Source organism: Indicator indicator, chromosome 21, assembly GCF_027791375.1.
Source record: "Indicator indicator isolate 239-I01 chromosome 21, UM_Iind_1.1, whole genome shotgun sequence".
Classification (NCBI taxonomy): Eukaryota; Metazoa; Chordata; class Aves; order Piciformes; family Indicatoridae; genus Indicator; species Indicator indicator.
Genome location: NC_072030.1, coordinates 18,947,972 through 18,999,982, shown reverse-complemented (window position 1 = coordinate 18,999,982; position 52,011 = coordinate 18,947,972). Strand labels below are relative to the sequence as shown.

The following is a 52,011-nucleotide window of genomic DNA, read 5'->3' as shown; positions in this document are numbered from 1 at the left end:
TCCGTGTGTGGAGGGTGCTGGGGGTGGGGCCGAGCTCCCCTCCCAGCCCGGGTCCCGCCTCCCCCGTCCCCGCCCCCCGGGAAAGGCACCGGTTTCCCCCAAAGCAGCGGTGAGTCGGAGCCCGTCGAGCCCCCCACCAACCACCCCCTCCGCCCCGGCTGCCACTACCGAGAGCGGGGGGTGAGGGAAGGGGACAAGGGGAGGGGTCGTGGTCCAACCCGGGGGAGGCCACAAGGGTGACAATGCGGGGGGCCGGCACTGGCAGCATCCCTGCTCGCTCCGTGGGGGGGTTGGGTTTGGGGTTTTTAAGGCAACTTCCTAAGGAAAGGAGCCCGGGAGGGCAACCAGCGACCCCCCCCCCCCGCCCCGGACCCTCCCTCTGCCTGAGACTACCCCCGCACGGCCGAGCGGCGCCATCACCCACCCCACCCCCCCCGGCCTCCGTCCAGCCCTGGGGTCCCTTGCTGAGCTCCCTTTGGCCGGGGAGTAGCCAGGGGGAGTCGCTCTGTCCCCGGGCCCTGCTCGCTGCTCGGGGGGGAGAGGCTGTGTGCGAGAAAAAAACCTTCCAGGGGGTCTGGGCAGCTCCAGGCTCTCCTGGAAGGGTGCAGAGACCTCCCCACTCATCGTAGCAGTGAGCGGAGGCTGGGAGCTGGTCCCTGCAGCTGATCCCAGCAGCTGATCCCGCACCTCAGGCAGCGATCCCGCTGTGATCCAGGAGCCCTCCCCCCTGAGCTCGGAATCCCTCGGGAGCGGTGGGAAGCGAGGGGCTCCCAGTTGGATCCGTGAGCTCCCTGGGACTCGCTGCTACCCTGCCTGGATCCGCTCGGGAATCAGCTCGGGAATTGCGGCATTTCCCTCCCCTGCGCCCGGCCACTGCCTGCTGCTGCCCGGCGGATGACAGGAAGGGCTCCGCTCCTCGGAGCCGATCCCTGAGAATTGCCTCCTCTTGCCCTTGGGGCTTGGATCTGCCCAGGTAAAACTGCTGGAGACGCTGGGAAGGGTCCAGCGCTGGGGAGGGCTGAGGTGTCGGGAAGGGTCCAGCGTTGGAAAGGGCCTGAGGCTTCCCGTGCCCGATCCTCAGGGCCATGGGAGGTGCAGGATGGAGCAGGGTCCTTGTCTTTGGGGGGGCAAATCAGGGGAAATGGGGGTGCCGCATGGTGCCCCAGCTGTGGGTCTGCTGGGGAGGCAGCTCCAGCGGTGGGGTGGGCAGAGCAAGAGCTGGGAGGGTTTGGTGGGGACCACAGCTGGTGCAGAGCCCAAACCTTGATGGTTGGACGAGTCTGGGGAGAGGCTTTAATGGTTCTGACAAATGTGGTGGCAGCAAAGTCGGTCCCATCCTGCTGCCCTGTGGGTCGGGGCTGGGCAGGGCTTCCCTGTTCAGGAGGATGGAAAAGCCCTGAGCAGAGCCCAGGGTGGTGCCGGCAGAGCGCAGAGAGATAGCTGCAGCTCACCAGGGAGAGGAATTTGGTCCTGTCTCAGCCACCAGTGAAACTGGGCCTTGGTGTCTGGGTTAGGACAGAGGGAAGGAAGCAGCACGGGGGTCGCTGCTGCACTCTGTAGCTCAAAGTGGGGCATGCCAGAGGGTGCCTGCAGCAGCCAGGGCTGTACCCGTGTTGGCCCAGCTGCTTGGGGAACAGCACCCAGGGGTTCTGCCCAAGCTGCTTCAGGCCTTGTGTGGGCACAATGCCAAAGCAGAAGCAAGGTGTCTAGGGGTGGTCTCGCCTCTTTCAGAGGGGCACACACAACTTCGTTGCCATTTCTCTCCCCACACTGAGCTATTTTATCATCCCCCAAGCAGGAGAGGGTACCCTGAGCTCTGCAGAGCTCACAAGCAGACTGAAGCTGCCTCATTCCTCTGCACCCTTGAGCAGGGACTGTGCCAAGCCTTGAGATCTCCCCAGGGAAGAAACCAGACATCCCTGTGCCCAGAGCAGTGCCTGTTCCCTAATAATTCCTCAGATTCAATCTCCTATAATAGGATTTGACAGGCAGGTCATGGGGATGAGACCATGGTGGGGAAGAGAGGGCAGGAAAGAGCTTCATTAGCACAAAAAGTGCTCAATCCCTGCCCCGAGCTGCTCTGCTCACTAGGGAGAGGCTGAGCTCCTGCGCTGAGCACCGTGGGCAGCTAGGGGCTCTGGATGATTGCCTTGGACATCTGCTTCAGTTGTACTTGGAAGTCCTTAGAAAAGGAAAAGAAAAATCTTGGAAAGAAGTGGGAAATGGGAAAGCAATGGAAAATGGGAAAGCAGTGGGGGTTTAATGAGGTGTCTGTCCTCCTGCAGAGAAAGTTGCTCCTGAAAAGTTTTGTTTTCATGTGAACCCCCTCCAGGGAACACTGGAAGCTAAGGAACTGCTTCCTTAGGCACTGTAGTTTTTTCAGGTCATACAAAGAGGCTCTTTAGGGTGAATCTCCAGGGTGCTGCACTGTTAGGCTGTCCATGTGCATGCCCAACCCTCAGCAGCAAGGTGTCCCTTAAGCTGAGCTCAGTCCATCCGTGACACAATTGCAGCTCGTTCTCAGCCATGATGTTGTTGAGTGTTTGTCCCTTACACGCAGAGGTTTGTGCCTGAGGAACGATGCTGAGGACAAGGTTGGCATCTCCCAGCCCTGTCCCCAGCCTTGCCATCATTTTAGATTACTGACTTGATTATGTTCAGAACATCTCCTCTGCCTGCTGTTCCCTGGGGGGTGGACAACATGGCCCTTCAGAGGGGTCCCCCAGCTTCCCCCAGGCCAGCAGCTGGGTTCTTTTTGCTGTAACACGCTGTAGCTTCAGCCTTTGCCCATTAAAATCCAAGCAGGGGTGGTCCAGGGAGGGGGGATTGCTTATCCTCAGTGCCTGAAGCTGTGAGCACCCGAAGGGAGCTGGAAGGTAGTACCTGAGTGTTGAGGGACCACCCACTCGAGGCAGGTCCAGCTCTTCCCCCGTGGGCAGCTTTGGGGCTGTGTGGGTTTTGCAGGGGGGCTGTGGGTGCTCCCAAGGGGAGCATTTAAGTGCAGGTGATGCTCAAGATGAGTCCCTGGGCTTGGGGTTTGTGGTCTGTGGATTACACCAGTGGGTTGTGGTGCAGCATCTCCTGACACAAATGCCAGGCAGGAAGGGAGATGCTGGCCCAGCCCGTGTTGGATTTGTTGTTTGGGTGTTTGTGGGGGATCCCAAACCCCCTCGGCATGGTGGGAAATCCCTGGCTTGGGTGAATCCCCTTTGCTGGGATCTCTAGGATGAGCAGCTCCTTAGAATGGATCTCGCGTAGGACTCACCTGGGAAAACCCTTCGGGGAGGAAGGGAACCTGGCTTCCCTGCAGCGGGAATTGGCACCGTCCCAGCCCTGCCCCCACGCAGAAGTCAGGGCTCCTCCGGCACGGGGCAGCTCCTCGGTGAGGCTGGGGATAGCTCTGGGAGGCGGAGGCGAGATCGCGGCTGGAAAAGCAGCAAAGAGCTCCTCGGTCCTCTCCTCTCTCTGCGGCTGCGATGCTCCAGTGCTCACTCACTCGGTCCCCGGAAGAGGAGCCGAGGCTGGGAGCTGTACAGGGGGGCAGCTGCTTGCCAGCCCTGCTGGGAGATCAGAAGCAGTTGGTTTTCCCTTTCCCTCTCTCCTCACCTGCTGTTTCACCCATGCAGGCCGGGCACTGGCAGGAGCCTTTGCCATGGACAACAGCCATGGAGGCAGAGACCTGAATGGTGAGTGCTCGGAAGAGACCTGGGGAGGGGGCTGGGGGCAAGCTGGCAAGGGGGGGAACCCTGATTCTTCCCCCTCTTGAGAGGGATTCCTGCTGCTCACTGCCCCTCCATGGCACTGGCACATGCTCGGGGTTTGGCTCCCTAATACCCACAAATCGCCTGAGCTTCCTAGCATGAGGTGCTCAGCCCTAGAACACAGGTAGGCAGGAGGAGGAAGCTGCTTTCCCTCTCAGCTGGGGTTTGTACCTAGAATTATTCGGAAGCAGGAGCCAAAAAAGGGTTATTTTGCCCTAGCTTTGCCCTTCCGTGTGAGCTCCTTGAAGCTGGACAAAACGGAACCACTCCGTTGTGGGAGCTCCGTGGGAAGCTGGATGCTTCGCTGGTATCCATAGCCAGGGATGCAGGGGATAAAGCACAGCAGAACAGAGGGCTTTAGGCGGGGGTGAAAGAAACAGGACCTGGTCCTTCCTGGGAGCTTCTCCCATGCGATCCCTTGGGGATGCTCCCGGCCCTCTGGAGGGATCAAAACCGTCTTCCATGGATGGGAAGAGCTGTGTGCTTCTAATCCGTCCCTTCGCTGGCTCCTGCCAGAGGCACTTTGGGGCGGGGGGAAGCAGCAGGTTCCTCTGCACGGGGTGAGGTAGAACTCAGCCTGCCCTGGGCTTTTTCTGGCTACGAAGGTGCCGCGGAAGGAGGGAACCGCGGCGTGACGGGGGAGGGCTCCCCGGCAGCTCTCGGCAAGCAGGAGTCTCCTTTCCCCCTCATTTTCCATGTTCCGGTGGCTGGAGGCTGGTGCAATGCAGCAACTGCTCGGCCCCAATGTGGGGATGCATTGCAGGGATGGCCTCTCCTCCAGGAGCACGCCGGCAGCATTTGGGGGACTGTGCCCTGCTGCAGAATCTTTTTGTTTGCTTCTTGGTTGCTTTTTCCCCTATTGCTGTCTCCTCTGGGCATCCCCGTCCCGCGGGGACACAGGTGGCAGCAGCGCGGGGGTTCCCTGCATGGAGGGGGGCTGCAGATGTGAGCTGAGCACGGTCTGTAGCTGGCAAGGGGACTCCCTGGCACCCCCGAGGTGCTGTGGCAGTTTCTCCTTGTTTGTTGGGATGCTGCCACACCACCTCCCAGGACAGCCAAGCCAGGACCATGGCTTCTGCCTTGCAAAGCTACTCCTGACACCATCCATACACACACACACAGCCCCCCCCGCCCAAGCTGTGGTTTGTGCCCATCCTATCCTCACAGCTTAGAGCTGAGTTTCTGTTGGAGGTAAACGGGATGAAGCCTTTGCCTGGGGTCGTGCAGGCTCACGGTGCCTCTTTTCCTCTTACAGTCACTAAGAGCCCACCGCAGTGGGAGATTGGCATCTACGTCACTGGTGCCTTGGTGCTCCTGGGGGTCGCTGCTGCCAACCTCTGGAAGCTGTGGCGCTCTGGCAGCTACCCAGCACCATCCCCCTTCCCCAACTACGATTATCGGTACCTCCAGCAGAAGTATGGAGCAGCCTATTCAGATGCAAAGCACAAGGTACAAGGGGGGGGAGAGTTTGGCTCATCTGTGTCCCCACTGCAACCCCAGAGCTGCTGGAGGGACCTCAGGTTGCCCCAGGGGAGGTTTGTGTTGGGCATGAGGAAGAATTTCTTCCCCATGAGGGTTGCCAGGGCCTCACCCAGGCTGCCCAAGGCAGTGGTGGAGTCCCCATCCCCAGAGGGGTTTCACAGCCATGGAAATGTGGTGCTGAGGGCCATGGGTCGGTGGTGACCTGGCAGTACTGGGTTAAGCATTGAGCTCAAAGAACTTAAGGTTTCTTTCAGCTAAAATGATTTTATGGATCTATGATTCTAAAAATAGCTCTCTCTGCAGCCTCTCGTGGGTGGGGAGAGAGAAGCCAGGGGCAGCAAGCTGGTGCTGCCGGGGTGTGGGGGGTCAGCATGGGGCTGGGCCACAGGGCTGGGGAGCTGCGGGAGGTGCAGCTTTGCTGCCGCCACAGCTTGAGGCCAGGCAGGAACTGAGAAGCATCCAAGCGGCGCCGGCAAACCGCAGCTGTCCCCGGCTCTGTGCGGAGGCGGGGGGGTGGGATGACAGCTCCTGGGTTTCCTTCCCCTGTCGGCAGAGAGGGCTGGCCCTGGACTCGCAGCGGGCACTGGACCGGAGCTCAGCCAGCCGCAAGCACAGCCTGCGGGCAGATGAGACCTTCGACAGCATCGCCGAGCTGGGCAGCCTGGAGCTGATGAGCAGAGACTTGGCCCACTACGGCCCCCTGAAGAAATCCATCTCGGCAGACTCCCTCAACTCCATCTCCTCCATCGGGAACAACTTCGGGCAGGATTTCACGGTGGGGCAGGTGGAGGTCTCCATGGAGTATGACTCGAGGGCAGGCACCCTGCACGTGAGGCTGCTGCAGGGCAAGGACCTGCTGGAGAAGGAGGAAGTTCGCTTCGAGTCCTGCTTTGTGCGCCTCAGCCTGCTCCCGGCCGAGCAGATCGTTGGCATCTCCCGGGTGAGCTGCTCGTCCCCACAGAGGGACTGCTGCCTGCTGCAGCCTCTGTTCTGGGTCATGGCAGCCCTGAGCCAAGTTCCCCAGGGTGGTGATGGGGAGCTGGTGGGGCTGGGCAGGATCGATACAGGATCTCTGGAGCCCCATGTCATGATGTAACCAGAGCAGCTCACCTTGCTCGGGGGGCAGCGTGCTGGGGAGGGGGTCCTGGGTGGGTTTGTGCATCAAGGACCCAGCAGAGGCAGAAATGTCTCCCTGCTGACTGGGCTGTGTGGTGATCTTGTCTCTGAGCACAGCTTGTGGCAAGTTTTCAGGCTCAGCTTTCCCTGCTGCGGGAGGTGGAGGAAGTGTCTGAGGTGGGATGTGGGGAGAGTTGATGTTTTGGGCATATGCTGGTATCCTGCTTTGTGCCACTGCACTTGATCACCATAGGGAACCTCAAGCTTCTCCCCAAATCCCCCTGCAGCAGTCATGGATCTAATGTGAGGTTTCCCTGCCCATGGCAGGGGGGTTGGAACTAGATGATCCTTGTGGTCCCTTTCAGCCCTGACTGATTCTATGATGGGCCCCCAGGGAGCTGCTGCTGTTGCTTCTCCATGTGGATGGTGGTGACACAGAGTCTGGGAAAAGCTTTGTCCCCTCTTGGGTTTGGGGGTCCCGAAGCCCTTTGGCTCCAGCTTGGAGCCAAGGCCAAGCCCCTGGAGTGGCCAAGCTGGCTGCACCCCAGAGCTCCCAGGGCACAGGGGTGCCCAGCTCCAGCATCCGGGAGCAGCACCCCCACCCTGAGCTTGTAATTAAAGTAATTAATGGCCCAGGGGGGGCGGGTCATGGCTCCTGCTTTCTACCCCAGTCGCTGAGCAGTGGCTGCAGTTGGGTGGGAGATGACTTCTGTCCCCACCCAGGCCGGGTCTCACCAGCTCCTGGGGGCTGCTCTGCCCTCGCCATCCCAAAACCAGGCGCCCCTCACAATTCCCACGCGAGAGAGGGGCAGATCTGGGACGCGGCCCCAGATCCCGGCGGCTATGGAGGCAATCCCAGCCCTTCCCCGTGGCAGATCCAGCGGAGCGCCTATGCCGTGGCCTTTAACGAGCGCTTCTCGGTGCCGCTGCCCCCCGCGGCGCTGGAGGAGCACAGCCTGCGCTTCTCCGCCTTCGGCATCGACGAGGATGAGAGGAAAGTCAGCGCCGGCGTGGCCGAGCTCAAGCTCTCCGACCTGGACCTGGCCACACGGCCCTTCAACGCCTGGCTCTACCTGCAGGACATGAACAAGGTGAACAGCAGGGCCTGGGGGGGGGTTGCTGCTCCCTGCTGGGCTGGGGGCGGTGCTGATGGGATGCTGTGTCCCGCAGGCGGTGGACACGGTGGGAGAGATCCTGCTCTCCCTGAGCTACCTGCCGACGGCCGAGCGCCTGACGGTGGTGGTGGTGAAAGCCAAGAACCTGGTGTGGAGCAATGGCAAAGTCACCGCAGGTGAGGGGGGTGCTGCTTGGTGGGCACAGGGCCCTTCGGTCGGCTGTGGGCTGGAGGTGAGCTCCCATCCTGCTTTATCCTGCTCTGCTGCACCAACATTTATTGGAGTGGCCCCCACTGAGCACAGACCCCACTGGGAGGGTCCACTAGAGATGGTTTTGCTCCATGTCAGAGGGGAAACACAGGACTGACCCCTGGGTTTCTCCCTCCCTGCTCGGAGCAGACCCCTTTGTCAAGGTGTACCTGCTGCAGGATGGGAGGAAGATCAGCAAGAAGAAGACAGCAGTGAAGAGGGACGACCCCAACCCTGTGTTCAACGAGGCCATGATCTTCTCAGTGCCAGCCATCGTGCTCCAGGTCTGTCCCAGCTCAGGAGGCCCAGAGTGGGCTGGGGGGGGGATAGCCTCTTCAGTCCTTGAGGTCCCCAGATCCTTGCACTAGTGAGGACGTCCTGGGGGTGAGAGGTTCTGGGGGGGGTGACAGAGTTGTGGGGTGGGGTCTGTGTGTGTGTGTGTACAGCTAGGGGGACGTAAGCATGGGGCAGGGGGCAGAGGGGCTGTGTCTGTATGGGGGAGGTGTAAGGGTGGGTGTGGGGGCTGGGGGGAAGGTGTGGGGGGCATGGGGATGTGGATGTGTAGGGTATGGCTGTGTGTGGGGCTGGGTGTGTCTATGGGGGGTGGTAGGGATATAGGGGGAGGTACCTATAGGGGGTGGTTATGTACAGGGCTGAGATTACCCTGCAAGTGTGGCAAGGGGGTGGGATACAGAGGGGGTGTATGTCTGGGTACAGCTGGGTTGGGGGATACGGGGGGGGGGGCTATGTGTGGGTACAGCTGGGTTGGGCGCTGTGTATGTCTGGGGGGGCTATAGGGGCTGTGTGTCTGGGGCAAGGCAGTCACCTCCCTGCCCTGGTCCCCGGTGACAGCCTCCCGCCCGCAGGAGCTGTCACTGCGGGTGACGGTGGCCGAGTGCGGCGGGGACGGCCGTGCCGATCACACCGGGCATGTGCTGATCGGGCCGGCGGCCGGCGGCATGGGCATCACGCACTGGAACCAGATGCTGGCCACGCTGCGGAAGCCGATCTCCATGTGGCACCCGCTCCGCAGAACCTGAGTCTGCTGCCGGGAGTGCCCCCGGGGTCCTGCCCCCGGGCGCCGGCTCTGCCCTGGGCACTGTGGGCCGGTGGCTCGGCCGGGAGCTGCTGGGACAGCCTGGGCAGGGCTGAGCGGGGCCCACGGCGCTGGCAGGACAGAGCTGCCAGGACCCCTTGGTGGGGGCAGGTCGCTGCTGCAGGACCGAGGACGGAGAAGCTCCTCGGCCGTGTCTCTCCCCGTCCACGTTGCCTTCGCGTGTGTTGGGAGCTGCCAAGGGACCCGCTGAGAAAGAAGCCTTCCTCTAAATGGACCAAACCCAGCAGCTTTCCTCCCAAAAGCTGCTGCCTGGCCACCAGCTGGGCTCCCGGAGGCCCCTGGCACCTCCAGCACGGGCTCCGAGGGCTGCTGGGGAGTGAGGAAGGGAGGGAGAGGGCAGTGTGCGGAGGGTGGACTCTGGCTGACCGCGGGGATGGAGAAGGGCTGATAAAGTGCCAGCACGGCCTGGGGGCTCTTGGTGTGTGTGCGTTTTGTGGGGGGTTCAGAGGGAGCTTGGCGTGCTGGGAAGTTTCCAAGGAGAATGGGAAAGGGGAGAAACAAGAGCAGGAACTCAGTCGGTGTGGATGGTTCCTCCTTCCACCTTTTCTCAAGCAGTCAATCCCTGCCCATCTCTGCTGGCTGCTGAGCATGGGCTGCACTTGGTGAGTGGTTCTTTAGCCTCAAGACTGAAGTCAGGTCTGTGCTGAGTCACCTCCTGAAGATCCAGCACGATCAGGGTCGGCTTTGCCCATTCTGGCTCTTTCTCCCAGCCCTGAGGGCAGCTCAGAGCAGCCAATCCCTGCTCTTTCAACACAGAGCTTACCACCGGGGCTTATCTTTTACAGCCCCTGGTCCTGGGGCCACGCTTGGACTCTCAACCCAGAGCTTGCTTCCTTTAGCAGAGGGGAGCATCTGGCCCCATGGTCAAAGGCAGACACAAGACACCCACCCCTAATTTTCTGATTTTAACCCCAATTCCAGTTTCAGGGAGAAGGAAGAGGAGAAATCTGGTTGAATCCTGCCTGCTTGTGGGTTCCTGGCCCAAGCACAGAGCAGCTCTTGGGTCAGGTTTGAGGGTTTTGGGGAGCTGATGCCCACTCTTTTCTGCAGGGCTCTGACAGAACTGCCCCATGGCACAGGCTGGTGGGCAGAGGATGACCTGGGGATGTGTCTCTCGCTGTCTTTTCTCCACCTGGAGGATGCTGGTGGGAAGCCAGGCAGGGAAACCTGGGGGTGTTGGGGGCTGTTTGCCAGGAGGCAGCTGCCCCAGGGTGAGCAGGTCAGGGAGGGCTTATGTGGGTGGTTAGAGCAGGGAAGGGCTGGGAATGAGCCACTGGAGGCAACACCATGCCCAGCTGGCAGCGACTGCCCTTGCTGCTTACCTCTCTGCTTTGCCCAACCTGCTCTTTGGGGCCAGGCTCTGATTTCTTTCATCTCCCCTGGCAGGCACCACTTAGATTCTTTGCCCCTGTAGGTGCCCAGCACTGCTCATCAATGCAGATTTGCTTCTGCCATGCTCCATCTCTTTCTCCTCCTCCTCCCCACCCTTCCCTCCAGGAGTCCTCATGTCCCATCTGCTGTCACAGCGCTGTTGCCATCTCTCCGTGGGCTGACACATGTCCAGCCCTGGGGAGTGAGGCCTGAGCCAAGTGCTGCTGGGAGCTGAGGTAGGTGCAGGCAGGTGGAGCTGGGGTCTTCTGAGGGGTGAGGAAGGCTTTTTTGGGAGGTGCCCACGGCTTGTGCCAAGAGGCACTGAGGTTTGGGGGGAAGTTACAGATAGCCACCTCAAGGATTGGAGAAGGCAGACGGATGAACTCTTGGCTGCCTTGCAACCTGCTGAGCCTTGGGTCAGGGTGAGGTGAGGTCACCACCTGCTGAAATCACCAGTGGGCAAGTCTGTGATGTTCAGCCCCACCATGACAGGGCACATGTGGCTTGGGGCTGTTTATTGGGCTCTTGTCCTGCTGTTTCCAAATGGAGGCATCTCAGCACCTTTTCCTTCACCCCGGGCCTGAAGTGCCACCCTGGGGACAAAAAGTGGCTGCTAGAGCTGTTCTCCAGCAGGGTTGGACCCCTGCATTGACCCCTGCTTGGAGGCAGCGAGAGGACAGTGCAGGGACAAGGCGTGGGTGACCAGAGATATGCCTTGGAGAAGAGGATCAGGAGGCAGAAGACACTGTGGGAGCTGGGCTGGTTTTGGAGGTACAGGACCAGGGAAGGGATGAGTGATGCTGGACTGTGAGGCTCACCTGTGCCTGGAGCTGCTCAGCCTGGAGAAGAACAGCCCCAGAGGAGATCTTCTCAATGCTCAGCAAGAGCTAAAGGGTGGGGGACAAGAGAACGGGGCCAGGCTCTTTGTCAGAGGGTGTCTGGCCTGGCAGAAGGCAGCTGGAGGAATCCCTTTTCTTAGTCACCCCCCCTGGAGCAGGGCCCAACAATGTCAGAGTGACAGCTGATGGCTTTAGGTGTTTATACTGGCTTTACTGGCACACTGTACCCATCCATCACCTTGGCAGGAAGGGTGGCAGGGACAAACCAAGCTACTCTCCCTCAGCTCTACACTGTAGGGAGCCCCAGAGACTTCAGGCTCCAAGCTGTCTGCCACCCGAAAAGGAGAGCTCCTGCCCTTCTCCCTGGCTCAGGACAGCCCTGGAGCTTTAGCAGCATCTTTGGTTTATGGTATCTGACCTGGGACTCCAAGGTTACAAAGGAAGGGTTTGGATCTTTCATTTCTCCCTCTCTTTCTTTTTGCCCTTCCTCTGGCTGGTCAGCTCATTGAGCTTCTTGTCGAGACGCTGCTGGAGATGAGCTCTCCTGGCTGGGTCCAGGGACTTGTCCTTGGAGCCACTCCCAGGGTAGAGGATCCCTTCTCTGCTGATCCTCTGCCGTGCCTGGGCCTTGGCCTTCTCCCCACAGCCATGGACCTGGTGGAGAGAGAAGAGGTACTGGTGGCACAGGGCAGTGACCACAGAAGTGGGAACTGGGCTGCTGTACTCCTGCAGCCTGGAATTCCTCTTCCACCTGCCCCTCCCCTCCTAAAGCCATTTATTTCTAGCACCTCCACCCAGCAGGTGAATCATCCTTTGGACAGTGTGAACACCTGGAGAAAGGCCTCACTCGAGCAGCTGGACCCTTGATGGTTGTTGCATGGCAGCTAGAAATGAACCTGAGCTCCAGAGGAGGCTGTGTGACTTGGAGAGCAAGCAGAGGCTGCTGGTTCAGTGCCCACCACAATGCCACTCCCATGGAGGGGCAGGAGGTTACGGGGCTGCTGGACACCCATTCAAGAGTCTTCCACCTCAACTGGCCACACACCTCAGCTCCAAGCCAGCAGGGCACTGCAGGAGATGCCCAGCTGCCCGGGCACTCAGCGCTGCTCTGTGTGGGATCAGGCTGTGACTCATCCCCAGGTGCAAAGGGAATCTGCAAGGAGCTGGCAGGGCAGTGCCCAGGCTGCCTCAGGCTCAAGCTCTTCACTTCCCCTCTCTGCTTGGGAGTGGGAATGCCAGGGAATGGTGCAGGAGGCACCAAGCAAGAGAGGAAAGAAGAGAAAGCTGCAGGGAGGGGAGGAGGTGTGCAGAGCCCAGGAGCCAATGCCTGGCAGCCCTTCCTCTGCCTGCAGCCCCAGCAGAACCTGGCAGAGGCTCCTGCTTCGAGCTACTTGCAAGGAAGCCCTGCCCGGGGAGCTGGGCGGGGAGAATTCCCATCTTCCACCCGAGCTGCTCGGCACCTCTTCCTCCTCTGCGCCCCCTCCCTGCTCGCAGCCGGAGCGCAGGTACCTCGGGCATGTGGTGGCTGAGGCAGTAGCGCCGGCGGCAGTGGGGACAGAGCTGTCCCAGGACTGTGACGCTGGCTCTGCAGGGGGGGAAGCCGCAGGTGCTGTCAGCTCGCACAGCAGCAGAGATCAGAGCGTCGATGTCCTCCTCCGCCGTGCTGCCTGCTCCGCTCCTTGCTGCTGCCTTCCCTGGGGGGGAGATGCCATGTGGCCAACCACCTGCTGAGGAGCTCAGAGCAAGCCCCAGCAGCTGCAGCCCGGGCGAGTGAGCAGCAGCACTGGGGAGCTGCTGTTTGCAGCCCTGGATTTCAGCCCCTACCAGCCCCATCAGCCACCAAGCTCTGGGCTGTGCTCACGATGGGGAGCTCCAGGCTCCCACCTGCAGCGTGCCTGGGGTGCCTCCCTCTGCTGAAAAGCAGCTGGGAAGAGGAAGGGACCATGCAGGGAGGGCAGCAGCTCCTGGCTCTGTTTGCACTGCCTATGCATTTAGGAGGAAGCCGCATCCTTCAGTGCGGGCCAGGTTACTCCTCTGAGTTCCTCTCCTGCATCTGGGAGACTCCAAGATAGTTCCTGAGCCTCTCTCCCTGGGAAAGGGTCCCAAACATCTTTCTTTCAACTTCAGAAACGTGCCTCCAGCCCTCCAAACCCTCTCTGCCCCAGGTGCTGCAGCCAGCTGAGGGACATCTGCTGCCCAATCTCACGCCTCTGGAGGGAGAAGCACCAGAGAGCTTTCCAAGAGCCAGAGCCCATGCTCCACAGACAGATCCCAAGGCCTGGAGGTAAACCCATGGGATTACACAGCACCATCCTCAAGGGGGACCATGAGGTGAGCTGGTCAAGAGTGCCCTACCTTTGGCTTCACTTTTGTCTTTTCTCCTGCTGCTGCCCTGAAGGCTGGCACTGGGCTCTGGAGCCTTCCTGGCTGCCTCCTCCCGTCTGGCTTTCTCCCTCTGAACCCTCTCCAGGTGCAGGGTTTTCAGGTCTGCTGGGGCCTCGCTGCTTTCTCCCGGCCCAGCAGGGACCGTGCTTTCCTCGCCGGGAGGTGGTGGCTGAGGAGGGGACGGCTGGCTGCTCGGGGCGGGGGCTGCGTGCGGCGGGGGCCGGGCAGGGTGGCTCTTGCGGAGGCGGAGGTAGCGCTGCCTGCCCTGCCCGCTGCTGGCGTGCTGTAGCCCCAGCTCCTCGGCCAGCAGGTGCAGCTGCAGCCGCTCGTGGGAGCTGAGGCTCGGGGGCAAGTCCAGCTGCACCTCGCTGCTCTCCAGGAAGGCCTCCAGCATGGCCCTAAGCCTGTCGGCACCGTCTTTTGTCCCCGGGCTCTCTCTCTCGGCTCCGTGGGCGGCTTCTGGCCTCGGCGTCGCCGGTTTGGAGGCAGCGGCGGCTTTGAGCTTCCTCCCCCCGGGCTTGGGGCCAGCTGCTGCAGGCAGCTTTGCTCCTCTGCCCCCCGGCTGGGTGTAGTTCTGCGGCACGATGTCGTCCAGGTACTGGAATGCAGAGCGCACCTCCCCGTGCTGGCCGAAGTGTGCCAGCAGGCGCTGCAGGAAGGGCTGGCAGCCGGCGGTGCGGCTGTCACACACCAGGGCCACATGGCGCCGGGCGCGGGTCACAGCCACGTTCAGCCTCCGCTCCTCGGCCAGGAACCCAACCTCACCTGGGGGCACACACAGGGGCTGGCTCCAGTGCTTGGGGCCAGCCCCAAGGACTGAAGGGTTGCCTGGCTGAGGGGTGAGAGTTGGGGTTTGCTGGGTTCTGTTCCCTGATTCAAACCATCACCTTCATCTATGAGGATGATGAGGGGACTTGAACAGCTCTCCTGGAAGAAAGGCTGAGGGGACACCAGGTGCATGGGGGACACCAGCTCCCCCTGAGCAGAGCCAAGGTGAGTCACTCCTGAATAAGGACTATTCCTACCCTGTCCTCCATCTCCATTCTTCCTACAGTGCTGCTTTCCGTGCTCTAGGATTCCTTAAAACCCCCAAAAGCCTCCTTCTTCCCTGCAAACCCTTCAGCTCCACCAAAACAGCCTCACAGCTCCAAGGCAGCAGTTTGCTCCAACCATGAACTGCTGGAGCTGCTGATAGGAAAGAATTCAATTTTCTGCTCTACATTTTGCTCCCAAAAGAAGCTTTCTCTGTGCATGACTTGACATGTCAGCTCCTTCTTGCTTTCCTCAGGGAAGTGACCCAAAATAGGCTCAAGTGCAAGAATTAAGCCCCCCAGTGTTTCACCACTGCAGGAAGGTCCCTTCTGCCTAGTATCAGATGATAAAATGAGAGGAAATGGCTTGAAATTGTGCCAGGGGAGGGTTAGGTTGGACATTAGGAACAATTTCTTTGCTGTGAGAGTGGTTAGGGATTGGAACAGGCTGCCAGGGAGGTGGTGGAGTCCCCATGCCAGAGGTGTTCAAGAAACCTTGTGGCCATGGCACCTGGGGCCATGGTTTAGAGATATTGGGTTGGGTTGATGGGTTTAGAGATATTGGGTTGGGTTGATGGTTGGACTGGATGATCTTAGAGGTCTTTTCCAACCCAAACAATTCTCTGATTCCATGAAGTGCTTGGCACTCAGTACATGTGGTGTAAGGTGAGGTGCCTTGCAGGACCCTGCCTCAAGCAATGCCTGAGGCCTCAGCAGCCAGGAACCCTTCAAGCTAGCAGCCCTGACTCCCTCTTCAGCTGCTGCCTGGCACAGCAGCCTGCCCCAGCAGCAGTGGCAGCAAATAGATGTGCAGCAGAAAAGAGGAAGCTTCCTGCCAGGAGATTCATCCAGAGCAAAGCCTGGGAGAGCCTCAGGGCTGCAATTAAAGCACAGCACTTGGCAGTGTGAGCAGTGACCTCAGAGCATTCCCACAGTTCCCATCTCCTTCCCATTCCCCACAGGGTAACTCCAGCAGCAGGCTCTCACCTTTCTTGTTGGACCTCACCAGTGACAGGACCACTGCCTCCTTCTCTCTTCCCTGGAAGCCATCCACTGATTTCACTTCCAGCTCTGGGTACTTGTGGCAGAGGTGCTCCCTCAGCATGTCCACCTGAAAAGCACCCAGAGAGACCTCCTGAAGAGCAGCACGAGGTGAGAAGGGTTCCAATGGTACAGTTTTGGTGAAGCTCCCTCCTCAAAGCCACAAGGATGAGCACCCACATGTCCTGAAGGTCAGCTCCTGAGGCTGGGGCTGGAGAGTACACATTTAATATATCTTCCCCCATGGCCTTAAGCTGCTTAAACCTGCTGAGATTGGCCACAATGCTGATATGGAATCAGTGTGGCTCTACTGACTTCCATTTTCACCTCTCTGAGGACGTTTTGCTCTCCATGCTGAAGATGCCAAGGTTTGAACCCACCCCTGGCACATGCAGACAGACAGAGGAGGAGCCAGGATGGGGCCATCTCACCTGCAGGTTGTAGGGAGCTATAACAGCAATGTCTTTGGCCTTCACACCAGCTTCCACCAGGGCCTGGATGTGCAAACCAGCCAGCTGCACCTCCCCTATGGCAGAGAGCAGAAGGGTGATGGAAGCAGGCTGGCAGTGGCCAAAGCTACCAGCCTGGACACGCTACAGCTTGAAGAAATTTGTGCACCTTCACTTAAACAAGGAAAGGGTAAGGACAGTCCTGCCTCCAGCCCAGTGTTGGGCTTGCCTGGCTAGATGGGCAGCCCCCTGGGCAAGGAGGGATGACTTTAAACTGGAAGAACCTGGATTTACATCAGACATTAGGAAGAAATTCCTCCCCAGGAGGGTGGTGAGGCACTGGATGGAACAGGTTGTCCAGGGAAGTTGTGGAGGTTCCAAGCCTGGAAGTGTTCAAAACCAGGTTGGATGAGGCCTGGAGCAACCTGGGCTAGCAGGAGATGTCCCTGCCCAAGGCAGGGGTTTGGAACTAGATGTCCTCCTGCTCTGGAAGGGCCATTTCTGGTACGTGGCTCAGTTGGGGCGGTGGCCAAGCCCACAGGAGGCTAAAGAGGGCCTCAGACAATCAGTTCTGGCCAAACAAATTTTGCAAGTTTCAGTACCTGGATTGCCCTTAGACTGTTCATCTTCCACTTCCAGCTCAAAGAGGCCACAGCCAGCAGTGTCTATCAGCAGCAGGGGGACGTTGGTCTCTTCTGTCGCCGTGACGCCCGGCAGGTCCCTGCACAAGGAATGTGGGAGAGGGCCAGGGATCACCCCTACAATCACTCCTGAGGGATGAGCAGGTGGGGGGCTGCTCACCCCTCCCAACAGCACTGCAAGGACAGAGGGGAGGCTGCTGCATGTTGCTGGTGGGGGACAAGGCTGCAGACCAACAGTGTGTCCTGGAAGGGTGGCTCTGGAGGTGGTGAGGAATGACAGAAACTGAGAACTGAGGTTCCCCTTCCTGCTCCACCAAGCTCTGCTCCTCTTTGCATCCCCAGTGGTGCTGCTGAAGTTGATGTCATGCAGAGCAATAACTAACCTCTGGTGGGGTCCTCAACTTTGAGCTCCAGGCTTCCTGGGTTCAGAGCCCAGAGAGCAACCACAGCCAAGGGCACAGCAGATCCCAAGAGGCTTGGGGAGGTTTGCAAAGCCAGAAAGCCACAGCTGAAAAGCCATTATTGCTCTGCACCATGGACTGCCACTTAAATGCTCTCCCAAAATGCAAACAAAGAGCTAAGGGCCAGACAGCAGCACTGAGAGCTTCTCTCTAGCTCTGCCAGTTACTGCTGGGTGAGGGGCAGTGTGTGGGGGCTGCTGCCTGGCTTCAGTGGCTGCTGGCAGGAATGATGGAATGATGCAGACCCAAGGACATGTGGCAGCTGCTTTCTGTCTGTCGTGGTGCTGAGAGAAGAAGCAGCAGAGCCTGAAGTGCCATCAGAGCCTTGACAGCAGTGCTGGTGGGAGAGAAGAGAAAGCACAGCACCAGGAAGCAGAGAGGAACTGTGGTTTCACATCACATCTGCAGGCAAAGCTGCTGCATCACCGAGCCCTGCTGTAGCAGCCAAGGAAGCTGCTGGCTCAATTGCCAGCCTAGGAAGAGGACAGAGGATGGAGGGCAGGAAGGGAAGGCCTGGAAATGGCAGGAGAGCTCTGAGGCAAGGCTGTGTTGCCATCCACCACATACAAACCACGGGGAGCTGTGCCTCCAGACACTCTGACAAAGGAGGCAGGGGACAAGCCTTCACCGGCAGGTGCCAGGCAGGGAGGTGAGGGCGCAGCGAATGTCTCCTTGCTGACACAGAGCAGGAGCCAGAGCGGCTCTCGGCAGCCCAGCCCGGGGAAGGGCCCAGCCCTGCAGGAGCTGTCAGGAGGCAGCCAGCGCTGCAGCCTTACCTGAGCAGGTGGTGGGCGACGGAGGGGTGTGCGGCGAGCTGGCCGCCGTAGAGCTCCGCGGAGGCCCAGTGCATGATGGCCTGGTGCATGCGGTACTGCAGCCGCAGCATGCGCACCGCCTGCTGCCCCCAGTGCGCCGCCTGCCGCTCCAGCAGGCTCACGCTCAGCCCCTCCGCTGCAGCCCTGCAGGGGAGCACAGGCAGGGCTGGGGTCTGTCCTCAGGGCACAGCCCCAGGCCCAGAGCTAACCCCCTCTGGGCCAGAGTCTCTGTCAGCTGCAGCCAGAACCCATCCGCGTCTCCAGCCCTCGGTTCAAGAAGGATGTTGAGGTGCTGGAACGTGTCCAGAGAAGAGCAACAAAGCTCAGCCCTGTGAGGAGAGGCTGAGGGAGCTGGGGGTGTTTAGCCTGGAGAAGAGGAGCCTCAGGGGAGACCTTATTGCCAGGGAGATTGATGCCAGGTGGGAGCTGGTCTCTCTCCCAGGCAACCAGCACCAGAACAAGAGGCCACAGCCTCAGGCTGTGCAGGGGGAAGTTTGGGTTTGATCTGCAGATAGCTGGGGATTGTAAAAACAAATTAATGAATCAAAGCCCTGATGTGGAGACAAATTAATTAGCAGGTCAGAAAAGGATGAGTGAGGACTGAAATAAAACAAATAAAACAAATGTTGCTGTCAGATAGCAGAAAGTGTCCTGGGATGCCCTCTGGGGCCAGGCCAAAAACACAACAGGAGGCTTGGAGCTGATGTCCACAAGCTGCCAAGAGAGGAGCAACAGGGGACTGGCATTTGCCATGGCTGGGAGGTCTTTCAGAAGCATGGACAAGACATAGGTTAATGTACTGCAGGTGTGTGTGGGGATGCCCTCTGCACCCTGAGTGTATGTCACAAGGCAAGGAACCCTTCAGCCCCTCCACCAAAGCTGTGCTTCAGGTGCAGTAACACCTGACGACACTAAGTGATCACAGCTGACTCCATGGAGGAGGAAGCAGGTACCAAGAGGGCAGTTACACCAGGCAGGAGCAGCTCCCTGAGCTGAGCACCAGCTGTGTGCAAGCCTCACTGCCTGGCCACACTTGCAGTGTGGCTCCTACAAGGAATCAGAGAGTTCCTGCTTCACGGAGCCTTCCTGCTCAGCAGGATGCCTTCACGCCCTGTAGTAACAGAGGATCCTGCTGCTGGCCCAGATTCATCCCAGCTAACTTTAGACCCTTCACTGAGGCCCTGAAAATAGGAGTCCACCCACTGCAGGTCTGCTGTCATCAATGGAGGAGAAGAGGAAGGTAGGTGGAGGGTTTGAGGCCTCTGCATGACTCATCCCTGGCAATCAGGGATGTTTCCCATTAAGCCCAGAGGGACAGTGGGGACTCAGTGCCTTACTGCATCCCTGCAAACACCTCAGGAGATGGAGCAGAAGGGAGCTGCCTTTGTGTCTCACCTTGCAGGCTGCAGGACTGTGGAAAGCACAAAGCTGTGCTCTCCAGAGCCTCCTTTTCTGCATGCAGCTGGGGGTGGTGCTGTGGGGAGCTGGATTCTGCATCTCTTCCCACCAGCAAAAGCTTTTGCCTGGGCAGGGATTAACAGCAAGGCCAGAGCTCAGCCCTGGGAGGAAAGGAGCTGCTAATTCCTGAAGGTCTTTATCTGAAAAGTAATTATATCTCTCAAGAGAGGTTGTTCTAATTGATCAACACCTGTTAGCCTTTGCATTTAATTAGGAGGCTACTGAGCCAAGCTGGACCTCACTGCACATCCCCACCACAGGCTGGCTGGAGGGTTCCACCAGAACAGCACTGAGCTGGGAAGGAGAAACTCTTTTCTTTCAGCTTCAGGCAGTTTTATGTCTACCAGAACGTGTGCCATGCCAGGTGTCTCCTACAGGACAAACTCTCTGCTGTGAAACCTCTGCAGATCCAAAGAGGCTGTCCAAGGGGCCTCTGCCCCACAGGGACATGTGGGTGAGCTGGAAAGGGAAGAGGGAAATGTTGCTGTTCTCAAAGAGGCCAGAACTGGAGGGGAAGGCTCCAGATTAGCTGCTGCCTGAGCAGCACCCACTCTCCTCTCTGGATGCACAGCTAACACCTACAGTGTACCCAGCTGCACTTAAAACCTGTGGGGCTGCTCCCACTGAGATGAAAGGTAAGGCCAGAAATAGCTCCCAAAGCTTCATCTCCCACTTGTTTTCCTGCAGTCTCAGGCTTCCAACAGTCATCTCCAGCCACTGGAGCAATGGGAAGGGCTTGGAAATACCCAGCTGGGAGTCATTTTACCTAAGGAGGTGTCAGCTTTCAGAAGTGAGGGGAAAGACAGGAAAGATGGACTCAGGCAGGCCAGGCTGGGGCTCAGGATGTGGGGAGAGGAATCCTCCTTCCCCTGCATGCTGTCTGTTCAGATCACATCAGGGCCCATGGCTCACTGCACACAGCCTGCCTGACACAACAGGATGGCAGCTGGAGACTCCCTAACCAACCAACCTAACTCAACTTCAATACTTAGCTGCCTTTTCTCTGCTTGCCCCCTGCATGCTCCTCTTGTAGCACCACTCTGGCTGCCTCCATGGGATGGCTTTTCCCTGGGCACAGGAACCAGCTCAGCTCTTGGCTCCATTCCCTGCTTTCCTGAAGATCTCCCAGACCTTTCCACTGCTGGATTTGCCTCCGCCTTAGCTGCCAGGTTTGCATAGTTACTCAGATAGGGCAGGCTCTGCCTTGGAGGCTGAAGCAGAGCACAGCCCATCCCCCTCCCAGGCAGGCTGAAGCCAGCTTGGCTCTTTGCACTTTATCTTCCCAAAGGCCACTGCCGGCCAGGCTGAGCTCTGGTGACTGATGTCTGACCAGCACGAGGGAGGGCCATGGCTCTGCTGATGCCCCCAGAAATAACTCTGTTTGATGTGGCAGGTTTTGCAGGTCATCATTTACTGGGGAGCCAGGCTGAGAGCTGAATCTGTGAGCATGATTGATTCAGACACACATCCCCTCTGCTCCAAGCCTGCTGAGCTGCAGGGGCAGCACAGTGACACCCTGTGCCACATCTCTGAGGTGGCTCACCCCCACCAGATGGCAGCTGGCCACCAAATGACTTCCCTGCACAGCTGGTGACCCTGTCAGGGCTGCAGAGCCAGAGGATCTGGCTTCTACCCACTGAGGTTTTAAAATCATGGGCTGAAGACAACTCCAGAGCAGGCCAAAGGCTGCCCGTCCAGACTGCTCTCATGTCTGCAAGCCCTGGAGCAGCTGCCCAGCAGGCCCCTAGCAGCAGGAGGTGATTCTCCAGCACCATGCTGGCTACAGACACTCTGCTGTGATGGAGCTCTCAGCAGCAGGTAAAACACCCAAGTGCCACAGCCTCACAAGATCAGGAACCCTGCTCAGATGGGGCTGCAGGAAACTTTCAGCAGTGGCTGCAGTCAAACAGCCTTGAGGTAATTCTGGCAGTGGGACCAAACCCAGCTCCTGCGGGACACCAACAACTAACCTATGTTGAGGGAATGTCTGCCCCCTGGGACAGGCAGAGGATGTGAATGTCCCAGGTGAATGCTGAGGGAGCTGGCATTGCTTAGTCTGCAGATGAGGCTGAGGGAGACCTCACTGCTCTCTAGAGCTCCCTGAAAGGAGGCTGCAGTGAGGTGGGGGTTGGGCTCTACTCCCTAGGATCAGGTGATAGAATGAGAGGAAATGGCCTGAAATTGTGCAGGGGAAGGTTAGGTTGGAGATGAGGAATAATTTCTTTGCTGCAGGACTGGTCAGGGCTTGGAACAGGCTGCCCAGGGAGGTGGTGAAGTCCCCATCCCTGGAGGTGTTCCAGAAACCTGTGGATATGGCACTTTGGGACATGGTTTGGTGGCCATGGTGGTGTTGGGTTGATGGTTGGACTGGGTGATCTTAGAGGTCTTTTCCAACCCAACCAGTTCTGTGATTCCAGGATTTTGTGTGGCTGCACAAGCACCAGGAGGACCCAGGACCACGAACGGCTCCTTACTTGTGAGAGATGATGGTGGGGGGCAGCTGCTTGTGATCCCCTGCTAGGATGCACTTGGGAGCCTTCAGCAGAGGGATCCAGCAGCTGGCTTCCAGGGCCTGAGCACACTCATCTATCACCACCAGATCAAAGTGGTTCTCGGGAAGCAGCTTCAGAGGGCCATCGGAGGAAGCACCTGGTTAAAGGAGAAGGTGCAGGGCTGAGCAGGGCAGCAGAGGAGCAGGCAGAGCCCAGCAGCTTTGGCTGTGACTGAGGCTGGCAGGCCAGGTGATGTTTGCCTGCAGTGCACACCACACACACATTCATCTCTGTGTGGCAGAATTGGATTTTTTTCCCTGGCACCTGGTCCCAAAAGCTTCCAAGTCTCTTTGAGGACCAGGCAGTAGCAGCTGCTCGAGTGCTTCACCCAGAGCAGGAGCAGAGCAAGGAACATTCACCTTCCTTCTGCCCTCAAATGCAACCAAGAGGTCACAGCAACCAACGCTGGAAGGCTGATGGGCTTGGTATTCACCTCTGCCTGCTGACCCCAAGGAGGGAAGGTCAGTGGAGCCCCTGACTGCCCTGCTGACCCTGGCTGTGCTCTGCTGCCCTTCCCCTGGGCAGCAGAAGGGAAAGCACAGGGACTGGAATCAGACCTGTGCCAGGGGCTGCCTTCTTACATCAGATGTCCTGCTGCACTCCAGACATGACCCACACACTGCTCACAGCTGGGACTTCAGAGGCACCAGAACATCACCAAAGGAGGGGTGCAGGAGGAGGATGCAGAGGGCAGCACTGCTGTGCCACTGCAGGGTAGCTCTGGAAGCAGCTCTGAAGAGGGCTGAGTTTGCTTGGCCTCCCCAGCTCCACAGCAGTGCAGAGGTCACAGTCTGTCAGCTCAGACATCTTTTTTTCCCTTAAAACATTTTTTTTTTCCAGCCCCTGTGAATGCAGTCTGGTAATGGGGGAGCAGAAAATCTGAACCTGACTTTTGCCATGCTGAAGGTGGAAGGAAAAAAGCTAAGCAGCAAGGTTCTAAGTAAAAGAGACCACCCCAGCACAGCAGGCAGCTGCCAGATGGTTTTCTTCCCTTCCAGCCTTGCAGCTCGACCTGAGCTGATGGAACTCCCATTAGCTAAAGGTCACTGCTGGCCTTGAGTATTGCCATGATTTAATTCTCCCTCTGCTGAACCTAGCAACAGAGCACTTCAGCCTGCAGACATCATTCCCATCAGTCTCTGTGCCTTCAGGCAAGTACCAGACAGCTGAGCAAAGCACAAAACCTAAGCCCCTCTTTGTCCACCACCTTTCACAGGAGCAGGACTCCAGGTAGGGTGGCAAGCCCCAGGAGAAAGTCACCAAGCCCCTCAGCATCTTCTCAGGCTCCAAATGACTCTCTCCAGCAGTTTCCTGTCTCTTGAACTGGGGAGCCCACAATGGACACAGTACTCCAGCTGTGGCTTCCCTAGGGCCGAGTAGAAGGGGTAACAGAGAGGCCACATCTGCACCTGCCTGTGCCCACACCTGCTGCCTGGACACCTGCAACTGCTCCCCTGTGGGTGCCTTGCAGAGCTACCCAAAGACATGTTGCCTGGGACTAGGCTATGGAAACATGTGCTGCATCCATCAGACAGGGAAATCCTCCAATCAGGAAAGCAATTCCATGTGAATTAGGAGCTCCAGCAGTAGGCTGCACACCTCCAGCAGCTCTTGTTTACTCCCTGGAAGCACAGCTCCAGCAAAGGGCCACCCTGGCTCACACCAGAGGCCCCTCCAGACCCATATTCTTTGCTGACCACCACCACCAGGTGCATCAGCAGGGGCAGTCCCACTGGGAGCAGCTGGAGACCTGGTGGCAGACTGGGTTGAACTCCCAGGAGCTGGGAGCAGGAAGCTCAAGTGTCCCTGCCATGCTGGCAGGCTGCAGGCACAGCAAAGCAGAAGAGGCTCTCCCCACCTGTATTGGTAGCAAGGACAACGCTGGCCTGGGTGAGGGCTGCAGCCATAGCAGCTTCTTCCCTTTGCTTCAGCTCCTTTCTCAGCACCTTCAGCTCACTGAGGAAGAGGCTTCGCTCCCCTTTCTCTTGAGCTTTTTTGCTTTTTGCCTATAAAAGAGCAAAACCAAAGTGGAGCAAAGTGTCTGCAGCCCTGGGGCTGAGTGGTTCTCTGACAGACAGGGGAGGTAATCACACAGGACCTCTTCCTCAGCTTGATGTAAGAGGGCAGGGTGGGCACCAGTCCTGCTCTCACTGAGCTGAAGGGACAAAGCAGATCAGCATCAACCTCTCTGCTAGAAGCAGGAAGATCAGGGAGCAAGCCTGGTGGTGCCAGCAGGGCCCATCTGGGTGTCTGCTCTATTGCAGGCAGCAGGCCTGCTAGTAGTGAATTAACTGCAGCAACTGAGCTCTGCTCTTGGCTGCTGCCAGTAAATCCAAACACCCAGCTGAGGAGGGGGCAGGAGCCCAATCCAGAGGGAACACAGCACTGCCAGACAGGCCTGAGCCTGCTGCTGGGCACACCATGAGCCCAGATCCCAGCCACTCCTAGGAGGGATCTGTGGCTGCCAGCAGGCCCCAGTTGTCCTGACCTGCTGGTTTGGACCCCCCCAAAGCTCTGGGAGCTGCATTTAAGGCCAGGCCTTGCCCCTTCCCTGAGCTGCAGGGTCTGTGACTTGAGCCTGCCTCCCCTCCTGGTCTGACTGCAGACCTGCCTCATCCCTCTGGGCCTGGCTGCTGATCTGGGTCGACCCTCTGGCTCTAGGAAGCAGCAGATGGAGACCTTGGTGCTGAAGGCTTTGGTTTTTTTCTTGAATTTCCCTTCTCCTGTGGGAAACCAGCAGTGGGGGGAAAAGTCCACAACACTCCTCCTGCCCTTCCAAGTGCCCCCAAATGAGAGGAAAGGGAAAATTAACCACTAGCAAGAAGCAAAATAAATTCAGAAGTGAAATGAGCTGTGCCCACAGCCAGGTCTCTGCCCCAGCAGAGAAGTCACAGAACCACAAAATGGCCTCTGTACAATGTTGCCACCAGAAGGGGGAGGGGAAAAAATAATCTAATTAGTGTCAGGCCAAATCATCTCCTGTGAAAGAGCTACTTTGACAACTCAGTTCAGGAAGATTAGGCTGGGAAAGAGGAAATGAAGGATGCAGTTTTGTAGTGTGCTCTGCTTCCCACTTGAGGTGGCTGAGTGGGAGGGAGTGTCAGGCCAGGCAGGCAGCTTGTCAGGAAGGGAATTAATGATGTGAACAGCTCCCTCCCTGCCTGGTGAGCACTGCATGAACAATGCCAGACAGACAGTGTGGGGAGCAGGGCACTGCAGCTTCCCCCTGCACAGCAGCAGTGATTGTGCCCCTTGAGTGAGGGGCTCGGGGGCCCAGCCAGGAGCAGCTCTGCCCTTGCCTCCTGCAGCAGCTGGGCACTGCTGGCAGGTGCCCATGGAGGCTCAGGCAGTCCCTGGTAGAGGCTTTGTGAAACACTTCCCCATTTGTAAAGCTGCCAGGCTGCACCCCAGCTCCTTTCTCCAAGGCCAGGTTAATGCCTGCCAGGCACAGTAAATGGCATTGATCCCTGCCACACATCTCCAGCTGCCACTGGCAGCCCTCTGCACTCTGCTTTTGCCTTTCCTCTGCCCTGGAGCAACCTTTCTGGGGCTGGCTGACCAGAGAAGCTCATGCCCACCAATGTTTTACCCCAGTAAGGCCCAGACTGGGAGCATCACTGTGGGTTCCAGGTGCCCTGAGCCCACCACTGCCAGGTTCAGCCAAGGAGCAGGCTGGCTGCACCCTGCCTAGGGCTCCTACCAGGACCAGCCACTGCCGCTCACCCCTGGGCACTGCTGTGGGGGTGCCCCAGGGCTGCTCTCTCAGAGCATGGCAGGAGTGGCAGAGCAGTTCCTTGGCTTCAGAGCCACAGCAGCCTGCCTGGGCTCAGGCCTAGGGAGCTGGCACTGGGGTCACCCGGAGGGGCACGTACGAGGGCCTGGTCAATGTCCTTCCTGATGTCTGCCACCAGCTGGGCAGAGTCCCCCTGGGCCAGGACCGCGTCCAGGCAGTGCCTGTGGATGGGCTCCAGCAGCCGGGCAGGGTGTCCCAGCCGCAGCATGGGCACGCTGCAGCCAGCCAGCCTCTCCACCAGGTTATCCACAGCCACATTGGAGGGGGCACAGCACAGCACCTGTGGGGCAGAAGACAAGGCCTGCTCACTGCCAAGGGCAGCACAGCACTGCAGCAAGGCTCCAGGCAGGAGGGAGAGCAGCACATAGCAAGGGAGGGGGTCTGAAGGAGCCCAGTGGTGAAGCTAAGGCTGGCCAGGCTGAGGGGGCTGGGACTGGGCAGGCTGAGGGAGCTGGGACTGGCAAGGCTGAGGGAGCTGGGACTGGCAAGGCTGAGGGGGCTGGGACTGGGCAGGCTGAGGGAGCTGGGACTGGCAAGGCTGGAGAAGAGGAGACTGAGAGGAGACCTCATTGCTCTCTACAGCTCCCTGAAAGGAGGCTGGAGCCAGGTGGGGGTCAGTCTCTTTTCCCTAGCACCAGGTGACAGAAGGAGAGGAAATGGCCTGGAATTGTGCCAGGGGAAGGTCAGATTGAAGATGAAAAATTCCTTTGCTGCAGGAGTGGTCAGGGCTTGGAACAGGCTGCCCAGGAAGGTGGTGGAGTCCCCATGCCTGGAGGTGTTCAAGGAAGGTGTGGCCATGGCACCTGGGGACAGGGTTTGGTGCCCTTGGTGGGGTTGGACTGGGTGATCTCGGAGGCCTTTTCCAACCAAATAATTCTGTGACTCTGTGGTCAACAGGGAATGAACCACTGCCATGTCCACAGCCTCCAGACACCACCTTGCTTTGAAGCACCAGTGCAGGGTCTCCTGGGCCTTGATGCCTCTACCTCCACCTCATTTCAGCTGACAGGGGCAAGCCCCTGCTCCCTGCCAGCCATGCCAGACCCTGCAGTGTGACACAGCTGCTGCTGGGTCTGCCTCAGCTGCCACAAAGCCCAGGGAGGCAAACCAAGCCATGGTGCTCACTGTCACTGCAGTCCTGCCACTGCTACTCACTTTCAGGCCTTGCTGTACAGCCTGCAGGATTATCTCTACCAGTGTGGTGGTCTTCCCTGTGCCAGGTGGTCCATGGATGATGGCAAGCTCCCTCTGTGCCAGGGAGAAGGTGACAGCTTCCCTCTGTGATGCATCCAGAGAGTCATTGAAAAACTTTGGAGGCTCTGGGGAGACAGCAGAAGAGTCTCTTGGCTCTCAGCCCTGCCCTGCTGCTGGCAGAGCAGCACAAAGCCATGGATACAGACAAGGAGCTCTCAAATCAACTTGATAGTGAGAATAACCCTCCTGGGGAGGAAGCTCCACTGAGTACCACCCAGGTGACACTGGCACAGGTTGCCCAGGGAGGCTGTTGTTGCCCCCTCCCTGGAGGTGTTCAAGGCTAGGCTAGATGAGGCCTTGAGCAAGCTGGGCTGCTGGGAGGTGTCCCTGTCCATGGCAGGGGGCTGGAACTTTAAGGTCGCTTCCAACCCAAACCATTCTGTGATTCTATGTAGCTGAAAGAGCCCAGAGTGGTAAAATGAAGGCTTGTCAAGCTCTCAGGAAGAAGAGGCTGCCCCTCCTACCCCTTCCCTGCCCTTCCTACACCTGTGCCTTCCGTCCTCTCTCTCCTGCCCTGATGCATTTCAAAATGAGCCACAGAGCCAGGCTGTGCCAGCTCTTTCCAGCATATGAGAGGCATTCACGTGCTCCACCACCAAGCAGTTTGGTCCTCCTGTGTGTGGGGGCACTCTGGGTTATTTAAAGGTGGGCCAGGGTATTGGCAACCCTTCAGTGAAAGGAGGGAAGGAAGGAGCTGATCCTGCAGACAGGTGACTCCCATCCCAGTGAAACCCAGCCCAGCACTGGGGAGAAAGCAGCAGGAAATGGCAGTGTCTGAGCAGAGCAGTCCTGCACTGGCCACCACTGAAGAGGCAGGAAAGAGCTTCAGAGCAGCAAGGTAAGCTATGAAAACTAAAATGATCAGAGAGGAGAAGGGGGAGAGGAATATGCAAATGGCATGAGAGGGGAACTGGTTTCAGCACCCAGGACTGAAATCTCAGAAGCTGCTCTTTGCCTCCCAGATTGATCTAATTTCAAGCCATATTTATTCTCATCCCCCACAATCCTGCTGCTAATCTCCTTGCTCCTTATGGGAGTTAATTACAGAAGAGATGATGACTCAGTGCACTGAGGTTTACTGAAAATAATGTGCCCACAACAGCTTATGTAAGGCTGAGCTCTGGGCAGCCTTCCCTGCTGGCCATCACGTGCCTCAGAGCACCAGCTCTGCCTTCAGGGCTTGGCTCAAAGGGACACTGGTGGTCAGGTCCCAGCTCACCTCTGTCACTGCCTTGGGCAGCAGCAGGAGAAAGTGAGGTCCCTGGTCAATGAGTGCCTGTTGAGAGAGGGCTGGGTGAGGAAGAGAGGAAGAGGACCCCTGGTTCTGTTTCCTGCTAACCTGCCTCTTGCTCCACACCTGACTTCTGATTTGCTGTGCTGAGGACAAAGAGAAGTCCAAGGAAGCATCCCATGGGGTGGGGAAAAAAGAAAGAAGAGCTTAAAAACTGCAAGGCATTTCCCCCCCTGAGGAGCAGCTGGGATGTAGGAGTCATTGATATCTCCCTGCCCAAGGATGAGATCAGGAGCAGGCTTCTCCACACCTCCCCTTCCCCTTCCATCAGCCTGCCAAGAGCTGCTGTGTGGGCAGAACCTGGGGAGGCTGCTGGGGCTCCTCCAAACTCCTCCAGCCACCAGCTGGGCTCTCAGCAGCCTCACCTGAAGGAAAGCAACTGATCCCCCAGCAGGGCCAGCCCAAGAGCTCTCCATAAGTTTAGGGTTTGCAGAGACAGCTCCAGTCCTGCTGCCTCCTGCTCTGGCCAAGGCTGCCCAGCTCAGCCCCCCAGTGCAGAGCATGAGGAGGAGGGATGTGGACCTGCCTCTGTGGGCCCTGAGGTGCTGAGCAGCATCTCTGGGGTCCTGCTGGTGGTCAGGTAAGTCAGCCCCTGATGCACAACTTGGAAGCACAGCAAGGAAAAGGATAGCACTGAAAGAATGATCACCTCGGCCAGGGTTGGATCTTCAACCACAGCAACAGAGTCCCTTTCCTGCAGAGCACAGGTGAGGCACTGGGTGGGAGGGTGACAGTCAATCCAGGAGAGGCTTCTTTGCACCAAACATGGGTGGGAACAGCCCCTCCTGGCACAGAGAGCTCAGACTTTCCAGAGCTAGAGGTGTGGAGAAGCCTCCTGTTTCCACAGGAGAGAGCTGGTGGCTACTGGTGAGCTGCCTGCAGTACGGCTCAGCCTGGTCTCTGAAAGTGCCAATCCAGCCTGGCCAGCCCAGAGCAGCAGAGCAGCAGAGCAATGCTGGCCTCTGCTGGCAGGCAAAGCCTTGCCAGGCATTCCCCGGCAGGGACAGCACGTGGAGGGGTCCTGCATCTGCGCTCTCAGACCTTCAAGCTCATCCAGTCCAACCATTCTCCAACTCTGCCAAGGCTGGGGCTGAGCCATGGCCCTCAGCACCACAGCTCTGCAGCTTTTAAACCCCTCCAGCGATTCAAGCACCCCCCTGGGCAGCCTGTGCCAGTGCCTGAGAACCCTTTCAGAGAAGTTTCTTCTCATGTCCAACCTAAACCTCCCCTGGGGCAACTTGAGGCCATTGCCTCTTGTCCTGTCACTTGTTCCTTGGGAGCAGAGCCCAACCCCACCTGGCTGCAGCCTCCTCTCAGGGAGCTGTAGAGAGCAATGAGCTCTCTCTCAGCCTCCTCTTCTCCAGGCTGAACACCCCCAGCTCCCTCAGCTGCTCCTCCCCAGCCCTCTTCTCCAGACCCTTCCACAGCCTCAGTGCCCTTCTCTGGACCCAACCCCAGCACCTCAATGTCCTTCTGGGAGTGAGGGCAAGAGAATCCAGCCCAGCAGCTGCTGAGTGCCCTCCCCTTCACCCCAGTGGAGGCTGGCAGCACTTTTCGGGTTCAAGTCATTACTATTTCATTCCTGGCTAGGGTAACATCTCTCCAGTTGAGGAGCAAAGAGCTCTACTGCAAGAAGGTTTAGGAAAGTTTAGGAAAGATGTTGAATTGCTGGAGCATATCCAGAGAAGGGCAACGAGGCTGGTGAGAGGCCTTGAGCACAAGCCCTATGAGGAGAGGCTGAGGGAGCTGGGACTGTTTAGCCTGGAGAAGAGGAGGCTCATGGCAGACCTCATTGCTGTCTACAACTACCTGAAGGGAGGTTGTAGCCAGGAGGGGGTTGGGCTCTTCTCCCAGGCAACCAGCACCAGAACAAGAGGACACAGTCTCAAGCTGCGCCAGGGGAGGTTTAGGCTGGAGGTGAGGAGAAAGTTCTTCACAGAGAGAGTGGCTGGCCATTGGAATGTGCTGCCCAGGGAGGTGGTGGAGTCACCATCCCTGGAGGTGTTCAAGAGGGGATTGGACGTGGCACTTGGTGCCATGGTTTAGATAGTCATGAGGTTTAGGGTGACAGGTTGGACTTGTGATCTTTGAGGTCTCTTCCAGCCTTCTTGATTCTATGATTCTATGATAAGGTAAATGGACAGCCCTTGTCCCTGCCCCAGGGCCTTTCTCAGGTGATGTGCTCTGCTCATGCTGCATCTCCTGCAGCCTAAAGTGGCTGAGTGTTTATATCCTCAGTCAATATCCTCGGTGCTGGGGGATGTAAAATCCATCTCTGTGCCTTGCCTGGCACAGCTCAGCAATCCAGCTAGGAGGAACTGTTCTTCCAGAGGGGCAGCTCTGCTACAGCAGGGAGGAAGCAGAGCTGAAGCTGCTCAGAAAGTTGAGTTCATTAACATTTAATTCTTTTATCTGCTATCAAAAGGCTGAGTGCAGCAAGGTCCCTGCGTAGCCCAAAGGCGAAGAGCCTTGACTCAGAGTAAGCTCAGAGCTTACAGCTACTGACGGGTGACTCACACCAACATTAATCCTTCCTCCTGGGTGTAAGGTACCAGCAGCCAGGCCTGAGGGCTGCTGCAGGGGAGGGGGGGGTGAGAGAGCTGCTGTGGACAGCCAAGTGCAGCAATCAGGGCAAGAGGGAAGCTGCAGCAGCAAGTACAGGGTGTGAGGAAGAGCCTGAGCAGAGGCCTGGGCAGCAAGGAAGCAAGCAGGGATGGGTGGTATCACCATGGTGTGGAAGTGGTGAGGAGAGCTGAGCTCAGAGCCAGGCTGCTGGCTCCATCCTGTGAGGCAGCTTAAGCCTCCCTATGCCTTCATCCCCTGAGTTTTCCAGCCCAGATGGAACTTCCCTTCTGTCAAGAGATAAAGATCTGAACAGAAGGGGAAACTCCTTAGGTGTGAGGATGCTGGAGGCCTGGAGCAGGCTGCCCAGAGAGGCTGTGGAGTCTCCTCTGGAGAGACTCCAATCCCCCCTGGCCATTGTACTCCTGGACAAGCTGCTGTGGGTGCCCTGCTGGAGCAGGGGGGTGGGACTGGGTGATGTCCAGAGGTCCCTGCAGATCCTTCCAACCCCCAGCATGCTGGATTGTGGGATGCATTAGCAGCTGCTGAGCACTGGTATATTCTGCTGATCAGAGGCTTTGGGTTCCCCATTTGTCCAAGGGCTCACATCCAAAGGACGTCAGCAAAGGGGACTCTCCTCCAGCAGTTTTCCTGACAGCTGTTGGCCAAACCAGGCTGGGAGGTGGCTGATGGAACCAGAGCAGCCTGCACAGCTCCAGCTTGACTCAGTACCACCAGAGGGCTGTGAAAATCAAACCACAAACATTCCCAAGCTGCTTCCAGCTGTGGCAGTTTCACAGTCACTTCCTTCCCAGGCAGGCAGTCACTGATTTTCAGCAGGGAGGCAGTGCTGGCAGGTTCTGCTCTTTGAAGTTCATAGATGGGATTGGGGCAGGAAGCAAACAAGAAATGCCTCCTAAACTGAACTGAGTTTCAGACTCATCAATGTGTGCAAGCAAATCCTCTCACCACAGCTCCTGCCTCTCTTATGCCAGACCCCAGCTGGAATTAGCACACTCAGAGGAAAGGGAGCAGCAGCTGCTGGACAGCCTCCCTTCCAGCCATGGCCAGGCCATGGCCATGAGCAAAGTGTGTCCAGTGGCCCAGCATGAGAAGTGTGCAGTGCTGCCAGCTGCACCCCCCATGCTGCTCCTGTTCAGGAGCTGGGGCTCTCCTGCAGCAAAGCAAGCTGCATGTTTGTTGTGGATAAAAACCTCACCAGGATCAGAGTTCTTTGTGTCCCCAGGGGCAATGTCAAAGAAGTCTTTGGAACCTCCTCACCTGGTCAGCCCCAAGGACAGAACCTGAAGGACTGGAGGAGAAGTGATGGCAACACAGTGTGGGCAATGCCAACAGGCAGGGCTCTGGCTCTTTGCCCCTGTCAGATCTGACATCTGAAGAGGAGAGCATCCTCCTGAGTGGGCAGGGTCAGGGTGCAGAGCCCTTGTGCTGTGGGTAGGGAACTTCAGGCTTCACTGCTTGCTCTGGAGAGAGAGAATTCTCCACACTGTCCCCACCACAGTGCTGCATCTTTGCTTAAACCCAGCATGAGAGCAGCAGGAGCACTGCTCTCATCAGTCCACCCAAGAAGTTGCTCTACAGCAGACTACAACCACTCATAGCCTCAGCACATGCTTGGCTGTGAAGCTCCCAGAGGCTGTGACCCTGAGGGTGCAGAGAAGCTCTCCAGCCAAGCTTGCCCAGAAGCCTCCTTACTTGTCTCACTGGATGCCCTTGGGGCAGCAGAGAAGAAGAGGACATTGATCAGGTCCGAGGCTGGCCCAGTGCGGTACTGCTTCAGCGCCTGCAGAGCTCTGCCAAGGAGAGAGCAGCCAGGTCACAGGCACAGCACAAGCTCCCCCAGAGACCCTGCTGGCCTCAGGGCACACTGACAGCCTGTGGGCAGATTCAGCTCTGCCCAAGCTGGAAAATGTAAGCCCACAACAGCCTAATCCTGACTGCTGCATCACCCAACCCTGCACACCCCACACTGCTCAGACTCCTGCTTTCTGCTAAGTGGAGCTGCTGCAGGGTGAAGAGGAACTTGTTCTAGACCAGGAACTTGCTCTAGAGCACAAGTCTTGTGAGGAGCAGCTGAGGGACCTGGGGTTGTTGAGCCTGGAGAAAAGGAGGCTGAGGGGAGGCCTCATTGCTCTCCACAGCTCCCTGAAAGGAGGCTGGAGCAAGGTGGGAGTCAGGCTGCTCTCCCAAGGAACAAGTGACAGGATGACAGAAAATGGCCTCAAGATGCCTCAAATGAGATTTAGGTTGGACATGAGGAACAATTTCTTGCCTTTGAGGGTTGCCAAGGCCTGGCCCAGGCTGCCCAGGGCAGTGGTGGAGTCCCCAGCCCTGGAGGTGTTTAAAGCTGTGTAGATGTAGTGCTGAGGGGCCATGGTTTGGTGGTGACCTGGCAGTGCTGGGTCGAGGGTTGGACTCGATCTTAAAGATCTTCTCCAACCAAAACCATCCTATGAATATGACAGGAAAGGAGAGAAACCAGAGTGCAGCAAGCTGAGGCCTGTCTCAGAAGAGCTTTTCCAGAACAAACCTGGCAATTCTGAGCTGACTTTGACCCTGCTGAGCAGGGTGAGCAGAGCTGAGCTGCATCCCCAAGGCCCTTACCTCTTCAGCCTATTGTAGGTGATGTCGTTGGCCAGCTTCAGCAGGTGGTAGGAGCAGTCTGGCTCCAGGCTGGGCAGCCCCTCCTGGGACTCCTCAAAGGCCACAGTCACAGCTCTGGAGGTGACACGTGTGACAATGCCTGTGCAGAGGGGGTCCCCCTGCCCAGCCGAGCTGTACAGGCCCACAATGTCCCCTGTGAAGGCAAGTGTGGGGAGGGTGTGAGACAGGGCCAGCAGCTTGAGAAGCAACTCTCCTGGGGACACCAACAGCCAAGCACACAGCAGGACCTCCCACCCCAGCCAGGAACCTCTCACCCCACCTCAGCTCTAGCAGCATCTCTCCTGCCAAGGTCAGAACTCATCAAAGGAGAAGGAAGGAGAGACTCCTCTGAGCTGACAGAGGGCCCTCAGCAAGAAAGAGCAAAAGCACAACCAGCAGTGAGAAGATGCCAGGCAGCCACTCACCAGCTGCCTTCAGACCTCCATACAGCACAGGTCCCAGGGTGAAGGCCAGCAGTGTCCCCATGGCTGGAGCTGCTCAGAAAGCCAGCCCTTTCTCCCTCCCTTCCTGGCACCTCACAGACATCACCTTGGAGGAGACAGCAGCCACCTCTGACTTTGCCCCTGCAGAAGCATCACTCACCAGGTCCAAAGCTGTTGCAGGGCAGGTCGGTGTTGGCCTCATGGCTCCTAGGCTGGAAGGTGACCAGCTGCCGCCCATAGAGGCCAGTCCTCTGGCTGACAGCTTGGAGCTTCAGCAAGCAGACTCCCCCGCGCTGCAGCTCCTTCAGGGACACACTTTCCTGCCAGGCCCTGGAAACCACATAGAGGGGAGGAAAGCCTTTGTGGGACTGAGGCTGGCTTGGAAGCTTTGGCTGACACAAGGGCAGGGGGGGAGATGGAGGAGAAGGGGAAGGATGATGGCAGGAGGGCTGTCAGCTGGTTGAAGCATTGGCTTAGGTTATCTCTTTGTAGGGACACAACTGGGCTGGCTTCCATAGGCTTGTCTGGGGGGGGGGGGGGGGGGATGCTCAGCGCCTGGGGCAGGGCTACCATCTGCCTCTGTACATTTCCCTCTCTCCTCCCTGGGTGAAAAGGATCTGCCCAGTAACCCCCTCCCAGAAGAGAGTAACCTGAGGTCCCCAGCAGGTTGTCACCTCCGGGTGACAGCAGGTTCCCCACAGGAGGTCAATGGGAATGAGTCCCTCAGGGGTATGTCTGTCTGTGTCTCCCAGAGGTGCCAGCAGGCCCTACAGGGCTGTCAGTGGTTTCCTACAGGTGACAATCGGTCCTGGCAGGGGCAGGGTGTCCAGCAGGGGTTCCCACAGGTAACAGTAGGTGGTGTGGGGGTGGGGTATATGCCCATCAGCATATTCCATAGGTGCAGACAGGCCCTACTGAGGTGTCAGCACTTTCCCATAGGTGCCACGGGCCCTGTAAGAGTGTCAGCTGAGCTCTCCATAGGGGCAGAGGGTCCATCAGGGTGTCCTACAGGTGACATCCCGGCTTCCCATATGTGACAGGAGCTCCCCGGGAGGCCCACCAGGGTTTCTCGTAGGTGCGAGCAGGCCCTACAGGGCTGCCAGCAGCGTCCCGTAGGTGCCGGCAGGCCCGGCCGGGGCCGGCAGCTCAGCCGCCGTCGGTGCGGGCAGGCTCCGGGGGCCCCGCAGGATATCTGAGCGAAGGCAGCGGAGGTGCCTGGCCCTCGGTACCTGCTCTGGGCGAGCTCGGCCTCCCGCTCGTCCCGCAGCAGCCGCAGGCTCCGCTCCGCCGCCTCCGCCGCCATGACCCTGACCCCGCCCCCTCCCGATGCACTTCCGCTTCCGGGGCGGGGCCGCGGGGTCAGCGCCATGGCGGCGGCGGGAGCGTGGCGGCGGGTGGCGGGTGAGGAGGGACCGGGCGAGGCGGGGTCGGGCGGGCTGCGGTGCTCTGAGCGAGGGGAGTGGCGGGACAGGTTTCGCTCTGCTCCCGTTTTGCAGCGCCCAGCGGGCTCAGAGCATCCTGCCGGCGGCAGCAGGCGCTCGGTCGCTCCGCGCCGTGTCCCTAGCGGCGGCAGCAGGCGCTCGGTCGCACCGCGCCGTGTCCCTGGCGGCCGCTGAGCCTCCTCTCTGCCTTGGGGCACCGCAGATGGGAGGTGCTGGGGCCGTATCCACACCGCATTGCTGTGCCTGGCCTGGAAGGGCCACCTGCACAAGGAGTGCTTGCAGCAGGAGGCATTCGTCATGCCCTGCCGAACGCTTCACACAACCGATGGCTCCTTCCTCTTGTCCTGTGCTTGGTTTTCCTTCCCTCTGTCTCTCTTTGCTCCTTGTGATAAAACTAACCAAAGGTTTTGCAGCCTGAGGAGCAGTGCTGTCACACTGTCTCACCAGGGACTGAAAGCCCAGCAGCTGCTGCTTGTCCTGATTCCGTTTCCCTCTCTCCTTTCAGCTTTGCTTTCATCGGTGGTTCGGCACCAGAGCTCCCAGAGCACATCCCCACAGCAAGGGTAATGACAAATGACTCTTCTGCTTTGCTTTTTCCCCTTGAAGTGCTGACCCCCCTGGCCTGGGGTGGGGGACAGCTGGGTTGTCCCTGTCTGACTCCTTGGTTGGCTTCCCAAGAAGTCTGGGACTCTGTTCACCTTCAGCCTCCTCTGCTAGGAGGATGCTCTGTTGGTGAGGGATCTGAGTGGAGATGGAGAGATGGGTAGCTGGGTCCTGTGCTGAGGAAAGGGCTCATGGTGTGAGCTCAGCCACAGCAGGCAGCAGAGTCCACTCAAGCCAGGACATTGGAGCACCCCAGCTGCAGAAGGGGCTTCGGCTGTCATTCAGCTCTTTGGATGCAGGGCATCTGCTCCTCAGGCAAGGCTCATCTCCTCTGTGGAGTCTGGTAAAGGCTGAGTCTGCCCAAGTGACACAGGACACCCAGCCAGGGAACTTCACAGCTGGTTTGTTTCAGCACTCCAGAGCTGCTGCTTTGTGTCATTACTTTGTTTTCTCCTGGGATCTCACACAGGACAGAGCTGCTGCTGCTGCTTGCTGTAACCAGAAGGCAACACTGCAGAAGTGGAGAAGTGTCAGCAGCTTTGGGAGTAAACCACAGGATTTGCTCATTCCCTCTGTGCTGCTGAAGGAGCAGGGGGGGCCTCTTCCTGTGATCCAAACCCTGTCCCCATGCCCCTAATGGTGCTCAGGGGCATGGGGACAGGGTTTGGATCACACAGTGGGCATCTTTGCTTCTTCCTGGTTGCTCTCCTCAAGATCCAGGGTGAATCTCTCTCCTCCTTAGGATGTTGTTGTGCTCTCCTAGATTCCTGCTTAGCAAGGAACTATAATCTGGTGCCTTTTGGTCATGTGTCCCTTGAGTTAGAGGCATTTGGCACCTCTTAGGATAATCCTGGCTGCTGCAGGATGGACTTGTGCCACGCTGGGCTTGGACTGCATATGCAGAGCGGAGTGGTGCTTTTCTGCCCAGTTCCTTGGGAACAAATCCCTCCTGTTTTGAAGTGGCTCTTGCACAGAGATGTAAACAGCTGCCTCTGCTCCTCCTTCTGGCTCCTTGTCCTAGAGATCTTGGCAACCAGCTGATGATAAGCAAGTGGCATTTGCATTTTTTTCCCCTCAGACTCACACTGGGAGTTCCATGCAGCATTTCATTTGTGAGCTAACAGCTTATGGCATGTCTGAGCAGAGCTGATTGCTGTTCAGCTGGGGTGCTGCAAAGGAGTTCTCATGGTTTAATGCTGCCTGGGCTACATGCAGCCATGGTACTGGGCTGTACTGGGCTGGAGGCAGCTGGGGGTTGGTTCAGGTTTGAGCCAGAGGATCACTCCCAGCGATCCTCTCAGCCACATCTGGAGTGTTGTGCCCAGTTCAAGAGAGACAGGGAACTACTGGAGAGAGTCCAGAGGAGGCTGCTAAGTGGCTGAGGGGCTTGGGAGAAGAGCAGCCCCAGAGGGGGATCTGATAAGTGCTCAGCAAGAGCTAAAGGGTAGGGGGCAAGGCTTGGCAGTGGTGCCAGCAACAGGACAAGGGGTAGTGGGCACAGACTGGAGGCCACGAGATTCCACCTGAAGATGAGGTGAAAATTCTTTGGTGTGAGGGTGCTGGAGGCCTGGAGCAGGCTGCCCAGAGAGGTTGTGGAGTCTCCTGCTCTGGACAGCTTCCAACCCCCCCTGGCCATTGTGCTCCTGGGCAAGCTGCTGTGGGTGCCCTGCTGGAGCAGGGGGGTTGGACTGGAGGATCCCCAGAGCTCGCTTCCAACCCCAACCATGCAGGGACTGATGAAATGGAGAGGCTCTGGTCCCAACAGTACAGCTGCTTAGTGTCTGACAAGAGATGGAACTAAAATGATTCTCTGCTGCAGCAGGGCAACTTCCCCTTCTAAGAAGGATAAGGATTTAGTTTGCAGCTCTCAGGCCATGGGGAGCAGCAGTGCTGGTGCTTGGCCAGCTGGCTGGTGCTGTCAGCTCTCTCTGTGGCCATCCTGAACCAAGGCAGACCTGGGGCCAAGAACTCTTGTTGGATGCCTCTGCAAGGCCCTCCCTGGTGTGGTATTGCTGACTGTAGGCAGGCATGAGAATGACACAGAAGAGGCTTTTGGGCTGGATGTTTGTGGAATGAAATGCTGAATCACACTGCAGGTGGGAGAAGCTGCTACTGCCCTTAGAAGGCAGCTGTAAGGGACAAGAGCAGAGCAGCCTCATAGCTCTCCTCTAGAAAACCCAGCTGGGGTCTTAAGGCCTCTCTGAATGATCTGTTTAACAGAGAAGAGCTTCAAAAACCAGAGGAGGAAAGGATGTGGGTGAGTCACTGCTGTGTGGTGCTGGAAGCTGGACTGGGAATGCTCCTCAGCCCTTCTTCCCTGTCAGAGGCACTTTGCTCCTCCTGGGTGACTCCAGGACTCTGTGCTGGGTGCTGCAGGAGGCTGAGGAGCTTGAAGGCATTCAGCCTCTCAGCTGTGGTGGAGCTAACTTGTGTCTGTACCTGGCAAAGCTTAACAGCAGCCTTCTGGCTAAAGCTCAGGTGTGAGCAGGGCTCAGGGTAGGTCTGTGTCCAGGGGAGGTGGAGGCAGGACTCCAGTCTGTAAGAACAAGGCAGTGGAAGGTCACTGGTGGTGGCTGGGCTTGGTCACCACCAGCATGTCCTGCTGTACAGCTCAGCACCAGCAGCAAGAGATGACCTGGCTGGGTGAGCTTTCAGTCTGTTTCTTGGAGCACTTTTCCTTTGTTTCAGACTATTGCAGTTGCCAGGCTCAAGTGGGAAGTAAAACCCCCAAAATAATAAAAAGGAAGAAAAATAAACCCATTTGCCCACCGTGAACTTTGGGGTGGTCGGGGGGTGAGGCATTTGTCCCTTTGGAGCTTGCTGCAGCAGGTGGTGCAGCTCAGGGAGGAGGAGCCCTGGGAGCAGAGGCTCTGGGGCTGAACTGAGAAACCAGACCAAGTGTTTCCTGGGTGGCTTTGGACAGCTGCAGGCTTCAGCTTGCCTTGTCCTGCTGGAGGGCTTCTGCCAGGCACTGGGATGGCAGGAAGGTCTGGGGACTTGGCCACATGCAGTGGCCTGCACTGCCCAGGCCCTGGGGACGTGACCTGGCTTTTGCTCTGGTTGTGACACACAAGAGGAGCAGAAAAGCCTCTCCTTGCTCATGAGCTGCCCCAAAGCAGACCCTGGCTCCAGTGGCCTTTGGCTCAAGCCTTTCCTACTACCAGGTCACTAAGTCTCCTGCATAACTTCTCCCCAGTGCAAAGCCACCTTCTGCCCCTCTCCAGGTGCCTTTGCCTGTTGTGTCCCTGAGGTTTGCATCTCCTGACAAGCTTTGCTGCAGGTCAGTTTCCCCTCTTGTTCACAGGCTTGTTGCCAAAACCTCTCTGACTTCCCCCCCGTGGCCTGAAGTGAAGCTTCCAGATCCAGTAGAAGAAGCAAAGCATCATGCAGGTAAAGGTCTCAGGGCTGCAGTGCTGCTCTTGGTGGCCTAGCTGAGCATAAATGAGTGTCCTCAGTGGCTGGGGCTAGGTTTTGTTCTTCACACTCTGGTCTCATTTCTGGCATGTGCTGGTGTCACTCCAGCTGCTGCTGGGGGAGGTTTGGGTACAGCATGAGGTCTTAGGCTGCAGCAGGACAGCTTGTGGAACCTCAGCTGATGTGGTGTGTTGCTTTCCAAAGCAGGAAAGAAGCCTTTGGGGGGGAGAAGACAATTTGTTTTTCTAATGGCTAAATGAAGAAGGCCAAGCCAGCAGCAGCAGGTGGGTGGTAGGCATATGGCAGAGCTGCAGGGGTGTGACATAAGGCACTGGGGGGCTGGGAAGTGACACAGTGAAGATGTTCTTGTCCCCACAGACAGTCAGGGAGTTCCTGGCTGAGCAGCTCAGGGCTGGGAGGAGGTTACTGTGGCTGCTGTGCAGCTGAGGCCCTGGCAAAGGGCAGGGCTTGTGTTGCCCTCTGGAGTTCCGTGGCACACCACTGTGGCCTGCTGCTGGAGGCCTCTTCTGGGCCAGCAGCAGCTGAAGGCTCCTTTCAGTGCTCCTGAAGGGGACAGGTGGCCTCAACAGTGTCACTCTCCTGGGTCAGGAGGAGAAGTGGCTCTTGAGCAGCCATCCTCACTGCTCAGCCTCACTAGGACCTGGCAGTGTCCCTCCTGTCACCAGGCACTTGTCACCCTGCCAGGAGGAGACCCAACAGCCCACATGTGCCACATGCTGTCCAGGTGGGGCTGTGTGCCTCAACCCCTGCTGGGGACAGGAGTGAGGAAGCCAGCACAGGGACAGGACCCTTCAGGATGGGCAGGCCTGAGCCTTAGAGGGGGAATTCCTTTGGCAGTTGCTGTGGTGCTGGCAGCCAGCAGCTGAGTGCTTTGTGCAGGCAGCAAGCTGCAGGCAGCCCTCACTGACTGCCTTGGCCTCTGGGGCATCTCTGGAAGGTTCCTGACTGCCCTGCTTTGGGTGGGGGAGACCACCCCCTGAGCTCTCCTGGAGAGGAGCTGTGGAAGGGGGAGAGGGGGAGAGGAGCAGGGCAGAGCTGTGTCCCCTCTCTGCAGCCAGTCTCCTGTCACCTGGCTGGAGTGTGCCAGTGACTGAGTGCTGTGCTCTGCACACAGCCTCCTGCTCCACATCCCCTCCCTGGCTGTGTTCCCTCTCCTCTGTGCTCCTGGGGCTGCTCCAGTGGCACATAAGTGTTCTGTGCCCCGGCAGGATGTGACCCAGTGCTGAACCGTGAACTGCTCTCTTTGAGATGCTGAGGCCCTGTGGTGAGCAGGGTCCCATGGGACCCCCAGGGCTGCTCTGCTTTCCAAGCCCTGGAGCCTCCTGCTGTTCTGAGCTTGCAGCATTGCCTCCTGGCTGTGCTTATCCAAAGCTAACAGCAGGGCTCTGCCTTCTGTTCCCTGCTGTGGAGGCAGCCATGGATGCTCAGGAAGGGTCTCTCCACATGCTGCTGGCACACCAGCCCTGGTGGCACAGTGGTGCATCACTGGGGGCCTTGGGAGGACTTAGCAACGACTTCAGCACCCAGGTACAGGGGGGGAAAGGTACCTTTGGTGGCTCCAACAGGCTAGAGAGCTCCAGGGGTAGGAAGCTGAGGTTTGGCAAGGAAATAGCTCTTGTCTGAGCAAGGCTCTGCATGGGGCTGCTCAGAGGAGATGGGAGACCATCAAAGGACATCCCAGTGCCAGAGCAGGTCATGAAGATGAGCACAGGGCTGGAGAACCTCCCCTGTGGGGACAGGCTGGGAGAGCTGGGGCTGTTCAGCCTGAAGAAGAGAAGGCTCCAGGGAGACCTCAGAGCAGCCTTCCAGTAACTGAAGGGGCTCCAGGAGAGCTGGGGAGGGACTTTGGACAAGGACTGGGAGGAAGATGATGGGTTTGAGCTGGAAGAGGAGAGACTGAGACTGGAGATTGGGAAGAAATTCTTGAGAGTGAGGCTGGGGAGAGACAGGAACAGATTGCCCAGGGAGGCTGTGGCTGCTGCCTCCCTGGAGGTGTTCCAGGCCAGGCTGGATGAGGCCTTGAGCAGCCTGTGCTGGTGGGAGGTGTCCCTGCCATGGCAGGGGGCTGGAACTGGATGAGCTTTAAGGTCCCTTCCAACCCAACCCATTCTGTGATTCAGGGACATTGAGTTTGAGGTGTGGAGCACAGGGCTCTGGGAGCAGCTCAGCCCCTGTGCAGCTGGGGCCATACCATGGAGGCCTTTGTGGCAGCTCCCTGTGCCTGAGAGCAAGGAGCACCAGGGGCAAGTCCTCTTCTGGGGGGCAAGTCCTCTTCTGGGCAGCAACTCCAGCAGCTAAGCTGCATCCTGGTGGGAGCTGCAGCAGCCACTGCCTTGCAGAGGGTTTCTGTTCTTGCTGGGTTGAAACTTGGAGACTTTCAGTCTCCCTGTGAGGGTTGGGCTGGGTTTGACAGGCTCCTAAATTCTTGTCTGTCCCCAGGGGATGCTTAGTTTATATTCCAAGAAAAACCCAAAAAGATCCAGGCACTTGGAGAACAGTGCAGAGAGTCTATTTTTTGCAGTGAGACACAAGTTACTCTCCTCCTGAACAGCTTAGGAGGCTGGAAGGCTCCCATTTGGCACTAGCAGGGCCCTGGTTAAGCAACACCTTTTGATGTTCCCAGAGAAATGATGTTTGGCTCCACTGCTCAGGAAGCTGATCACAGCAGGCTGAGTTTGTCCATGTGCAAGACCTCCTCCCTGGGATTTGTGCTGCTCCTGGCACCTGTTTGGATACGTGGGGAGGGATTTTCTGGAAGAGAATGAGGGCAAGGTCCATGCAGGTACAAGTTCCCAGGGTGCTGGAGCCCTTTTGCTGTGCCCTTGGCCAAGCTCTTCCTGCTGTTCCTGCATGCCTGAGAGGGCAGCAGAGCCCTGGGCACCGAGGGCAGCTCCTTCCCAGTGCTGGGGGTGTGGACAAGGGCTCCTCTCTGCGGTGTCTGGATGCAGCCCCTTTGGGCTGCCTAGAAAGCAGGCTGAGCTGGCAGGCTGCAGCAGAGCTTTGTGGTGTCTCTGGTAGCTGCTCAGTGCTGCAGGGGTCTGCCTGCACTTACAGAGAGGTTCTTCAGGTGGCAAGGGGCAGGCCCACACCCTGCAGGAGCAGCACCACCCTGCACCCCACCTGCCAGCTTCCCAGCAGATCCAGAGGGGCTGGGGCAGCTTGGAAGAGCCCTGCCCAGCCTGCTGGGCTGCAGCCTGACTCCTGCCCTGCTCCCCTCCCACAGAAGTGGTGCAGAAGGTGAGGCAGCTGATCGCAGCGGGGCGCTATGGGAGGCTCTTCGCTGTGGTGCACTTCGCCAGCAAGCAGTGGAAGATCACCACTGAGGACCTGATCATGATGGACAACCTGCTGGGGGCTGAGTGTGGAGCCAGAATCCGGCTGGAGAAGGTGATGGGTGCCCTGCTGCCCTGGGGGAGGTGGTGGGTGCCCTGCTGCCCTAGGGGAGGTGGTGGGTGCCCTGCTGCCCTAGGGGAGGTGGTGGGTGCCCTGCTGCCCTGGAGAAGGTGATGGGTGCCCTGCTGCCCTGGGGGAGGTGGTGGGTGCCCTGCTGCCCTAGGGGAGGTGGTGGGTGCCCTGCTGCCCTGGGGGAGGTGGTGGGTGCCCTGCTGCCCTGGGGGAGGTGGTGGGTGCCCTGCTGCCCTAGGGGAGGTGGGGGGTGCCCTGCTGCCCTAGGGGAGGTGGTGGGTGCCCTGCTGCCCTGGGGGAGGTGGTGGCTGCCCTGCTGCCCTGGGGGAGGTGGTGGGTGCCCTGCCTGCAGCCTGCCTTCAGGCACTGCTCCAGGCTGGGGGCAGAGTGCTTGGAAAGCTGCCTGGTAGAGAAAGACTTGGAGGTGCTGGGTGACAGCTGGCTGAAGATGAGCCAGGGGGTGCCCAGGTGGCCAAGAAGGCCACCAGCATCCTGGCTTGGATTGGGAATGGTGTGGCTACCAGGAGCAGGAAAGTGATTGTGCCCCTGGACTGGGCACTCCTGAGGCCACACCTGGAGCACTGGGGTCAGCTTTGGGCCCCTCACTGCAAGGACATTGAGGGCTGGAGAAGGTCCAGAGAAGGGCAACCAAGCTAGGGAAGGGTCTGGAGAACAGGGCTGGGGAGGAGCAGCTGAGGGAGCTGGGGATGTTCAGCCTGGAGAAGAGGAGGCTGAGGGAGACCTCATTGCTCTCTACAGCTCCCTGAGAGGAGGCTGCAACCAGGTGGGGTTGGGCTCTGCTCCCAAGGAACAAGTGACAGGACAAGAGAAACAGCCTCAAGTTGCTCCTGGAGAGGTTTAGGCTGGACATGAGAAGAAAATTCTGCACTGGAAGGGTTCTCAAGCACTGGAACAGTCCCGTCAGGGAGGTTGTTGAATGCCCCCATCCCTGGAGGGGTTTCAGAGAGGCAGAGCTGTGGTGCTGAGGGCCATGGCTTAGCACCAGCCTTGGCAGAGTCAGAGAATGGTTGGACTGGATGAGCTTTTGAAGGTCTTTTCCAACCACAGCAGTTCTGTGATTCTCAACCCAAGGTCTGCAGAGCTCCTGTCTGATCTCCCCTCCTCACGCCAGCTGTTCTGTGCCTCAGTGCTGTGCCACTCTCACTGCTGGGGCTGATAATGTTGTGATTTCTGCAGGACAGGGCAGGGCTGAGTCCTGCCAGACTGTCAGCAGACAGATTCCTGCTGTACTAACTTCATCCAAAAAAAAACCCACAAAAAGAGACAGCTCCAGCTGGTGCTCCCAGAGCCAGCAGCTGAAGCCTTCTGTTTACCTTCAATCCAAAATAGTTGGAGTGCTCCCAGAGGGGTTGCCACTGCTCAGTGCTCTGCCAGATCCTTATCAGGCTGGGGGGAGGGGGAGGGCTGCTGCCTGCTGGGTGGAAGGGGAGGGCTGCTGCCTGCAGGGGGTTTGCCAGGCTGCAGTTTATCTGTGCTGAGCCCTGGCTGGCTGGCAGGGACTTGCAGGGGCTCATTAATCCAAGTCTTCCATGAAAGATTACCAAGTGGGGCTCTGCTGGCTCCAGCTTCTGTTGGCTGTTGGAGCCAAGCAAGCACTCAGAGCTGGGCAGTTTTACATCCTGTCCATGGCTTTGAAGTGCAGGTCTGGAGGCAGAGTTTCAGGCTTGCCTTCAGCTGTGTCCTGCATCCATGTCCAAGAGAGGAGAGCTTTTCCTGGGCAGCCAGCTAGGAGTGCAGAGAGCTGGATGGGAGTGAGGAAGGTGAAAAACTTGCCCAAGCACCATGACTCTTGGGGGTTCACTGGCAGGTGTCTGTCCTCAAACAGGAGTCAGAACATTTCCTGAGCATGGCCATGCTGTTCTCTGCAGCTGCCCTGCAGCCAGTGTGGGGAGGGAGGTGGTCTGCAAGGAGTGCTGGGTACCCCCTAGATGTTGGTGTCTCTCTCCAGGAATGGCCTAAGGAGAGTGGATCCCTGCTGGGATACACTGCACTTGCTAGAAAAATCCCTGGGTGTAGGAGCTGCCACTCACTCAGAGCCCACACAAGGCATGTTCCCTGGGTTGCTTTCCGTAGCCTTTGCAACTGTTGGTGAGCCAGAACAGAAAGGTTCAGTGTGTTCTGAGCAGCAGGAAAGATGCTTCTGAAGTGTGTTGCAGTAGGATGAGCTCTCCTGAAGGCTGATTAATGAATCTGCCTCTTGCCTCCTGGCTGCTGCTCCCCACCAGTCCTCTCTAGTAACAGTGTCAGGTGTGACACGTGCCAAGCTCTGCTTCTAAGGGCTTTGGCTCCTTTGTGATGCCTGTAGAAGCTGGAAGATGCCATCTGCATGTCTCCAGTGATAAATGTCTGCTTTATCTCCCTTAGGTTTTGCTGGTTGGTGCTGATGACTTCACTCTCATTGGGAGGCCACTCCTGGGGTAAGATTCTCACTCAGCATTTAGCTTTAAGACAATTTTTGTACTAAATTGTAGCTCCGGGGCTCCCACAGCCCCTGATACTGAAGAGAAACTTGGCTGTGTCAGCACCAGCTTTGTGCTCAGCCCTGTGGCCTTTGAAAGACTCAGCAGCCTCAGCTGCCTCCAACCACTGCCAGAGAGCCAGGACAGCAGCAGTGCCAGTCCTGAGGCACCTGTAGGATGTTCAGCTCTGTCTCTAACCACTGCCAGAGAGCCAGGACAGCAGCAGTGCCAGTCCTGAGGCAGCTGCAGGATGTTCAGCTCTGCTGGGTTGGATTTCTCTCTTGTGCTGTAAGCCTTGCACAGACCTGCTTAAATCCTGCTCTTCACTTTTCCTTACTTCCTTCCCTAATTTTGGTGATGGTCATCTTGGAGTAACCCAGAAATCCTTCCCCATCCCTTACTTTGACTTGGGTGTTTTAACCCAATTCCTTTGCCTTTGTCTTACCCCAGCAGGACTTGATCTTTAATTTTAGAGCTCCTACTTTTCCATCCCTTCTGGTCACCCTCTCCATCCCAGAGGAGCTGGCAGAGCAGCTCATTCTTCAGGCTTTTCCTCCCCAGAAGGAAGTGGTGTGTGGCCCAGGCACGAGCCAGAAGCAAAGTCATGAGCTGTTGTTTTCCCCAGGACAAGAGGTTTTAGCAGTAAAACACAACTGCAGGTGGGCTGCAGATGTTCAGAGTGCCTGGGAGCCCTGGCCATGGTCTGGTTGCAGGCTGAACCACACCTTCAGGTCTTGGTGGCTTGTGGATGTGGGTGAGAACCAGCAGCTGGCCTCCCTCCTGGGTACTCTCTGTGGTGCTGCTGTATTTCAGAGTCACTTGTGAGGTGTTTGTCCCTCAGCTGTGCTGCTGGGAGCTGCCTCAGGCTCTCTGTGCTAGGCAGGGCTTTGCCAGCACTGCAGACAGACAGAGCCTTGGAGCTGCTGTCAGGTACTGCACTTGTGGAAGATTGGAGGAAGGGGAATCTCATTATGAGTACTGGAAATGGCATCTTCAAGATGCTCCAGCAGGGGCCCAGGTTCTGCAGACAGGGATGTGCCAGGGCAGGTGGCTGCAGAGCATCATCCTTCCTTTGCCTCTCTTAACCAGCAGCCCTGGGGTGGTTCTCTCCAACCCTCTGTGTGCTGGGCTTGGCCTGGGACCCAGGAGGAGAAGCAGCTGCTGGGTCCCTGCAGGTGCTCTGTGTGTGTGGAAAGCTTTGTCAGCTGCTTGAAGCAGAGCAGGCTGCACATCTGCCAGGGCTAGCCTGAACTCCAGTGACTTCAGCAGGGCAAGATCAGGAGGAGGCAGCTGACCAGGCAGGAGGAGAGGCTGGTGGGGAGGTGCCAATCCTTAAGCCTGGGCTGAGGAAAGGAAGGAGAGCAGCAGAAGCCAGCAGGTCACAGTTCTTCCACACAGCTCCCAGCTGTGCCTGAAGCTCAGGCAGCTTGGAGGGGAGCTGAGGGCTGGGTGTGAGCAGGGGCAGGCTTGGTTTTGTTGACCTAAGAATAAACCCAGCAGCAAGAGCTCACACCAGGGCCTGCCTGAGAACTTCCTGCAGCTGCAGGCCCTGCTCAGGCTCAGGGGTGGGCAGGAACCTCTCCTCTTTTGGCCAGCTGGTCAGGGTTTAGTTGTCTGCAGCAGCAGGCAGCTACCTCCCAAGATGACATTCCCCAAGCCTCAGAAAGAACCCAGCACAAAACACAACTGTGTGGCAGAGGCTGTTCTGGGAGCTCCTCACTGGCTCCTGCTCTGGAATCTGTTGGGCTTTGTGTGTGTGTTCAGGGAACTTACTCCAGGGGCTGGAGCATCCTGCAGCTGGGCTTTGCCAGCTGGGCAGTGCAGAGGCTCTTGTGCCCCGCTGGAGCTGTGAGCAGCAGGGAGCTCACCTCAGGCAGGTTGGGGCTGCTGGTGGCTGCTCCAGGCCTGAGCCACAGGAGTGGTGTCTGTGGGAGCAGCTCAGCTGAGCTCTGGCCCAGGCACAGCTCAGGAGGTGGTTTTGCTCTGGCTGAACCTTGTCCTTTCTCCTGCTTGCAGTGGCTTGGGTGGCAATGCCCCAGAGCCTGGGGCTTGTTCGTTTGCCAGCCCCCCAGGCTGGCATTCAATTGGCTGCAGATGCCAGCTGGAATGATGACCTCTCAGAGCTGTGATCCTTGGGTGGTGTAGGTTCCCTGGATGTTTTTTGACTGTTTCCTGACAACAGCTTTGAGCCCAGCTTAGCTCTCTGAGGTTACCTCCTGCAGAGCCTGGTAGCTGTGCTCTCAGGAAGGCAGCAGGGCCTGGCTCTGCCTGCCAGGCTCTGCCTGCCAGGCTCTTGGAAGTGGGTGACCCTCTTTTTGTTTTTATGGACATTCCACTCATACCTAAAACATTCAATACAGATTTTTTTTTTTCCTTGGGCTCTATTTTGCTGAGAACTTTTCTGTTCATAGGCACTTTATCAGCAAGTTGGTTTCTGCTGTGCTTTCAACCAGTAGGTCCTAGTGCTGTGCCCAACAGGACTCACCAGAGCCCTCTGACCTTGAACTGGGGCTTGCAGAGTGCGAGCTTAGGTACTTGGGTGCTCAGCTGGCTCCACAACACCCTGAAGTGTTTCTGTGTCAGCATCTGTGAGCAGTGCTGGGGGACAGTTACCTGCAGAAGTGTGCCACAGTCTCTCCCTTTGGATGTGACTCCAGACCTGGGACAGCAAATAGGACCCAGTGAGGAGAGCTGCATCAGGCTGGCTTGGCCCTGCTACTGCAGTCCTGTGCTGCAAACCAAGCCTGGCTGGGCTGGGCTGGGCTGTGCTGTGCTGCAGAGCCAGGCCTGGCTGTGCTGAGAGCAGCACAGAGGTTTCAGTGACCAGGTCACTTTCTCTGGCCTGGCTCCTTTCCATTTCCCCATGTGATCACCAGCAGAGTTTCTTAGATGCTTTTCCAGTCCCAGCCTGGGGGAATTCAGTGGGAGTTGAGCTGTCCCTGTGGCGACAGTGGACAGGAACCAGACCCAGAAAGTGCAGCTCCCTAATTATGGTGCTAAAAGCTGAGCAGTCCCTGGGAGCAGTGCAGTTTGTGGTCTCTGCTCACACTGCAGAGCTCAGTGTGTGTTTCAGTGCTGCTGTGGGGCTCTGGCACTGGGCTGGTTCTGCTTAGCTGGGATGTCAGAGCCACCCAGGGGGCTCTTCAATCCTTGATTATTGTACAGCTCTCTTCTTCTGGGCTACTCAGTGCAGAGAGCTCAGTTCTCTCCTCTGGCTCTCCTTCCTTCCCTCCCCAAAGACTCAGTCCCTGATGGATCTTCCACCCCAGAGGGTTGCTGGTAAGTGCTGGTGAATGCCTTTGGCCTCCTGGTGACCTTGCTGGCACAGCTGAGGCTGGATGGGCTTGCCCCCTGAAGTGCAGACAGGGTAGTTTGTCAGGAAAATGTTGCTTGGGTGCCTCCTGGCAGCCAGAGGAGCCTGCTAATGAATTTCTAATGGTGCTCTGCAGTGAGCTGCATGACAGAGTGTCTCCTCCTCCTCCATCATGGCTCTGCATTCAAACCACACTTCCCAAAGCTGCAGCCTGGCTCCTGTCTGGAGCCCTTCTTCCAGAGAGGAGTTGCTGTGCAGGCAGGCAGCTGCTCCTCCAGTGCCCCAGGCCACCCTGTGCTCCAGCTCTGGGGTTTTTAGGCAGCAGTTACAGACCCCAGCACTTCTGCTACATTCAGTGAGGCTTTTCCTCTTGGTTCCTCTCTGCAGCAGCTCTGGGTAGGCAGTGGGAGTGTTGGTAAGGTGACAGGGAGGGACAGATCACTCTCATTTCACTCATCTCTAGAGAGGTCCAGGGCACCCTCTGCCCTTCACCTCTATCCCTGGGGAGGGAGGATGTCTCCTTGCTGAGAATTTCCCTGTGTGGAGCTGAGGCTTGCAATAATTTGAGTCTCTGAGTGGTCTCAGCACTCAGCCTGAACCCCCAGGCACAGGGTGAGGAGCAGCATGTGAGAGCCTCAGTGAGTCCCCATCTGCTCTCCCAGGCTGGGGTAAACAAGCAGCACAGACCCAGAGTGGGAGGCAGGAGGAGGATGTGTGGGAGGAGAAGTGACTTGCTGCAGCAGCCCAGGAGCTGTGCTTCCTGCTGGAAACAGGGAGCCAAGGCTCTGCACTGGGCCTCTGCCAGCACTTACTCAGGTGGGCAAGGTGAGAAGGCTTCCTGCCAGCTGTCTGTGATGCTCTGTAGGAGAGGGAACTCCTGTGTTGAGCAGCAGAGCACAGGAGAAGGGCTGGGGTGGGTTTAAGCTGTAGCAGAAGCGAAGCAGGACACAGAACCATGTGAGGGGCTGGGGCAGTTCTCTTACTGCTCTCCTACAAGTTGCTGCAGGTTCACCTTGCTGCTGCCTGCGTGGCTGCCTCTGACCTCACCCCTCACGTGGCAGAGAGCAGCTGCCCTGCAAGCTCCTTGGCTGCTCGTTGTGCAGCATGAGGCCACCAGCCTGACACATCCCTCCCCTGCCCCTCTGGCTCTGCAGCTCCTGTGGGTCTGGGCTCTGTGAGGCAGGAGCTGCTCTCACCTCTGGGTGACTTTTCCCCAGAGCCCTGCTCAGCAGCAGCAGGAGGATGGGAATTGTCTCCATGGTTCTTGCAGTGGCTCTGCAATTGCTTTGGCAGGCAGGAGCTGGTGCGTGTGGAGGCCACTGTGGTGGAGAAGACAGAGTCCTGGCCCAGGGTCAACATGCGCTTCTGGAGGAGGCACAACTACCAGAGGAAGAGGAGTAAGCTGGGGGGAGCATGGGGGGCTGGCAGCTGGCAGCACACCAGGGGTGCCTGGACACCTTGCCAGAGCCACACACCCCACGTGGCACAGCAGCTGTTGCCCAGCTTGCTGTCCCACAGGTGCCTGCTTGCATCCAAAGCAGCCTTGCCAGCAGAGCCAGGGAGGGGATTCTTCCACTTGGCTCTGGTGAGACCTCACCTGGAGTGCTGTCTGCAGGTATAGGAAGGACATGGACCTGATGGAGAGGGTCCAGAGGAGGCCAAGAAAATGATCAGGGGGTTGGAGCAGCTCTGCTATGAGGCCAGGCTGAGGGAGCTGGGGGTGTTCAGCCTGGAGAGGAGGAGGCTTCAGGGAGACCTAATAGCCTGCCAGGACCTGAAGGGGGCTACAGGAAGGCTGCAGAGAGACTGTTTGCAAAGGCCTGCGGGGACAGTGGCTTCAAACTAGAGCAGAGCAGATTGAGACTGGATGTCAGGAACAGGCTCTTTGCCATGAGGGTGGTGGAACACTGGAGCAGGTTGCTCAGGGAGGTGTTTGAGGTCCCTTCCCTGGAGATACTCAAGGTGAGGCTCTGGGCAGCCTGATCTAGCTGGGGGTGTCCTGCTGCCTGCAGAGGGGGTTGGACTGGATGACCTTTAGAGGTCCCTTCCAACCCAGACCCTTCTATGATTCAGAATGGGAGATGTGATGCCCTCTTGGCCCAGCAGCCTTTGGTGAAGAGCCTGGGGAAGCCCCTGCTGAAGAAAATACCCTGGGAGAAGAGCAGCAGTTCTTGTTGTGTTCCCAGAGCCTCAGACGCTGGCTGTGCAGCCCTGGGCACCAGCAAGGCTGAACAGCAGCCTGGGCAGGCTTCAGTCTGACTGCCCCTTCTCAGACAGGCCTGAGCAGGAGGAACAGCATGGCTGGGGGTTTGTGCAGTGGGTGCTCAAACCTTGCCCAGCCTGGTGCAGCCCCGGGGGGGCTCTGCCTTCACCTGTTGTTCGTGCTGCTGCCCTGCCAAATCAGAAGCAGCAGACAGCACCCCCCTAGAAACCCAGATGCTCTGGCTTGCCTGGGCTGGCACAGCACAGCCAGCAGGAGCCTTCTGAATGCTACACAACTGTCTGGTGCTGTCACCTGATCTGTTTTTCCCTCTTTCCATTCTTTTGCAGTCATTGTGACCCCCCAGACTGTCCTGCGGATAAACAGCATCGAGATCTTCCCCTGCCTGTCCTGACCCAGGGAGGGGCTGCTGGGGGTAGGGATGGATGGAAATAAAGCTGCCTGCTGGCTGGACAGCTCTGGGCTTCTTGCTGTGGCCATCCAGATGTGCTTTCTAATGAAACCAACCAAGATGAAGTGGGTTTTTAACCCTTTCTTCAGCTTTGCTGGTGTTTATTTGCCAGGAGGTCTCAGCAGCCCAGGACCACCAAGAGGTTTGATGCCAGCTGGGTCTGCCTTTGCCTGCACACCTCTGCAGGGGATTTCAGGCTCCCAGCTGTCTCTTAGAAGCACCTTGGGCTTCGCTGGGTGTGGGAGAAAAGGGCCCCTCCACCACCTCCCCAGGCTCTGAGGTGAGGCTCTGAGTCTGGGAAGCAGAATCTGGGTGTAGGAGGAGCTGATCTGAGCGCTGCTTGTTGTGCTTGCTTGGACTTGATGGTCTTCCAGGTCCTTTCCAGCCACAATCACTCTGTGATTCTCTGCAGGAGGTGCTGGATTTGAGCATAACTACAGCTGCTCTTGTCCTCCTTCAAATCCCTGTCTGTGCAAACCTTGAGGAGCTCAGGTTGGTGCAGCTCAGGCTGCATCTTATCTTGCCCAGCCCCAGCTAGAGGAAGTTCAGGGTGTGCTCAGGTTGAGCTGGTTCTCCTGTGCTGGAGAGAGCTGGTCATCTGCAGAGGCTGATTCATCCCTTCGCCTTCAGGACCAGCTGGCAGGAGCAGCCCTTGGGAGGTGCTGTTCCTCCTCCACTGCCTGTATCAGGGACACTCAGATTGAAGCCGCTCAGGGCAGTGACCTCTCTGCCACCCCCTTGGGTCGGTGCATCCTTGCTTCCAAGCTCTTG

At 58.0% G+C, this 52,011-nt stretch overlaps 3 protein-coding genes across 3 annotated transcripts; 2 read left to right on the top strand and 1 right to left on the bottom strand.

Annotated features, from left to right (window-relative positions):
- The first annotated feature begins 3,226 nt into the window (after nt 1-3,226).
- On the top strand, nt 3,227-8,763 carry SYT12 (synaptotagmin 12). Its single transcript, XM_054390456.1, has 9 exons — nt 3,227-3,530; nt 3,627-3,686; nt 4,367-4,464; nt 4,989-5,210; nt 5,797-6,183; nt 7,235-7,450; nt 7,530-7,650; nt 7,874-8,007; nt 8,590-8,763. The coding sequence occupies exons 1-9, from the start codon at nt 3,227-3,229 to the stop codon at nt 8,761-8,763; spliced, it is 1,716 nt and encodes a 571-aa protein (XP_054246431.1).
- A 2,595-nt stretch (nt 8,764-11,358) lies between these two features.
- Nucleotides 11,359-35,193, bottom strand: IGHMBP2 (immunoglobulin mu DNA binding protein 2). Its single transcript, XM_054390563.1, has 15 exons — nt 35,120-35,193; nt 34,051-34,220; nt 33,409-33,601; nt 32,500-32,597; nt 26,832-26,995; nt 25,756-25,956; nt 23,742-23,889; nt 21,806-21,980; nt 17,835-18,017; nt 16,559-16,677; nt 15,939-16,033; nt 15,454-15,577; nt 13,406-14,200; nt 12,560-12,744; nt 11,359-11,704 (listed from the first exon to the last, which is right to left on the bottom strand). The coding sequence occupies exons 1-15, from the start codon at nt 35,191-35,193 to the stop codon at nt 11,507-11,509; spliced, it is 2,922 nt and encodes a 973-aa protein (XP_054246538.1). The 3' UTR covers nt 11,359-11,506.
- A 64-nt stretch (nt 35,194-35,257) lies between these two features.
- On the top strand, nt 35,258-51,260 carry MRPL21 (mitochondrial ribosomal protein L21). Its single transcript, XM_054390564.1, has 7 exons — nt 35,258-35,291; nt 35,838-35,895; nt 39,240-39,325; nt 42,594-42,757; nt 45,161-45,213; nt 49,862-49,965; nt 51,119-51,260. The coding sequence occupies exons 1-7, from the start codon at nt 35,258-35,260 to the stop codon at nt 51,181-51,183; spliced, it is 564 nt and encodes a 187-aa protein (XP_054246539.1). The 3' UTR covers nt 51,184-51,260.
- Nucleotides 51,261-52,011: the final 751 nt, after the last annotated feature.

Coding starts and splice junctions, on each gene's coding strand:
- SYT12 (XM_054390456.1), top strand. CDS start 3,227: ATGAGCAGCTCCTTAGAATGGATCTCGCGTAGGACTCACCTGGGAAAA. Junction 7,651..7,873: donor CAATGGCAAAGTCACCGCAG/GTGAGGGGGGTG, acceptor TGCTCGGAGCAG/ACCCCTTTGTCAAGGTGTAC. Junction 8,008..8,589: donor TGCCAGCCATCGTGCTCCAG/GTCTGTCCCAGC, acceptor TCCCGCCCGCAG/GAGCTGTCACTGCGGGTGAC.
- IGHMBP2 (XM_054390563.1), bottom strand. CDS start 35,193: ATGGCGGCGGAGGCGGCGGAGCGGAGCCTGCGGCTGCTGCGGGACGAG. Junction 12,745..13,405: donor AGACAAAAGTGAAGCCAAAG/GTAGGGCACTCT, acceptor TCTCCCCCCCAG/GGAAGGCAGCAGCAAGGAGC. Junction 11,705..12,559: donor TCAGCCACCACATGCCCGAG/GTACCTGCGCTC, acceptor TCTCTCCACCAG/GTCCATGGCTGTGGGGAGAA.
- MRPL21 (XM_054390564.1), top strand. CDS start 35,258: ATGGCGGCGGCGGGAGCGTGGCGGCGGGTGGCGG. Junction 39,326..42,593: donor AGAAGCAAAGCATCATGCAG/GTAAAGGTCTCA, acceptor CCCCTCCCACAG/AAGTGGTGCAGAAGGTGAGG. Junction 45,214..49,861: donor ATTGGGAGGCCACTCCTGGG/GTAAGATTCTCA, acceptor TTGCTTTGGCAG/GCAGGAGCTGGTGCGTGTGG.